Consider the following 72,089-nt stretch of genomic DNA (forward strand, 5'->3'; position numbering starts at 1 on the left):
TTTCGAGATGATGCTGTTTGGATTAAAGAACGCCGGGGCAACTTACCAGCGGTTGGTAAACAAGATGTTTGAAAAAACAATCGGGCGCAACATGGAAGTGTATATAGACGACATGCTTGTCAAGAGCATACTGGCTTCAACCCACACTGAAGATCTCAAAGAATGTTTTGACATTCTGAGAAAATATAAAATGAAGTTAAACCCTGAAAAGTGCACATTCGGGGTCGGAGGAGGGAAATTCCTTGGTTATATGGTCTCAGTTAGAGGGATAGAAGCTAATCCTGAGAAGATCAATGTTGTTTTGAACATGTCTCCTCCGAAGACATTGAAAGGAATACAAGAGTTAACAGGACGGATCGCCGCCCTTAGCAGATTCATCTCTCGGTCGGCGGATAAAGGCCTGCCATTCTTTAAAGTGCTTAGACAAGGAAGTAGATTCAAATGGACGGACGAGTGTCAACAAGCCTTCAGCAGCTTGAAGAAATACTTGACCACATCACCCTTACTTGTAAAACCATGCGAAGAAGATACGCTGTTCCTTTATCTAGCAGTCTCGGCCGAAGCAATCAGCGCGGTGCTAACCTTAGAGGAAGGGCGCGAGCATAAGCCAGTATATTACGTGAGCAAGACATTGCAGGGTGCAGAATTTCGGTACACCAATATCGAAAAACTAGCCCTGGCGCTGGTCACTGCTGGAAGGAAACTTCGTCCTTACCTCCAATCGCATCAGGTAGTAGTGTTGACCAACCATCCCTTGAAAAAGGTGCTCTCCAGCCCTGAGGCATCTGGTCGGATGGTCAAGTGGGCGGTGGAGTTGAGCGAGTACGGCTTGGAGTATCAACCGCGCCCAGCGGTAAAGGCCCAGGTTCTAGCAGATTTCATAGTAGAGATGGAGATAGTGGAGGCAGAATGTTCCAGCCCCACTTGGACACTATTTGTTGATGGATCTTCCACTGCATCAGGAAGTGGAGCCGGGATATTGTTAGAAAATCCTCAAGGAGAAAAGTTTCAGTATTCCATAAGGCTTCAGTTTTCGGCATCAAATAACGAAGCAGAGTACGAGGCTATTGTATTAGGATTAAAGCTAGCCTTAGCCGCAGGATCAAAGAGGTTGGTAGTGCACAGTGACTCCCAGCTTGTGGTTAACCAACTTCAAGGGATTTATGGGGCTAAGGAGGAGAAGATGGCCAGGTATGTGCTCCGGGTTAATGAGCTACTCTCGCGTCTAGAGAACTATGAGATAAAGCATGTACCCAGGGCCCAGAATGAAATAGAAAATAGGTTAGCCAAGATGGCAAGTTCAATGACAAATATTGACAGTAGAAAGGTCACTTTTCTAGCCGTTACTAAGGAAGATGCGGAGAGACCAACTCTTGACATTCTGTGCGCGGGAGAGGGTGAACCAAGCTGGAAAGATTAAATCGTCGGTTTCCTGGTACAAGGAAGCCTACCACAAGATCCGTCTACAGCCCGAAAGCTTCGGATCAGAGCCGCTCGATTTATAGTAATAGATAATGAGTTGTACAAAAGGGGCTATTCCTTGCCGTACTTGAAGTGTCTTGTTCCCAGTAATGCTAACTACGTACTTCGAGAGATTCACGAAGGAATTTGTGGGAATCATTTAGGAGGAAGGGCATTGGCCTGTAAAGCTCTGCGACAAGGGTATTTTTGGCCCACAATGAGGCGTGACGCAGAAAAGTTGGTAAGACACTGTCGTGCATGCTAAGAGCACGCGAATATCAATCATCAGCCAGCTACGCTCTTGCAATCCTTAGAAAGCCCCTTGCCTTTTGCACAATGGGGAATGGATATCGTGGGACCATTTCCCATAGCTTCTGGGCAGAGAAAGTTCCTTCTTGTGGCCGTCGATTACTTCACGAAGTGGGTAGAAGCTGAACCTTTAGCTAAGATAGCTGAAAGAGACATAATAAACTTCGTGTGGAAGAATATAATATGTAGGTTTGGAATACCACGAGCCTTCGTCTCAGATAACGGAGCACAGTTCTCAGGTTCCAAATTAAGAAAGTGGTGTGAGGGGTTTTCCATCAAGCAATTCTTCACTTCCGTAGGAAACCCCCAGGCGAATGGTCAGACGGAAGTTACAAATCGTACTATCTTGCAGCACCTCAAAACCCGATTAGGAGCAGCCAAAGGCAAATGGGTGGATGAACTGCCGAGTGCCCTCTGGGCTTATAGGACTACGTCACACACCTCTACCGGAGAATCACCCTTCAATTTGGTTTATGGAGCAGAAGCAGTGGCTCCCGCAGAAATAGGAGAACCTTCCATGAGAGTCCAGAATTATACTCTAGTGGATAATGAGAAAGCGATGAGGTTATCTTTGGACCTCATAGACGAACTTAGGGAAGAGGCATCACTCCGTGCAGAAAGGTACAGAGCGCAAATGGCCAGAGCATACAATAACAAGGTTAAGCATAGGTCATTTCAAGTAGGGGACTTAGTCTTGAGGAGGGCAGAAATCTTGCGGCAGGTAGGTAAACTCGACCCAAAATGGGAAGGCCCGTACAAAGTGATCGAGATAATCAAAGGAGGAGCATATCGTCTTCAGCAACCAGATGGGAAGACCTTACCAAGAACATGGAACATTGCGAACTTAAAGAAATTTTACGTATAAACTACGTGTTTCTGTTTGTTTTTACTTAAAGAGCAGTCAGTGACAAGATGTTGTTACCTGAGTTACGTTTATCAATAAATTTGAAAGTTTTTCTTGCATTTATCGTCTTTTCATTTTATTTAATTAAAGAACCAAAAAAAAAAAATAAGAATTACGCACGCGAAAGACATCGCGAGACCCAATGTGTCACAAAGAGCCACCCAAGCATAAGAGGCTTGGCCAGCCCAGCGGGAAAGTGCTCAGACACTGTAAGAGGTCACCAAAATAGAGTCCCGGGATACCTACGCTAGGGTAACAACGTCCCGTCAAGACCACAGAGGCTTAAATATGCCCAAATTCATATTTAACTAAGCAGCAAGCATGAAGTATTACTAAAAGAAAACGAAAATTAATGTCCAGATGACATAGTAATCAAAATAAACTTCGACTAAGCAAAATAGTTGTGCAAAAGTACGATCTTAGAATAAAGCTCCGACAGGTCTAGTGGCATAGACAAAAATCATCCATCCTCGATAGCTTCGTCAGCAGGGAGCAAGTGCAGCGCACCAATGACCTCGCAGTCAACATCCCTCGCTGGAGGAAACTCTGGCAGAGGGTCAACCTGAGCGGTGTCACCCAACTCTGCCACATGAGGTGAAATCCTCATAATCACCTCCTCAGGAACTAAGCCTGTCAAGCGGAGCTGGAGACGACAGTCTCGCACCACCTCATCACGGAGACCAAAAGCGTGACTGTAAACCTCATCAGCATAGGCCGGAGAAGCACGAAAGGCTGCTAGTGCCTTCTCCTCAACACCCGTCACAAAGGACTTCCCCGTCTTAGAAGCCAAGAACATCCCGCCAGTCTTCACTTCGGTATGGTGCTTGTCATAGAGGGAACCAAGCTCTTTACGCAATTCCTCATCATCTATGGTCTTTTCTTCACACTTCTTTGTCAAGCAAGAAAGATCGTCTTGGAACTTCATGTTCTCCGATCGAAGGCGTTCATTTTCTTCCTTTAGTTGGGAGAGCTCTCGGCGAACTCGAGCCTCCTCGGATCGACCTCTCTCCTCTCGCACCTGGTAAGCACAGGCCAGAGACACAGCCTGAAAAACAAGAAACAATTGGTTACATCACGTGAGCACCCCTGCAGAAAAGGCACTAAGGGGCGAGGAAAGCACCTGGCAACCTATCAAGGCCAAGCAGTGGGATAGGGCAGCAGGAGGTTGAGGAACCAAATGGGCCATGTCATGATCACTTATCATCTCCCTCCCCTTTCTCCATCCCATATCAGGGTCGTCGGTATCCCAAAATGACCCCACTCTCTCCTTAGCATTAACGCCCTCCAAGAATAGAGAGTTTTTCCGAAGGCCTCGAGAAGACGATATCGGATCTCCACGACCTTTCTTAAAGTTTGGCGGGGTGGCCACTTCGCCCTTCCTCTTGCCATCGTCATGTCCTCTAGTACACTGGTCCTTTCTTTTATCCACAACAGCTCCAGAAGCATGGCTGTCAGTGGACATAGGATGAGGCCCCTGACGACCTTGAGAACTAGACCCTCCTCCACGACCAGACTGGGGGTGCGACCCCGAAATAGGGATAGAAGATCGAGGAGCGGGAGGATAGCGCCGATCTTCAACTCTTTTCTTCTCTCCGATAGGAAGAGACTTCCCCATAGTATCTTCGCGAGCTTGAAGGGTGGCCAAGTTCACGCGCAACCCTACAAGAGAAATAAGGGGCAATAAAGCATCAAAATTTCATAACTCAAACGTAAAAGTTAAGAATAGTGAATATCAACGATGTGCAAAAAGACAACTAGAGCAACAAAAGAGATACCGCTGGCCAACAAACTCTTAGGATCGAATAAATCATCAAAAAACCCCAGGGTTTGACACTGAACTTGCAAGTGTCGATGAATCATTCTCATTTTCACAACACTACAACTAGAGCTCCAAGTTGAAGGTATGCCCCACCCACTATCCTTTACAAAAAGAAAATGAGACCGCCAATCCCCTCGAGTAGAGCGTAGTCTGACCATAAACTTGCAACCAGCGCGAGGTTGGAAGTAGACGGAGTAGTCCGGCCTGAGGCATCGTACTGAGAAAAGAGAATGAAACAGAGAAGTAGTAGCCTGAATTTGAAACTCGGTTGCTCGGTGACAAAATCCCAGGAAATAAGTAAGTGAGTTTGGAGACAATTGACTGAAGCTTACACCTAAGGTTCGAGTCACCTCGACTAGTAAGGAAGGAGGAGGGATAGAAAACCCACTATTAAAATGGGCCAGGGTCACGGTAAAATACCCTGCGGGTGGGTTGTGATAAGAATCCCCCAGGCCAGGAGCTTTAAACTCATAGTCAGAGGAGATTTCCAGTTTACCACTCAAGCACTTCACATCCTGAGGAGTCAGGAGGCTCCGATCTAGGTCCCCGGGAATAACTTCTTGATCAGGATTATCACCAGGCGAGAAATCACGAAGGCAAGATAATGGCACTTGAGGGATAAGAGGGAAAGTACTCTCGAGATCATCTATTGAAACGTCATCACCCAAACCCAGATCCAATCCACAAATACTCCCAGCCCGATCCCTAGCCCAATCCCGAGCCCAAATCACCCAAACCCAGATCCAACCCACAAATACTCCCAGCCCGATCCCTATCCCAAACCACCCCAACTCAAACCCATTACGCAAATAATCCCAAACCCAAACCCAAGCTACACCCTCATATTACGGTTTCAAACTCTAAATATATTTGTAGCATCAAGGGAGGCATCATCTCCCACTCAGATTTGCCTTCGTCTTCTCCCCCTCCCTCGCCGGCGCCGATGACACCTTCACCAAAACCCGTCTCGGTCTCGTTCATATTGACGCCCTCTCTCCGCCACTTAAGCCCAAAGCCACTGTGACGGACTTGTTTTCCCTAGTAAGCACACCGCAGAAATATCATTCCATCAACTCACAGATTGCACAAGACATTTATTCATGCTTCAAAATCCTTGCACCATTCCCGCCCTATAATGAAACACTATCAGCTAAGTGACAGCTGAATAGCAACAAATCCGAAAGTAGGAATCTCGATTTCTTAAGTGAGATTGATGAAGAAACCTGTGAGAAGAAAGGGGATATTAACTCACCGGCTTAAACAGCTCGTATTCTACCGTCCAATAGAATGATCGACGGATGGCACTCGCTGGCGGAGCGGCTGTTCTTCTGCGAGGAATATGAGTCAGCAACCCATTTCCAGGACTCCCATTCCCGACCGAAACATTTCGTAGAATCGGCCCAGTTCTCGAAAACCCCCGGCCAGAACTGCTTGTTGAAAAAATGCCGAGGAACCTTTCTCTGCGTCAGCGGTCCTTGAGAGCACTCGACGTCAGGGAGGGAGGGAGGAGTACGATTGTTTAATGGAGCATAGAATCGAAGGATAAAGGAAGAAGCATTGGAATAAAGAATGTTATATAACGTAAAGCAGCAATAGTGACTCATAAAAGAGAAAAACAGAGAACAGAATTTACCTGACATTGCGGCGGAAAATCGGTAGAGGAGCAGGGGCATGTGGGACCCCTTTTTATAGGGAGGTGGAGGCTTAACCTAGTTGCTAAATTAAAAAGAAGAATAGGGTAAAATTATCGTTAAATTGTTGTATTTTGTTAGCGGTACTCTCGATCACCTTCACTAGAATGTAGGTATTCGAGAGTGGGGGGCTTATGATAGGTATTAGTCTGAAGAATAAATTAATTTTTATTATTATTATCAGTTAATCGTAATTAGTGTTGAGAAGGTTGGGTTGGGCCTTTAATTAAGGTTTAGGCCCAATAGAGAGCTCAAGGTAATTAAGGCCCATGGCTCATCAAGAGAGCCTATAAATATGAGTTATCTCATCATTTGAGGGGGAGGATTTTTATCTCATGATATGCTCCAAAAAGGCATCTAGCTTTGGTGAGTACATATCTTGAGGTGTTTGCTAATTCGAGCACTGGAGGATTTTTATCTCATGATATGCTCCAAAAAGGCCTCTAGCTTTGGTGAGTACATATCTTGAGGTGTTTGCTAATTCGAGCACTGGAGGATCTTTTACTGGGACTCTCGCGATACCTCTAGTCTCGTTCCGTGACGCAGGTGGCGACCCTGATATTTACCGCTGTAAACATTGGAGTATTGGTTACTCTTTCATAACAACGTGTCCATCCAGATAGACTGATCACGGTTCTAGGAAACTTTATCTGTGAGATGGATCAACCCTATCGATATTCACTATAAAAATTAATACTTTAAGAATAAAAAATAATAGTTTTTCATGAATGACCCAAATAAGAGATTTGTCTCACAAAATATGACTCGCGAGACTGTCTTATACGAGTTTTTTCCATCAAAATGAATCTCCTTTCTTAGAAGAAAAAAATATTACTTTAGTTTTGCTCTAGTACTTTCAAATTCTGCAACTCAAAATATATGCCATCAGTTTACTTCTTTTATCAAATATAAAAAAATGAGATCAAATACATTAATAGTAGATAAAATGAATGCAAATTACACTTAATATTGCATGCTTTTCGAAGTAAAGGTTTGTGTGTTGTCAGTCCATTCAGCAGACAATCATCCACCGAACAACCTAAGCACTTCTTGTCAATTGAAAGTTGAAATCAAGAGGTGAAACTATTCAAGATATACTATTTTGAAAAAAAATATATCATAAATAGAAAAAACCTGTTCCGACTGGAACAGTTCAGTTGGTAACGGTCAATTATACTATTTTCGGAAACGTTACCAACTGAACTGTTCCAACTGAACCATCAGTTGGTCTTCCAACTGGAACAGTTCAGTTGGTAACGTTTCAGTTGGTCTTCCAACTGATGGTTCAGTTGGAACAGTTCAGTTGGTCTTCCAACTGGTGGTTCAGTTGGAACAGTTTCAGTTGGTGTTCTAACTGAAATGACCCTTCGTGTCGTAACTGATTCAGCTAACCCTTGGTGTTGTAAATTCTCCTACATTCTGATATTTTCGAAGCTGTGCTTGTTCTCCTTTCCCGGCTGCTGCTACTGTACCATTTGCTGTTCCCTTGCTGTTGTTCTTCCTCGTGATAAAGTTCAGGTACTTCTTCAGTTCGCCGTGGTGGTGCCTTGTGCTACGGTACTGCTGGTTTTCCGTTGTATCCTGGGAAACAGACGTCCACGTTCATCCTCGCAGCACACACCGGAGGGGACGAATCTGTTTTAAGGACACTGTATTTTATACAGGCCTCGGTTTGCTTTAATTTTGCACTGTCCTACTGTTTTCTTATTATAATACTAGTTCAGTTTTTCCCTTGTACCTTTCAGTTTGTGCGTACATATTTCGCTTAACAATAATAATGAATCATACGCTATATATATTAAAATCTATCTGACTCAAATAAAGAAAGGGGTATAACAAGTTTTTCTTCCAATTTTGAAATATTATGTGATTTTTTGCTTTATTTTTCCGCTATATTTTTGCTTATATGAATTTTAATATGTGTAACATGATCTTTGTTTTTGTCACATGAGTTATAATGAGAATATCAATGTCAAATAAGTAGTAATATTTGTTAGATCTTGTGGCTTCAGATTAAAAAAAAAAAAAAAGACCTAAACCAACAAATTATTGAAATATTTAAACGGAATATAACAAATTACAAAAATAAAATTCAAAATAAACTTAAATTTTCTCTCAAATATATAATATTTGGCAATAAAATATATCTGTAGTTGTTAAATGGGAAGACTGAGCTTCTGTATATTAATTGCAAACTCTCCTACGGAGAAGTAATGAATACAATTATTTAAGAGCAGGTCTCATGTACGATCGTCTCACGGATCATAATCGATGAGACGGCTCAACCCTACCCATATTTACAATAAAAAGTAACACCACTAACATAAAAAAATAATACGTTTTCATGAGTGACCTAAATAAGATATCCGTGTTACAAATATGACCCGTGAAACCGTCTCATACAAGTTTTTGCCATTATTTAAACTACTTTACCTAGCGACTGTAAAAATGTCAAAACGATAGAAAAGAACGTAACAAACAAAACGATTTTTATCCACACCTATAACCAACACACTTACAACCAAGAGTAGTTGCCTATCAATCAATTGAAACAAAACTCGACCAATATTCTCTTTTCTTTCACTGTACAAAACAGTGAAAGAAATGTTTTAAACAAAAAAAAAAAACAGTGAAAGTAATACAATAAAGAAAGATAAATTAAATAAGAGAAAAACTATACAGAGCACATCTGTTTCATGCAAAAAAAAAAAATAAAAAAAAATTGATTAGCAAAGTGAATTGACATGTACCAAAAGTAGTCGAAGGTAGCTGCTTTTAAGCAACGATCATTTTTTTTAAAATCTTTATTTTGTTTTAAAAAATGAAATTTGCCCCCGTGAAGTATATCTGTACCAGGCGTTGGCCACCGAGCAACTCCTCATCCACTCGGACCTAATGTAACGAAATTCAAGATTGGAAGTCAGTTTGTTTGGTTTAAATTGCCGCATAGACGCGCAGAGGTCTCAAAAATCCTAAGATTTTAAGAAGAAATATTTCAATATAGTTCATCATGTATGATAGAAAGATAAATATAAATGATGTTTCAAAATTATATATACATAATTTTAGAGATGTGCAGGTGTCTACAGACTCCTTTTTGGCAGTGCAAACAGTCATTTTCAATCGAGAGAACCTTGGCTATACTGAAGTTTGTGCAGCAGAGATTATGCCCATGCTAAAGCAGCCAGTGATTTCAGAGATTGTATATGTTCGTACTGTCACCAATAGAGTAGTTCATAATATTGCTTATTTTACTTATTCATCCCATTGATTTTTTTTTTTTTTTTGGGTAAATAGAAAGTTTCTTCTTGGTCGGATAGGTTTGTTAACGGATGACTCAAAGTAATAAAATTAAGAGTTTTTCGGTATATATAATATATCTGTCGGTCACCCGATTCACAGTACTTTTTCTATTATTATTAATTTTGATCCCACTGGTGGGCTACATTTAATGACGAATAAAAATATTCAATCTTATTTAGGAAATTTATATAAATAATACGACAATGCCAAAAAAAATTTGTAATGATGTAAAGATTAGTCGTCATTTCATGATATGAATATGAAACATCAAAAAATTATTACAAAAATAAAATCTTTATATTTATTATATGTGTAATATATCTCAAAGTATGGAAGGATTTATATCTATAGTTTTTGTAGGCTATTTAATCGAATTAAAGACTGATATATAAAGTTTCATATATATTTATTCGTGAGATTGATAAATCATATTTATATTTATAATAAAAAATAATATTTTTTTTACAAATATTTTAAATAAAATATCTATATATATATATATATATATCACATCGTCTTATTTGATAAAAGAATTTATGATTCCTCATATTCAGTGCTTAAAGTTTCATCACCATTATAGATTTTTTCATAAATATTCTGACAAAATTAGACATGATTTGTCACATCATAATTGAATTCTTGTATTATCTTCCATATCTTATCATTTTCAAAAAATCGAGCTTTTATTTTGACGAGTAATAAATTTTGTAGTGAATGAATTTTTTTTGTGATACGCAATCGTTTGGTCTTCTGGAGAGAGTGTGTGTGTGTGTGTGTGGCGGCTTCATTTACAAATTGAAAATCTTGTGTAATTGATTTAGTTTTAGATGGTAATTATGAAACATAGATAACTAATAGATATCATTTCTTTTTACTTTTTTTTTTATAGAAGATCATTTAATATTAAATCGGTATATTGACCGACATTATAATTAAAAATAAAAACATGTGGTTAAGGGTGATCATAAAACCCGAAAAACCAAAAAAATCGGCCGAACCGAATAATTCAATTTAAATGGTTCGTTTTATCGGTTTTTTGGTGGATTATGGTTTTAAAATTTTTGAAATTCTGTTTTTCGGTTCAGTTTTCGGTTTTAATCCCTCAAAAAACCGAATAACCGAACCGGTCATATTATTGTTAACTATATGATTTTTGATGTATAATGGGCCATATTATTGTTAAATATAAGACCTTTTATATATATATATAAATTTTTGAAAAAAACTATGATTTAGATTTTAAAGATATAATGACGTATAAGTTCATTTCTTAACAAATTTTAGCTAACCATATATAATCGACCGTATGAACCGAACCGTATTACAAAAAAACCGAACCGAACCGTAATAAAATGGTTTGGTTTTGGACTAGAGATATTCAAAACCGAAAATCTAAAACCGAAAAACCAAACTGTTATAGAGTAAAATCGGACCAAACCGACCGTTGTCCACCTCTACTTGTGGTTATAGAACCCTAAATATAATTTTAATGTTATTTGGCGTGATAGGTTTGGTTTGATTTGGTTTATGAGTTCTTTCCATTTCTATATTAATTTTAAATATAAATAAATTAGAGTGAGTCTCATATGAGACCGTCTCACAGATCATAATTCGTGAGACGGGTCAACTCTACCCATATTCACAATAAAAAGTAATACTCTTAGCATAAAAAGTAATACTTTTTCATGGGTGACCTAAATAAGAGATCTGTCTCACAAATACGACCCGTAAGACCGTCTCACACAAGTTTTTGTCAATAAATTATATATCGATGCCATTTTTTGACTAAATACTTAGCATAGCACTAAAAAAATAAATCTAATAGAAATCATGGGATTCGAATATTATAATAATATCTCACAATGCTATATTTTGATTATTGTCTTCCTCTTTCCTAATATTGGCAGGTATTGGCATATATAGGGTGAGACGGTTTCATGAGTCGTATTTTGTGAGACATATATCTTATTCGGGTCATCCATGACAAATATTACTTTTTATGCTAAGAGTATTACTTTTTATTGTAAATATCTACAGGGTTGACTTGTCTCACATATAAAGATTCGTGAAATCGTCTCACAAGAGACCTATTCTGACATACAATTCATGTATATGTATCAATTCAGTATAATTTAATGTATATGTATTATATTTTTTTGGTTATGTATAAATAGTTAATTACGTATAATTTTTTTTTTTTCTTATTAAATTTGCATTTGTGTGGTATTATTTTATATCTGTGGTTGTCTAAAAAAATGGGGATACTATGTGAAGAGAGTAGTTTGGGCCTTCCAAAGTCCAGATACTGGGTATTGGACGACTCTATCTATATTGGGCCTTAAATCATGGGTCAGGGATTTAATGTCGACCCGCCCCGAACCCCAATAAACAGAACCATATGCGGGTTATGACTTACGAACAGGGAAGACAACGGGTCCAGGATTAACCTGTACTCCATCGTTTACTTCAGTCACGGTATTGCTCGCACTGTTTGAAGATAAAAATGGCGGTAAATTATTGTAAGATCTTACTGCGGGTTACACTGTCCAAGAACGCTCTTCAGAAACTCTGCTGATCTGTTCCCTACTTGATAAATAATTTCCTTTATTCGAATCGATCGAGCTCTTGTTTCTCGGCTTAGGGTTTCCCCCTTTTTTAATTTTTTATTTTTGGGCGTGAAATGGAGGCAGCGATGAATTCAGCATCGCCTGTTTGCAATTTAGCTATTTTAGAGTCACTCAGTGAAAATTTAATCGATGAAATTGCGAGCTGGAACGCATTTTGCTTTGAGACAGAGGAGCTTCTAATGGGTGCTGGCGATTTATCATATGCGTCTGAGTTCAGTTTACATGTCAGGAATCTATGCAGCAGTGGCCTTGAGTCATTGGTCGTGGAGCACTTCCTTTGTTCTATGGAGGTTTACGACGCTTTCTCACTTGTGCATTAAATTTATTTAGCAGTTAGTAATTTTTCTTCTTCTTATTTTGATTTGGAAATGCTTTTGTTTTCTTTTGGATTTACATGCTGAGTTATGTTCAGTTATGGAAGTTTTAGTGTTAAGCTCTTATCAGTTGCAATTTTGAGACAAAAGTTTAAGGTTTTGTGTAATTCATGTTAATAGTTGAGACAAAGATTGTGCATAAAAAAATGCTACAAAATGGGATTCAGTTTTCTTGTAATCGTTCTTTTTCCCTTAGATTTTTTCCATATTCCTCGGCATACAGCTCAAATGAAACTGAAGAATTTGGATTGTACTTATTCTAACTCTATAGATGATAAGTATTGATCCTTAAAAAATTTATTCTGACAAAATGGTGGGGTAGTTAAGAAGAATATGTTATGTATATTCTTGCTAATAACTTGACGACTTACAGTAGGACCCTTTTTTGCATCTTCATTTTAGTTTTTGACCTCTATTTAAAGCAATTATGCATACATCAGCTAATGTGACTTATCTCTTTGAATGAACTATGGTGATACGTGCTAAAGCTTTGTTTTGTTTTGTTTTGTTTATATTATTTTTCTATTGCTGCAGGAAAACTTTGAGAAAAAGGGGGCATCGAGGTTCTGGATGCATTTCGATGCCTACAGAGAGTTTGCAGCGATAAATATGGATGATCCAGTATGCGTGCCAGTGATCTCTTAGTTTGCTTTTTCTTTTCTTTGTTTTCAATTTCATTTTCTTTTTAATGCGTCGAATGTTTTAAATATGGTGTCTATGCACTTATTTTAAGACTAATGACAAAAGGAAGTTCAAATGAGTATTTAGCAATTGCCATGTTGCCTTCATATAGTTTTTGAGGTGTAGGTCATCATCCTTCAATTACTAAGTTCCTTAAAGTTCCAATCGTAGATGATATTATTTTTCTTTGTCCCGACGTTGAATTTTCATCTTGATTCATCATTTTTGCTATGGTTTGTTTCTTTCTCATGAGAATTTCAGTGAAGTGGCTTTGATAATCATCCTAATGAATTTGACCCACTAACAAGCTGAACACTAATGAACGATTTCAAGAATGTTAAATGTTTATTATCTTGGTTAGCAACATAATAAATTTCATTTAAATATAGATGAGGATATAATAGGGGATAGAGCACAATGACATGGGTTCCGTATAGCTGACCCAAGTTTTAGTTTCCCTTCACTGATTTAACAACCTGCCCTTTACATCTTCAGTCTTGGGTCTACTCATCTAAGCTGGAAATAGATCTTATGGTTTATATACGCTTTCTGAGTTACCTTGAAAAGCATTGTCCTGGACAATGTATTTGCAGTGTTACGTTATGGTGCTGTTCCTGAAAATTGTAGGTAACACTATGGTTATCTGGGAGTTGATGCATACCACTTGATTCATGAAGGATTAGATTAGCTGAGATGTGATTTACAACTCCTCGTTAGTGTTTTTGGCAATCTGGTTCTGACGAGCGTTGAAACAGGATCAGCAAGGTGGGATGCAGGAAGTACTGCATAAAGCTTTGGCATTTATATCATCTGAAAAACAATACCAGGAGAAGTGCTTGTTATTGTTGATTCGTTCTTTAGAGACAGACAGAGAAAGTAAGTCAATGGATCAAACTCCCGATGCCAAGCGAAACCACCTACTCTCAAAGTATCAGTTATCTGTGTCTTCTATCCTGATGTCCAGTCTTCCTCGGCATTTCCCAGGTATGAATTTATACATGTAGCATGTCCAATGAAGCATAATTTGTGCAATGATGGCTTTGAGGTTTTTTAAATGACAAATGAAGCTTAAAGATTTTTTAAACTATATTCTTAGGCGTACTTAAGATTTTTTCAACTCCCTAATTTAAACTATGGCTAATCAGTATAATGACATATGAAGGTAAAAGATATTTTATGTTATTAATTTTTTTTATTTCTGTTAATTATATTCATAGATGTACTTCACTGGTATTTCAAAGGAAGATTAGAAGAGTTAAGTGCAATGACAGCTATAGGCGATGGTGAATTTAAGGTAGATGATGGAATGGATATGGACTTCAAATCAGGGGAAATTGATAGTGATGGAACTCATCTGCGAGAAAATATTTTGGGAAACAACAATTTTGTGAGGAATGTTGGCATGGTTGTTCGTGATCTTAGGAGTCTTGGCTTCACCTCAATGGCTGAAGATGCCTATGCGTCAGCTATATTTCTTCTATTAAAGGTTGTAAGTGTGTAGTCACAATATTCATTAGCAAAAGCAATGCCCTCATAATGTTCTAATGATGTAACTGTTTTGGTCGATCTCAAAGAATGATGCTAGTCTCTTCTGCTTTTTTAAGATCTAAATTCCTATATCCAAACGTAGACAGTGACAACATATTTGAACGTGTAAATTGCAGCATCTTAATAAATCTCTTATGATCTCCTTTGTTTGTGCTTCTCCTTTTAATTAATATTCTAGTTCTCATTGTTTTGTTGATGTTTTCTGGACAGACCAAAGTACATGATCTGGCTGGTGATGAATATAGGTTTTCAGTGATAGATTCCATTAGAGGATGGATACAGGTAGTTCATTATAACTGATACTGCTTCATTTTTCACATACCTGGTCAGAATCCACACTATCTTGCTGTAAATTTTTATTACACGCTTTGGAATTTTAGTGAAGTTTCTGTACTAGTTCTGAAATGAAAATGATATTCATGGTTTGACAATGACATGTAACAACTCAAATAGAGAGTTATGATTTGCAGGCTGTGCCCCTTCACTTTTTGCATGCCCTTCTTTCTTATCTTGGAGATTCTAAAAGTTATGAAAGCCAAGCTGGTCTGAAGTCTCCTTTGGCCTCTCATCCATCTTCTAGATTTTTTGGATCTGGGCCTCCTCCTGAGGAGCTTATTAGATGGCAGCTGCGCTTAGAGTATTTTGCATACGAAACACTACAAGATCTAAGAATTTCCAAGCTTTTTGAAATTATCGTAGATTATCCAGACAGGTAAATTTCCTCTATTGCACAATAAACTTGATTAGGCATAATTTAATTTTGTACTTTATCATACTTTCTTTCCTTATTGAAGTTAGCAGTCCTCTTTCCTTATTGAAGTTATCAGTTAGTAGTCAGTAGCTTTGTTCAGTACATTTGAGTTTGTTTAGATATATAAAAATTTAGGGAATTGTTAAAAGTTAAATAGAGGGTATTGCCTTTCTTTATCGGAAGCAACTCTAACAACATATTTTTGTTGGATAAATTAGTAAAATGTAAATAGAGAGGAGCTGTGCAGCGTAAATCTCAATTCTAGCAAAAAATAAAGTTATTTGATATCTTGCAACTGTAATTCTGTAAAATTTTGTTGTCCATGCCTTTTCATCTCTGTTTTATATTGTTCCAGTTCCCCTGCTATTGAAGACTTAAAACAATGCCTTGAATACACGGGGCAGCATTCAAAGCTTGTTGATTCTTTCATTGCTTCTCTAAAATATCGATTACTTACTGCCGGTGCCTCTACCAATGATATACTGCACCAATATGTTTCAACTATCAAAGCCCTTCGAACAATTGATCCAGCTGGTGTATTCCTTGAAACTGTTGGTGAACCAATAAGAGAATACTTAAGGGGAAGGAAGGATACCGTTAAGTGCATTTTGACAATGTTAACTGATGGGACTGGTGCAAATCCAAGTGGAACAGGAAGTACCGGGGACAGCCTTCTTGAAGAATTGAATAGAGATGAAGAAAAACAAGAAAATCCTAGTGTTGATGATGATTTCAACATCGATGACAAGCAAGCATGGATAAATGCACAAAGGTAACCTACCAAACTCTAACGAGTAAAAATATACAGAGGTGGATGATTTATTTATCCATTTATACAGTTGATCAAGTGAGTACTGATTTAGGCCGTAGGATAAGAAAGTGGTGGCCGCTTTTTCTTTTAAAAATTTAAATTCTTGACATGCTATTATGATTATATGTCATTTAAGTTGGGAGCCTGATCCAGTGGAGGCAGAGCCCTTAAAAGGTGGCAGGCATAGGAGGAAGGTTGACATTCTTGGTATGATCGTTGGTATAATTGGTTCCAAGGATCAGCTGGTTAATGAGTATCGTGTTATGCTGGCTGAAAAGCTTCTGAATAAATATGATTATGAAATTGATTCAGAGATTCGAACTCTGGAACTTCTCAAGGTGGTTCATACCATCTTTTACGTTTATTCCTACTTTATATTCATTTTATTTTCTGTGTTTTAGCTGATATACAGCTACTCTTTTGTTTTTGTTGTGGAATGCAGATTCATTTTGGGGAGAGCAGCATGCAGAGGTGTGAAATAATGCTCAATGATCTTATCGATTCCAAAAGGACTAACACAAATATAAAAGCTACCATTAAACAACAATCTAAACCAGGTTTAACTCTTGCTGTTATAGATTCTCTGATTTGGGATTGATAATGTTACATATATATATTCGTGGATATATTATATGAAATGGTATGTTATAATCTTAAGAGTTTTGATGATAAGATGTGCTTTTAAAATGTAGTTGCTGATGAGGGAGAGCACGAGTTGTCCATGTATAATCTCAATTGTACCATCATCTCGTCAAATTTCTGGCCACCTATCCAGGTATCCAAACCATGCCTTACTTTATTGAACCAGACACATCATTCACAAGCTGTTAAAATAAAAATAAAAATATTGTTTTGTGTAATCAGTGGTTGCAACAGAATTTAAGGATGCTAGATTTTAATTTTTGTTTGTCAATACTTGCTCTACTGGAGAACAAGCAGTTTCCTAGGATATGATTCAACTTTCTTCCCTATTATATATTTAATCTTCCATTTTTCTCGTCTCTTTCATTTCTCATTTGGACTGAACAAATATTTAATACTGGGAAGATATTTTCTGCTGTTATTAAGTGAGCAACCCCTAGGTTGTTTTAGTTGAGGGATCTCTTCCTCGATAAATCATATATGACTATGATGTTAGTGTCTTAAAAACTTATGCTCTACTCAAAATGTTGATGGAGGCGCTGCAAAGAAAAAAGCAAACATCAAAGTTCGTAACATAATTTTTTCCTTTATGGTGTAATCCCGTTAGATATATTTAATTTAAACCTACTGCTTTGGAGATACTCGGCCCTCTTAAAGATTTTGTTTCTGCGCTGTATTATCTCATTAAATCTTTCACTATGTAGAACCTATTTTGTTGAAGTTTGTGGAACAATAATTTGTTTTCTGTGAATGATGCACTTATTGCAGGACGAAGCAATAAAAATTCCTGAACCACTGGACCAGCTTCTAAATGATTATGCTAAAACATATAATGAAATCAAAACCCCCCGTAAACTCCTTTGGAAGAAAAATCTCGGTACTGTCAAGGTTAGTTCCTTCTTGGTTGATGCAGCATTTTATTGCAATATATTTTGCAGCTGTTAACTTGGGCTTTAAAGTAACATTTGTTGGCTATGTAGGACATCTATTATTATGCTATTTCCAAGCCATTTTGCTTGCTATTAGTGTGAAATGACGAGAAATCAACAACTTAAAAATTTGTCAAAGAATGTGGAAACCTTCGTCTACCCTTGCCCACACAGTGTTGATATTATTCTACCTATTTGAAATGTGTATTGATAGTTTTCTCTTATTTTTGCTATCTCTCATCTTTTCCGTTTACTAAGTCCCTTTTTTTTTCTTTTCAGTTGGAGTTGCAGTTTGAAGATAGAACTTTGCCTTTTGTTGTCACACCTCTTCATGCTTCCATTATCTGTCTGTTTCAGGATCAAACAAGGTGACCGAGCAGTGAAAAGTTTTTATTAATTTTTCGTTCATATTATCATTTTAGAGTTTCATTAAATATCTGTTGATTGTGTTTTTTGTGCTTTTAGTTGGACTCCCAAGAGTCTTGCTGCTGCTGTTGGTGTTCCAGAAGATGTCTTAAGTAGAAGAATAACTTTTTGGATAAGCAAGGTTGCTTGCAGGCCCATCATTCTGAACATTGCTTAACAATTCCCCCATGTTCAAAATTGGTTGTTGAACTCGTTGGGATTTTATTTGATTTCAATTTAATATTTATTAATGAATTGTAATTTTTAGAACTCCTGACTAACTATAAAAGTCGATCATGACTTTGATGGTTGTTTTTCTTTGCGCGCTATCTATTTCACATCGAGAACAGTCGCCACTTGTGCGCATTTGTTCTTTTAATTTCAAGATGGCTTAGCTCTTCCCTTTTGTTTGAAGTACACACAAAATTGTTAAAAATGAAAGGAAATGATTCTTAACAATTGTTGAGCGATTTACGCATTTGACTTTTTTTTGTTTGTAATTTCTTGTAAATAGGGAATTGTAGCAGAGTCAGCCCAAGATTCTGGCGACATTACATATACTCTGGTGGAAGGCTTGGCTGAAGGTGGAAAGGCCGGGGTTAACTGTGGTAGCTGTGAAGAAGTTCTAGTGGGTGATGAGGAGGGAGAGGGATCTGTAGCTTCTGTTGAGGATCAACTGCGTAAAGAAATGATGGTTTATGAGGTATATGGTTGGAAAATGATTTAGGACATGCATTTATATGTATGTACATGTATATATTTATGGGCCAACCAGTATGACAATTAGTTTCCAATCCGAAATGCAACTATTATACGAAAAAAATGTCACACCTTCATCTTATCCCATACGAAATGTATTTGTCAAGGATAAAAGTCTGCCAATCACATTTTCTTTTACATCACAAAAAAGTCGGGTCATTTATTTACATTCACCTCCCCTACACTTTATATATTTGACACTTACCTCTTTTATTAAGTGTGAAAATTATAATATGTCAAGGGTGGTGAACCTCTTTTATCAAGTGTGAAAATTATAATATGTCAAGGGTGGTGAATGTCAAATACATAAAGTGTAAGGGAGGTGAATGCAAATCATCCCCAAAAGTTTTATCAAATCTTTTGGCTGTTTGTTTCCTTACTCTTCGAAATGCCCTTAATTATCTCACCTCTTTCTATTGAGTATTGAGACACCTATGCGTTCTTTCCATTGCGGTGCAAACAGACAGGACCTATACTTCTGTTTCCACTGCACTGTTTCTCTTAAATATATTGTTTTGCCAACCACTCTCGTTAACGGCATGTAAAACTTGTCCAGAGAATATATGTTGTGAAACTAAACTGGTAAGTTTCCTTCCATTGTGATTCTTGTTGCTGAATAAAGGAGGAGAATTCCAGTAGTTTGATAGCTGTAGTAAAACTAGCCATTCTTATAATCATAGATTTGCTCAAGTAGAACTGAGATGAGATTTATACAGTCCACTCCAACCAGTTTGATGTAGTTTCATTGTAAGAAATGAGTATTTTATAATGGATATATTCCTTGAAAAGTCCTCAGTTTTCACTGATTTACAGGTGGGCTGTGTATGTTCTTCCAAGGGACCATTCTTTATATATTTATTGTTATTCTCGTCATATTCTCTCAAGTATTTTTCTTCCAAACTCACTGTAACTGCTCAAAAAATATCGTCGCAGAAATTTATTATAGGGATGCTTACGAACTTTGGCAGCATGGCCTTGGACCGGATCCATAATACCCTCAAGGTAGTCATGAATTTTATCAGTATATTTGGTTCCCTTTCTCTTGTATAAATGATGTCACTTGTGTGCGCATATATATGCATGAAAATAGATGCGATATCATGTGGAACAAAAGGTCTCCAGTGATATATATAGTCTCTGGTGATATATGAAGGATATGATAACTGATATTTGAAGGATATGATAACTGATAAAGATAACGGCTTCGCAGATGTTTTGCATCGGCGATCCTCCTTATGACAAATCACTCCAGCAATTGCAAAGCTTCTTGGCTGGTCTAGTCAGCGACGAGAAGCTAGAACTTAAAGATGGAATGTATTTCTTGAAAAAGTAATATAGTAAGGTACCATCACACTCTTACATCTCTTATTCCTTCCTAGTGAGGGGGAAAACAAACAGTAAAATCACAAGTTTGGTTATCAAAGAGGCTAAAATCATGGTACGAGGGGATGTTAATTTCTGTTTGCCCCTTGAACTGTAGCTACTGAACATGTAGTCGGAGACGGGCACACAAAAAAATTTAAAATATTTTGTATACAAGTGCTCTCGTCGTCCTTGTTCGTTATCATCCATTCTAAGGTTCTACTCAATTTTAGGGTCTACGTTTAAATGTATTGTGCTGCGTTATACCAATAGGTTATAGAAATAGGAAACATACGATCTTCTCGGATTTTTCTTATGTTAATTTAAAAATACAAGACAATATTTTACGGGGAAGAAAGTAGAGCAAATGGTATAATGGTGTTCCCCAGTTTGTATGATTTTTCAAATCCCGAGTTAAAATAAATAATTTCATCTACACATGTTAAAATTTCCATATCACACCACATGAAATGATGATTGCTAGCATTATTTTCCCCTGCAGTCCTCTTTACAATAAATTAATAATACAAAATTATATGCATCATCTCAATTTTAAAATTTATATCCAAAATATATTCCAAAACTGAATTTCAAATGAAGGCTTTTAAACTACCCCATAAATTATGTTCACTCTCATTGCTTACACCCAATATATAAGTAAATCATATTTTCTATATGTAATCATCGAAATTCTTCACAATATATCCAAATGGGAATTTAAATTTATGCCCCAAATGTTTTAATATTTCTAAAATTCAGAAAATTTGATATAAACAAGAAGAACAAGTATTGAACAAGCATCCATTAGTAAAGTTATAGTCGTCACAGCATGTGAATTGTGAGAATCTTTAAAGGATCAAATGCATTCACTTCGACCGTTGGATTTCTCCATTTCAAAATTTTAGTAGACACAAGGTGAAAATTGAATTACGAAACAAGGAACGGTAGAATTAGTTAAAGAAGAAATGGACGAAGGGACAATGAAAGAGCTAAGATCCAAGGCAGCTGAGCTGAGAGAAGAATACGAAGACTCCATTAGCACCTATTCTCAATTCATCTTTCTCTGCCAAGATTTCATTTCTGAGAAAGACTCAGATGCAGCCGTCCTAGCGAGACTCAAAAAATCACTCTGCCTGTCCTTTTCCAATCAGGCGGAAGCTCGATCTCGCTTGATGGAGGTGACTGAAGCATTGAAGGATAGTGATTTAGCACTGAGAATAGAGAGATCTCATGTCAAGACTTTGCTTTGTAAAGGTAAGATTTTGTTAAGTTTGAATAGGTACAGCATGGCCTTGGAATGCTTCTAGGCAGCAAATCTTGAAACCCAGGGTAATGAGAATGTTGATATGGTTAATGAATTGCTGGCGAAATGCATTAGGCTCGATTTTGTTTCAAGAAATGGGGGATTTGATGTTTCAGATTGGGTTTTGAGTGGTTTTAGCTAGTGGTAAAACCCCTGAATTAGCTGAGTATGTTGGTGCAGTAGAGATCAAGAAGTCTGAGATTAGTGGGCGTGGCTTATTTGCAACCAAGAATGTCGAAAGTGGGACTCTGCTTTTGGTTACTAAAGCTTTTGTTGTTGATAGGGCTATTATGCCTCCGGATTCTTGTACTGGTTGTATGGAAGAATTTCATTGATAAAGTTGTGGACTCAGCCTCAAATGCAGTAGAATCGATGGCTTGATATCCATGTTATCAAAAGGAGATGTTGGGAGTTTTAGGGATAGTGATATTTCTTGTGAGAAGTTGGATGTGGGAAGAATGTTCAGCATTTTGGATGTTAACTCAATTCTTGAGAATGCAATTTCAGCTAAAGTTCTAGGTAAACATGTCAATTGTCAAGGGGTGGATTGTGGGTTTTTGCTTCTTTCATCAACCATTCTTGTCATCATAACGTGAGGCGTTTGCACATTGGTGATCATGTCGTGGTCCATGCTTCTAGGGACGTCAAGGCAGGTGAAGTGCTCACATTGCTTATTTTGATGTCCTCTTGCCTATGAACAACAGAAGAGAAATGGCTACGAATTGGGGGTTCAGTTGTAGATGCAAGAGGTGTAAATTTTAAGAGAACATACTCTTGAAGCAAGACATGGGGGATATTGAAATGTTTTTTGGAAAAGAGGTAGTGGATATGGGCAATGTAATGTGTAGATTAGAGGAAGCCATGAGGAGATGAATCATTAGGGGAAAGGGAAAAGGGTACTTGAGGGCTTCATTTTGGCAAGCTTATTCTCAAGCTTTTGAATGCGAAAAATCAATCAAAAAATGGGGGAGAAAGATCCCATTGATGGATATTGTAGTGAATAGTGTGGTGGATGGAGTAGGGAGTGATGAAAAGATTGTGAAAGTGTTTATGGATGGATTAAAAAGAGGTGGGATTAATGGAGTTGTGGAAATGGAGAAGGCTTTGAAGTTGGGAAGAGGGGTTTACGGAAAAGTAATGAAGAAACAAGCACTGAGAAGTTTGCTCCAATTTTGTAGTGCCCAAGAATGAGGTTTAATGCATTAGTATGTGATCATTCTTGTGGAGACTAAAAGTCTTAACACTATTCATCTGTTTGTTACTCTTGGAGGGTTTCTTTCTTTAGTCATTGTATGTTCAATTAAAATCTTGAGCAGATTAACCATTCAGTGTGTTTTTTGTTTAGATGAATAAATGATTCTTGTTTCACATGTTCTTGTTCTAAATTCATAAATTGTCCATGTAGTGGTAGCAAGAAGCCCTTAACAATATACATTATGTATCGGTTAAGGGTAGATCGTCACAATATGCTTGGCGGAGGAAGTTTAGAAGATGATATTCTGATAAATTTAATGCTTTTCAGTTGTGTCTCGTCACTGAATCCATGTCACTATAACTGTTCTTCTTGGCTGTGATAGCAATAGAAATTCGATGTTTTCCCGATGTATTATATAAAAAGTTTTCGGCCCTATAATGACTTTAGTTTAAGTAGATCGGTCATTTTAGCCAATATTTTCTTTGGATAACTTTGTATACTTAATTACAAGAACCTGAGGTTGTCTTAAATTTAGTAGAGTTATATATTTTTGGTCGGTGGCAATTACTATTTGAGTTATTTTATTGTACAAGATTAATAATACAACTAATAGGATTTTCAATTTTTTTTTCTGACAAGATTTCGAAATTATAATTGTGAAGATTTTATGATAGAGAAAATGGTTCAACTCAACTTTATGTCGCTAACAACGAAATAGAGAATGCTTCACATTGCACTTGTGGTGGTACAGTACTCTCGAAGCAAGAAAATCCAGGGAAAAAGGCTTTATTAGATAAACAAAAAAAAAAAAAGTTTGGACCAAGTGGCACAAAACGAATATCGAATAAAAGGGCCAAATTTCATTTTCACTTAAAGAGGCATAAATTGAAGCTCCTTTTATTATGATTATTTTTTATGACGTGGAAATCTGCGGACGCTACTTTTCAATGCGCATTGGGTAAACTCGCAAATTAAAACAATATCTTGCAAACCATGTTAGTCAGGTAAACCACGTTGAATAAGTCATGTTTGATAAACTCATCTGAAAAAATATTGATAGAAAAAATAAAACTTCTGACTATTGGTCCAACGCTCACCGCCTACTCCACAACTTGGACATCATCTTGAAACATTGAAGCTTCTATGTAATGCCCAAGAATTTGATTAACGTCATCTGAGATGATTAACGTAATCTGAGATGATTTATCGACGATGAACGGATGTGAGTATAGTTAGACCACTCCGGAACCAAATTGGTTAAAGCATATGAGTTATGTAATGTTTGGGCAGAACCGGTGGCGCCCGAGCGGTAGAAAGAGACCGCCCGAGCGCCAATGTTCAACAAAGAAGAGTCTCGGGCAGAAGAGGTGGCGCCCGAGCGGTAGAATAGTACCGCTCGAGCGCCAATGGAGGAGCATCCGGACAGAGAGCCTCGCGCCCGGGCGGCAGATTGTCACCGCCCGAGCGGCGAGCTCGCGCCCGAGCGGTACTTTCTTACCGCTCGAGCGCGAGGCGTGTCGCGTGAAGGAAGTGCCACTCGGCGTTTTGCATGTACGAGATATATATATATATATATATATATATATATATATATATATATATATATATACACATGCAATTCATTTTAACAATTTCAGACGGAAAGAAATCGAGAAAAGGTTTCTGGAAAAGGGTTGAAAATCCTTACGTCTTTTGTGAGAAATCCGTCCGTCTGATTTTGAATCTGACTTCGGTATCGAGTTCCTATCGACGTAAGCTATAACTGGACGTAAGTTTTACTACGTTTTGACATGCTTTGAAATTATGATATTGTCAGAATTGAATGGAACTCATATATGTTATTCTTGACATATTAGACATCATAGAATCGAAGTCAGATTAAGAAACGGACTGATTATGGAATTGTTATAAATTTCGGAGTTGATATGATATCAGAATTGAGTTGTTATTGATTATGAGATGTTGGGATTCATATCTGACTGATATGGTAGTACTGGATATATTGAAATTATGACGTTATGTTGTTGAAACAGAATTTGGTAGAATTCTGATTATATCCAGTATTGTTTGGTTGGTGTATTGATATTGTACCCTCGATATCGTATTGTCAGATTGAGTATTGACAGGCTTGGGTTCGAGACGTCGACAGAGTCAAAGTATCAGAGTAAAAGGTATAAATTAATGTTGAGTTGGGATTGCACAACTCGAGGAAGGTTTGACTCGAGTTTCCCTAAATCACATACTTAGTTTATTACATTGATTCTTGTAATGGATGAGATTGATGTTTGTTGTCTATTGATTATAGCCACTGCATGTAAGGACTGCTGATTCGCTAGTCATTGATTGATTTGCTTAGATACTGACTGTATGTATTGATTTCTGAGTCGTGGAGTCATAGGCTGATTCGCCTAGTCACCGGCTGATTCGTCAGGTTATTGACTGATTCGTCTAAACTTAAGCTGATTCGCTTAATTACAGGCTGAGTTGTCTGATTATTGGCTGATTCGCCTAATTACTGGCTGATTCGTCAGGTTATTGACTAAGTCGTCAATTCTGTGGCTGATTCGCCCAGACACTGGATATATGAATTATATCGATGCCGTTAGGGATTGATTCATTCCTATCGACTGAGATTCGGTATAATTATTTTTATTCAGACATCGGGATCCCTAGGTTAGAGTTGAGTCGAGTCTGAGACGACGCGTTATTTGAGTCGAGTTTGAGTCTGAGTATGATTCATTGTTTGATATTGATTTATGTTCTGATTTGATACATGTTAAGAATATTTGTTATTATGCTGTTATATATGTTTTTATATGATTGCATGTATACATTGTTTATACTGGGATTTATTCTCACCGGAGTTATCCGGCTGTTGTCTTGTTTTGTATGTGTGCATGACAACAGGTGGGGCTGGATCAGGGTCAAGAAGAGGATGAGAGAAGATTAGATAGCGTGGAGATCTGGGCTTCGAAGCAACATAGGATTCAGCACTGATATGTAGTTGAACCTAGTTGAATCCTTGTAGATAATACAGGATGTGTATGTTTATGTTTAATATGTAATTTGAATTTAATTACATTACGTTTCCGCTTTGTATATTAAAAGAAAAATTTTTAGACCCTGTTTATAATTGATTAATTAGTCTCAATGATGATTAAGAACTTGATTAGCGTCCGGGTCCCCACAACAGGTGGTATCAGAGCATAGATCTTTGAGATTGAGATAGGAGCTAGTGAGCGGGGTAGATTGGTTTTCTTTCCTGCTTTTGATTGCTAGCATGATTCCTGTTTTAATATATGCTACCTGAATTATCTGATATTGATATGGTATTGTATATTATTGGAATGGATCAGCTGTAAGATGATCCGAGGAGGATTGAAACTGGTAAGTGGTATTTGGAATTACTAACCTCTTCGATTATCAGATATGCCTCCGAGAAGGATACCAGAACAGGGAAGTACATCGAATCCTCCTATGGATGTGACCCCTACTCCAATGGAGCAATTGTTGAAAAGATTTCAGTCATTCCATCCACCGACTTTGAAAGGAACGGAGAATTCCGTGGAATGTGAAAGTTGGTTGGACGACATTGAATCACTGTTTAACTCCTTGGAGTATACTGAGGAAAAGAGGGTGAAACTGATCGGACACCAGATGCATGACGTTGCTAAACACTGGTGGAATACAACAAAACTGGCTTTGGAATTACGAGGTACGGCCATTACCTGGAATGTGTTTAAGACTGAATTTTATCTACGGTTCTTTCCAGTTTCATATAGGAAGGACAAGGGAGCCGAGTTTGCAAATTTGAAACAAGGCCAGTTGAACATTGAGGATTATGTGGCTAAGTTTTCTACTCTGCTTCGATTTGCCCCTCATGTGGCTGGGAGTGATAAGGCCGTTGCAGACCAGTTCATAAATGGTCTAAATCCTGAAATCTTTACCCTGGTGAATACCGGAAGGTCAAACAATTTCACTGATGCACTGAATCGAGCTAAGGGAGCTGAAGCCGGATTGATAAGACAGAAAGAGGCTTCGTTTGTGCCTTCAGCACCGAGTTCACAAATGCCTCCACCATTTCCTCGATTTGAGAGCGGCGGTGGAAGTGGGAAGAAAGATTTTCTAAAGGCTAGAGGAAAGCAATTTAAGAAGTCTGGCGGAAGTTCTTCTAGTTCTAGTGGTTCTCAGCAGAGTTATACTGGTGTTTACTGCGGAAATTGTGGAGGGAGACATTCCACTGAACAATGCCAAGGAGTACTTGGTAGTTGTCACTTCTGCAAACAACAGGGACATTTTTCCAGAGTGTGTCCACAGAGGGGTTCCCAAAGATTCCAGGGAGTCGAATCATCTGGATCAGTAGCACAGTGGAGTAGACAATCAGCTGCTGTTCCTTCATTTCAGCCAGCACAATCTCAGTCACAGCAGAGGCCAGGAGGAAGCCAGACAGTTGGCCGCCTCCTAGACAGCAGGCCAGAGTATTTGCTTTGACCGAGGAGCAGGCTCAGGAAGCACAAGATGACAATGTTGCAGGTAACTGATTTGTTTGATTATCCTGCATATGTATTAAGGGATACCGGTGCTTCACATATTTTTATTTCTGAAAAATTTGCATTGATCCCTGCATTATCTGTTGAATCCCTAGTTACTGTAGTATATGTTTCTGTTCCTTTGAGAAAAGATCTGGTATCAGTGAGTTCTGTTAGATCTGGTATACTACAGTAGGATAAGAATGAGATCGAGTTAGAATATATGGTAGCTAGTATTGTACCGATGATGTCTGAGTTTGGGACTGCATTACGGATATTGATATGCGGATCAAGTACAGAGCTACCCTAGATTAATTTTAGAAGAGGGTGAGAATTGAACCTGAGATGGCCAAGAGATGAATATTGTACGATAAGGATTCTAGATTGAGAATTCCTTTGATAATTCGTACTAACTATGATTCGATTAGTACAGAAAGGAGCAGAATGACTCCTTATGTATTCAGTTGATTTACTGAAATTGAGTCTATCATTGGCTGATTTACCAATGATATGAAAGTTAGTCATGTTTTCTCCTGATAAGATTTCAGATCTGAGTTCAGTCAGAGAGATGGAGTTAACCGTGCTTAGTTGACCAAGGTAAATATCAGTGTCAGATATTTGCGGTTTTATGAGTTTAGCAGATCGGTACTAAGGAGTGATGTCTTGAATCCGACTGAATAGTGTTGCTATTCTGAATTCGGGTTTGAATCAGATAGAAGACAGTGTTGGTGGAAACAAATGAAAGCTGATATTGCTGAAATTGTAGCCAAATATCTAAATTGCCAACAGATGAAGGCTGAGAAAATGAAACCCGAAGGACTATTACAGAGTTTGACTATTCCTGTAAGCAAATGAGATCACATTTCCATGAATTTTGTAATGAGATTACTGAGATCCTCCCGAGGTTGTGATGCGATTTAGGTTGTGATTGATCGATTGACCAATTCGCATGCCTTATTCAGTACAAGATGATGTACCGATATGACCAGATGACTGAAACTTATGTCAGATGAGTGGTCAGACTGCATGGAGTGTCAAAGTCGATTGTTTTAGACCATGATTCTCGGTTTATATCGCACTTTGGGCAGAGTTTGCAGTAAGCACTAGGTACGAAGCTACATCTTAGTACCACATATCATCCATCGACCGATGGATAGACTGAGCAGATAATCCAGACATTGGAAGATATGCTGAGAGCAGTAGTACTTGATATTGGCACTAGCTGGCAAGATTCATTGCCATTTGGTGAGTTTGGTACCACAACAGAGTATTGTAATGACTTCTTTCGAAGCGTAGTACGAAAAGAGGTGTCGATCCCCTCTTTAGTAGAATGATATCTCTGAAGTTCCTCAGATCGGACCTGACATGATCAGGGATATGACTGAAAAATGTGAAGCTGATTCAGAAAAGAGTGAAGGCAGCCCAAGATAAATAAGCCAGATATACCAATGTCTGACGATGACCGTTAGTATTTGAGGCTGGAGATCGAATACTTTTGAAAATGGTACGTTTCAGAGGAATTGTCAGATCTGACAAGAAAGGGAAACTGTCTCCACGATATATTGGGCCGTACGAGATTCTGGAGAAGATAGGAGATCGTACCTATCGACTCGTTTTACTGCCTTCATTTTCTGAAATACATGATGTTTTTCATGGTTATTCTTGAGTAAATATCTTTCTGATGCTTCACGTGTTATTTAGCCAGGCGAGGCTGAATGGAATGAGACATTGGGATATGTTGAGAAACCGATTTAGATTCTTAATCGGAAAGAATAAGCCGCTCAGAACGAGAACTATTCCACTATGAGGATTCAGTGGAGTTGTCATGGCATTGAAGAAGCTATCTGGGAAAGTGAGTCTGATATGAGATAGAGATTCCCAGAGTTATTTCACTGATAGGTGTTATTTAGTTAGCTTCTTCTGTATACCTTCTTATTGATATGATTTGATTGCCTGTGATTTCGAGGACGAAATCGTATCTTAGGGGGGGAGAAATGTAATGCCCAAGAATTTGATTAACGTCATCTGAGATGATTAACGTAATCTGAGATGATTTATCGACGATGAACGGATGTGAGTATATTTAGACCACTCCGGAACCAAATTGGTTAAAGCATATGAGTTATGTAATGTTTGGGCAGAACCGGTGGCGCCCGAGCGGTAGAAAGAGACCGCCCGAGCGCCAATGTTCAACAAAGAAGAGTCTCGGGCAGAAGAGGTGGCGCCCGAGCGGTAGAATAGTACCGCTCGAGCGCCAATGGAGGAGCATCCGGACAGAGAGCCTCGCGCCCGGGCGGCAGATTGTCACCGCCCGAGCGGCGAGCTCGCGCCCGAGCGGTACTTTCTTACCGCTCGAGCGCGAGGCGTGTCGCGTGAAGGAAGTGCCACTCGGCGTTTTGCATGTACGAGATATATATATATATATATATATATATATATATATATATATATATATATATATATACATGCAATTCATTTTAACAATTTCAGACGGAAAGAAATCGAGAAAAGGTTTCTGGAAAAGGGTTGAAAATCCTTACGCCTTTTGTGAGAAATCCGTCCGTCTGATTTTGAATCTGACTTCGGTATCGAGTTCCTATCGACGTAGGCTATAACTGGACGTAAGTTTTACTACGTTTTGACATGCTTTGAAATTATGATATTGTCAGAATTGAATGGAACTCATATATGTTATTCTTGACATATTAGACATCATAGAATCGAAGTCAGATTAAGAAACGGACTGATTATGGAATTGTTATAAATTTCGGAGTTGATATGATATCAGAATTGAGTTGTTATTGATTATGAGATGTTGGGATTCATATCTGACTGATATGGTAGTACTGGATATATTGAAATTATGACGTTATGTTGTTGAAACAGAATTTGGTAGAATTCTGATTATATCCAGTATTGTTTGGTTGGTGTCAGTGTTTTTATAACCGGACCGTTAATCGAACCGGTCAAGCCTTAAAAAATGGTTCAACCGGTTCAACCGGTTCGACCGGACGGTCGAACCGGATCAATAAAATTAATATTTTATTTATTTTATATAATAAATAAAATAGTAAAATATTGATTATTTATATTTTTATAGTTTTTATTTAATTTTTAAGATGAAAATTACAACAAATATCAAAATAAACATCACTTTTCAAATTCAAAAATCCAAATTACACATAACATGTAACCAAATAGTGATGACCAAGTTTAAGTGCCCAAGTAAACATCAAGATTAATTATAAAAAAAGTAGTAAACATCAAGTTTCTTATTAAAAAAAGTAACCAAATAGTGATGACCAAGTTTAAATGTCCAAGTAAACATCAAGATTAATTATAAAAAAATAGTAAACATCAAGTTTCTTATAAAAAAAAAAGTGTCTAGTTGCAAAAACTGTCGCTATTTAGCGACGGTTTGAAAAAAACCGTCGCTAAATAGCGACGGTTATTCTTAACCTGTTGCTATATAGCGACGGATTTTGAAATAACCGTCGCCGATCTCTGGGCAATTTTTTTTATAATTTCACAGACCCGGCCGGTTCCTGAAGACCGGCCGGTTTCCGGTTTTCCCGGTTGAACCGGGTTTTAACCGGTTTTTTCCGGTTAAACCTGTTTTCCAGGTTTTTATTTATGTCCGGACCGGTCTGGAGACCGGTTCGCGGTTGAACCGGTCCAACCGGTCGGTCCGGTCCGGTTTTGAAAACATTGGTTGGTGTATTGATATTGTACCCTCGATATCGTATTGTCAGATTGAGTATTGACAGGCTTGGGTTCGAGACGTCGACAGAGTCAAAGTATTAGAGTAAAAGATATAAATTAATGTTGAGTTGGGATTGCACAACTCGAGGAAGGTTTGACTCGAGTTTCCCTAAATCACATACTTAGTTTATTACATTGATTCTTGTAATGGATGAGATTGATGTTTGTTGTCTATTGATTATAGCCACTGCATGTAAGGACTGCTGATTCGCTAGTCATTGATTGATTTGCTTAGATACTGACTGTATGTATTGATTTCTGAGTCGTGGAGTCATAGGCTGATTCGCCTAGTCACCGGCTGATTCGTCAGGTTATTGACTGATTCGTCTAAACTTAAGCTGATTCGCTTAATTACAGGCTGAGTTGTCTGATTATTGGCTGATTCGCCTAATTACTGGCTGATTCGTCAGGTTATTGACTAAGTCGTCAATTCTGTGGCTGATTCGCCCAGACACTGGATATATGAATTATATCGATGCCGTTAGGGATTGATTCATTCCTATCGACTGAGATTCGGTATAATTATTATTATTCAGACATCGGGATCCCTAGGTTAGAGTTGAGTCGAGTCTGAGACGACGCGTTATTTGAGTCGAGTTTGAGTCTGAGTATGATTCATTGTTTGATATTGATTTATGTTCTGATTTGATACATGTTAAGAATATTTGTTATTATGCTGTTATATATGTTTTTATATGATTGCATGTATATATTGTTTATACTGGGATTTATTCTCACCGGAGTTATCCGGCTGTTGTCTTGTTTTGTATGTGTGCATGACAATAGGTGGGGCTGGATCAGGGTCAAGAAGAGGATGAGAGAAGATTAGATAGCGTGGAGATCTGGGCTTCGAAGCAACATAGGATTCAACACTGATATGTAGTTGAACCTAGTTGAATCCTTGTAGATAATACAGGATGTGTATGTTTATGTTTAATATGTAATTTGAATTTAATTACATTACGTTTCCGCTTTGTATATTAAAAGAAAAATTTTTAGACCCTGTTTATAATTGATTAATTAGTCCCAATGATGATTAAGAACTTGATTAGCGTCCGGGTCCCCACATTCTATTATTTTATTATTGATTTATAGGTTTAAAAGTTTTTTCTTTACTCTCCAATTATAATTTATATCATAATTGAGTGACTACAATCATAAGATTACTATGAAGTATTTGAAGATTAACACTATATCATTTTTTTTTATTCTTATATAAATTTCCATATTTCTAAAATCATATTAAATTTTAAAAAAAAAATATGATTTTGGTTCTTAATGTTTGACTTTTTGCTATTTTGATTATCTATATTATCAAATTTCAGTTTTATGTTATATTATCTTTGTTTTTCTTGTGTTTTAGTATTTTTTTGTGTGATATTAATATGCGTTGGTATGAGAGTATTTTTTCTAGTGTTATACGTAAATACTTTATTGTAAAAAGAAATTAAAATTGAAAAATAAAAAACCAAAATTGTATTAAAAAATGATAGATACATTATTAAAACTCAAATCTAATAATATAATATAGAGTGAGTCTCATGTGAGACCGTCTCACGGGTCATAATCCGTGAGACGGGTCAACCCTACCCATATTCACAATAAAAAGTAATACTCTTAGCATAAAAAGTAATACTTTTTCATGGATGACCCAAATAAGAGATCCGTCTCACAAATACGACCCGTGAGACCGTCTCACACAAGTTTTTGCCTATAATATAACGGAGCAAAATTACAAAGCTTCAAATATAAAAGACAGAAAAGACATTTTTTCCTAAACTACTTTCATATTTTTCTTTCAAAACATCGAAACTTAATATCATTTACATTCCGTCATTCAATCTCTCTTGTCTCCTTATTTTCCAAAGGAAATTTATCACAGCTAGAAAATACAATAATTCATAATTATAAAAAAAAAATGAAAAATAATCTTCATATGATCTGGACATACACATTTCAAACAAGTCATGCATCATTATTGATTAAAGATAATTGAAATAATAATAAAAAAATCAAAATTAAGAAAGCAAAAATATAATTTTAAGATAAGCTCAAAATATCTGTCCAACCAATGCAGATGCGTATGTTGTTCATTCTGATCTCCAAGTGAGCTAATTTACTAAATTTTGTTTTTAATTGTTCAGAAAAAAAATAATATAAATGTTCTAACGAGTTAATTTTTTGTGAGTCGAATATCTTATTTGGGTTACCAATGAAAAAATATTACTTTTTATACAAAAAATATTACTTATTATAATATATATAAACATGATTGACTAGTTTAATATCGCCTTTTTCTTGTTCTTTCGCCTCTGCGTATCGATCATAAACATGGGATAATAGGACTGGTAGTGTATATTCCGATTTCAATAATATATACATTGATACAAATATAAATATATATACTTTATCATGTATGTATATGTACACTACCTCCAAAAGATGATGGACCCATTATTATCCTCATATTGTATTATTAACTTGATAATTAAGAAAAGGATATTAAATTATTCGATTCCAACTTTACATAAAAATAAAGAGAGACAATGATTTAATTCCAAATTGTTTTGGCACTGAAAATTGAGTTCAAGGACAAATTCCCAATTTTTATTCTATATAATTTGATTGTTCTATGGTTCAATAAACTCGCAAGAAAACGCAAAGGGATTGAAGTGAATCCACAGTCACCTGTTTATTATCATATTTGTACGTGTAATTTTTTTTTCTTTAATTTAATTTTTTTTGTACTGAAAATTTTCAACCACGTCTTTTTTTTTATCTCTATATTTTCGAACCAAAATAACGCTATTTGAGTTTTATATACTTTTTATTATTAGTATACAATCCAGCTTTCATTTGTTATAAACCGATACAAGCAACACGATATAACATATATATCGTGTTATATGTTATATAACAATATAACATATAACACTACAATCATTTTTTACAATATATATATTGTAAAAAAAAATTATATATTGTAAAAAATATAATTTTTATATTTTTTACAATATATAATTTTTTTACAATCAAATTATATAGAATTTGATTTCTTTTCTATATATTTTACAATATATAATTATATATTGTAAAATATAATTATATTTTACAATATAATTATATTTTATATATATATATATATATATATATATATATATATATATATATATATATATATATATATATATATATATAATGCAAACATGACTAAGTTTTTGGTCTTTTGGTATGTCCATTTATCTTCTTCTTTTTTCCATTTTACTATTTTTTAAAGATAATTCGAGAAATTTATAAAATATCCTTTGTAAGGAACAGATTCGACGACTGTTTTCACTGTATCAAGCTGGGATCACCCATCGCAAAATTATCTCAAGTCAACACGTTTAACTTTGTAGTTTTTATGTGATGAGCAATCGAAAAGAAGATGCACATTTTTGGTATGAGTTGTACATATCAAATTTTTTAAGCCCTCCTCAACTGTACAGTCTCATACCTAAAAATTCCGAAATCTATCTCCGTAAGATCGGTTCATTTATGTTCCTTCCGCCTAAAAGCCTGCCAGGAATCGCTCAATATCCGTGTGCAATCTCATGACACCGACGATCACCTCTCGTCCTCTTCGATCCCGGGCCTCACACCCCTAATCAATTTTAATAATTTCAATTTCAGATAAAACTTCAAAAAAATCAAATACTGTACCAACATTCAAAAGTTTAATGAGATCTAGTGTGAATAATGATTATATGTGTGTGGAAGTTGGAAATAAGAAAAGGGACACACCAATGAGAGCAAATCCCTCAATTGATGGAAAGCAAAAAGTCCATGAAAATGGAGAAACACAATAAAAGACAAAACCCCCACTAACCAATACGCATGCCCAAGTTTAAAGATAATGTAACTAAAAATATACATATATATGGAAAGAATAATATACAAAAGTAACAATAACTCATAAAAAAAAAGCTAAACTTATTCTTTGTGGTTTATCTTGACTCCGATATATTATTTTTTTCTTAAAGCACAATTCAACCCAACAAAACTACGGTGACACGATCTCATAACTTAATTTTAAAAGACATACCTTCGATCTGATCCAACTCGTAAAAATTATAGTTTTTTTATACTTAATATATTTAGAAAAAGGTTGCAAAAAATTGATAAAATATATTAAAAATAATAATACATACACATAACAAAATTCTCTTATCATATTGAGGTTAAATTGGAAGAAAAAAAAATTGTTTTTACATTCAAATCAAAATCAGTTATCCTGATATGCTAATTGATTATTATTATTATTATTATTATTATTATTATTATTATTATTATTATTATTATTATTATTATTATTATTATTTAAGCTACTCTATGCTTGAAAATATTGATTATTATATATTTTTAGCGATAAATATAATTTCAGAGATTCTATCGAGATGGCTATGGAAGAATGAATGCCCGACTAACCAATCGAAGTGGCAAGATAAGAACCACATCTAATAAAAGCCATCCATCATTTTCCGATTCATTAAATTAAGGACACGTTCTATCTAAGCCAATTAAGTAATAGTGATCGAACGAATTAGTTCGGTTCAAAGAATTTAGCATACCCCGTCAAATATGAACTGAAATCATGACAATGCTCTTTATTAAAATTGTCCTTCTCTAATAAATATATATTCTTTATTTACACTGTAGGACCGAACGCTCTTCGTTTTATCAAGAACTATAGCTAGTGGTAATGGTACAACTCAAATCTTTTAAACCGCGCAGCAGCTCAAACACCACGGTTCGATCGCTCTACCAAGCAAGGACAATTATTACATCCAACAATCTCCCTCTCAATAATTGCACGCCTTGCAATCAGTGAGAATCGAACCCGTGACCTTGGCTCTGATACCAATTGTGGGACCGAACGCTTGCCGCTTTACCAAGAGCTATAGCTAGTGGTAATGGTGCAACTCAAATCTTTTAAACCGCACAGCAGCTCAAGTATCACGGTTTGATCGCTCTACCAAGTACGGACAATTATTGCATCCAACATACTCTTGATATATTTAGTAACTTTTGGCACGCGTTATGTGCCTGTATAATTTTTTTATAATTAATTTAGTTTATATTTAAATTATGGTCATACAATAATCGTAAAAAATAGTGAATCACTAAACTGGAATTTTTTCAAAAAAAAAAAAAAGGAGTGGTTCAGTAAAATGAACCAGGTAGGAGATGAACCAATGACTTATTGTATTAGAAGTTTGATATTTTATTAATATATTGGAATATAGATAATTTATGAATATTAAATAAAGCTTCACAAATAGTATTCACCCGTCTCTTTATTAATTATTAATAATTGATATAGATAGTAAAGATACATGCATGCATGTAGACATAAGATTAGAAGGAAAAAATTCCAAGGCCGAAATTGTCTATCCAAGAAAAGTTCTTTCTGATATTTTGACTAGAAGAATTTAAAATAATCCTAGCAAGCAAGTTTGTTAAAGAACCATAGAAATTAAAATAATACACCAGAAGATAATGTATTCGCACATATATATTACTCTAATATTATCCACAACAACAAAAAAGGACAAAGAATGATGTCTAATATTATCCGCAACAAAAAAGGACAAAGAATTATGGTATCAAACAATTGCTGCGGGGTCAACATACTAGGTTGGAAATAGCAATGAATATATACAAGTTCAAATACTTAATAAAAATATTTGGCAGCTAGGGATATTCCTCGGATTGCTTTTGATCAAATATTTTTATAAAGTATTTGAACTTGTATATATATAGAAAATTATGTATTTGGCTGTGTAACATATTTATTTTTTTCATCGAATGCAAATTAATCGAAAATAAAGTGAAAAATATGTAAATTACGAGACTAAAATGATAATTTCGTTGATCGGATAACGGTGACAACTCATCCACACATTCTCTAACAAATTAATAAAAATAAGCCATCTTTTTATGTCTAAATTTGAATGGGTATTTCATATAAGAATTGTATCAGACATTACCCATTCCCTAAAACAAAATTTTTTGATTTCAAAGTTGATTAATTTGACCCAATCCCACCAAAGAAAGCATGGCATGCATAGGTATCCGGTCATCCATTACGTAAACATATATGCTAGGAATATGATCATAGGAAAATAAAAAAAACAAAAAAAAAACCTATGACGTAATAATGCATAACAAGACAAAAAAACATCATTATAAAATAGCCTGCCCTGTCCTTGTAAACATTTCAAACTCTTCCCTCGTCTTAATATTCTTCTTATCTCCAATACCCACCCAATTCCTCCATCCAACCAAAAAAACCCGTTAAAAAAAAGAACAAGTTGTTTTGGAACTGTATACTTGTCAATTTTTGTGGGTTTTTCGCTTTTTACCAATTCATTTGCACAAAAAAAAATAAAGAAAGAAAGAAGATGGTAGGACGAAATTGCAAAGAGCTTCCTCCTGGATTTAGATTTCATCCCACTGACGAAGAGTTAATTATGTGTTACCTTCGAAACCAAGCTACATCGAGGCCATGCCCTATTTCCAATATTATTCCTGAAGTCGATATCTACAAATTTGATCCTTGGGAACTACCTGGTTAGTGTGTATATATATATATAAAGTATTGATATAGTGAACACTCGTTGTGACCATTTATGTAAGTGACGATTGAGATGACGTCCACCTATTAGATGTACAAGCCGCTACCTCACCGTGCTCATATAGTTTCCGTGTAGGTGCTCGCCATATACGTGAATTCATTAGGTCTAAAACTTCAACCTTGTTGATTAAGCTATTTAAAGATAGTCGTTTTGTGGATATTATATTTGCCTATAGATTGAGCAATAATTTTGACCAAACATTATATATGTGGATATTTTATTGGTTAGAATTAGAAAAAAATATTTTCCTATTTTGGTATCACATCATGTATATGGGGCCGTTGAGACAAAGAAATGAGTTCATTTGAGTGTTCCAAAATTATAAAATAAAATATAAAAAAATGGTGTTTATATTGCATCAAATATATGGCATATAACATGTTTGCCTTCTCCAATGTAGAGAAAGCCGAAGTTGGAGAGAATGAGTGGTACTTCTTCACCCCGCTAGATAGGAAATACCCGAATGGTGTGCGCCCGAATCGAGCTGCGGTTTCGGGGTACTGGAAAGCCACGGGCACAGATAAAGCCATATACAGTGGATCAAGTTATGTTGGGATCAAGAAAGCCCTTGTATTTTACAAAGGTAAGCCACCCAAGGGTATGAAGACGGATTGGATCATGCATGAATATCGATTGATCGACTCGAAATCGATTCCCAACAAACAAAATGGATCTATGAGGGTAACAACTTCTTTTACTACTTAAATTTGTCGATTAGATATCATCCCAACAAACTAAAAATAAATAACAACTAACTTTTTATTTTTATTTTTAATGTTTCAGTTGGATGATTGGGTGCTATGTAGGATCTACAAGAAGAAGAACTTGGGAAAACCCGAAGATCAAAGGGTTGAGAACACATTCACTCAAATCCCATGTAACAATGAGACCCAAGTACCCCAAAAATTAATTCCCAGAAATTTTTCGCTAAGCGATCACTTATGGGAGTTCGATTATATAAATTCAATCTCCCAACTTATGCATGAAAACTCCTACATTTTACCCTTCAATGTTCAAGAAACAACTAGCAACGTCAACAATGTGAATGTTCCGCGCAACGTCGTCGAGAATCGAATAACACGAGTGCAACATCCATTCACAAGTAGTGCAACGAATTTTCAAGGGAATCAGCAGCCAATTTTTGTGAATCCAATGTACGAATTACAGTACTGATGAGGAGATAAGCCCGAAATTGTGAAATTTGAAGGGGAAAAAATGGTTGAATTTGAATATTGTGATATTTTTCAAGGCAGAATGTTTTAGTAGCTAGATAAGTCAGTTGTAGAAATTTCATTTTTTAAATATATAGTATGTCCGGGATTGTTTGTGAAATATTAAATTTAATATTTCTTGTTTTGGCATGATAAATTAAAGGCAAAGTCCTTTTTGTGCCCAATAGTATAGCATATACTCGTGTTATATTTTACTTAATTATAAGAGTGACGTAATTTAAAACCGAGAAATAAATACATGAAATTAAATATTTCAGGAAATATTTGGAGGCAATAATTCACATTAAATTAGTTGCATTTAAAAAATTATCCTGATATTGTAATAGAATAATACTTTATATTAAACAAACGCCATGCGATCGTGATGTATATTAAAGCCAACTAGCGCCGCCATTTATATAAAAAATTGCCATTTCTGGGTAATAATTAGACGTAATTGGTGGCTGCTTACTCTTGGATTAGCATTCATACCAACTCCTAAAAAGGATATTCTGGTTGGAGAAGTCTGAAAAAGTATATTATTTTATTTGATAGATAACAATAATGGCTATATATATATATATATTTTGACTTAATTTAATTATTCAATTCATTATTGAAGCCAATTTGATTATAAAGGTTCAAACACGTTACATATTACAAAAAAAATCTATAAATAAGATATAATTCTCATTATTCAAGAGTCTCATTTTTTTAATGCTTAAACTCTTTAATTTTACGCCAGGCAAACCCCGGCTTCTTTACACCAGCTACTTGGACTCGCTTAAGAACTAGTTGGAATACTGATTACGATTACTTGGATCCATTTACGAGTCTGTAGAATAGTATGGATAATCACAATTTTATTGTGTGCATACAAAAAAATTACAAAATATTAACCGGCTACCGATGTGACATGAAATATTATATATATGAGATTAAATATGCTTTGATATTACGTGGTATGGCGGAAAAAATAATAAAATTTAGGGAAAAAAATGATATATTAAGACCAAACTTTGACGATTTTAATGAATAAAAAGGAAAAATAGACTAACTTAAAATCTTGATTACTCCGTTCTTAAATATGCAAATTCCGAGTTATACTTTCATCATTACTAACTCAATGCACATAAATTTATACATAATTTATCTATAATTTTAAAAATACCCCCGGATAGGCCGTAACATCTCATCTTTGATCCCAGTGTCAAATAATTTCCATGTTATTTAATTAGGTAAAAAAATATATATCTATACTATTTATATATAGTTTATTGAGAATGAGCACTGATTTTTATACCAACTAATTTTAATTTCATTGTATATTTTAAAATTTTATATAATATATATCCTTATTTTATATAATCTATAGTATTTATAATATATATATATATACACATACTATATCATTAAATTTGTTTAATAAAAATATCCCAAGATTGAATTATCACCGTGTCACTCTCATTCAAAACTATTTTAAAACTCCATAATTTTTTATAAAATCTATATAATTTTAAATTTTTATATAAAACTACTTAAACTCAAAATTAAAAAAAATACAATGCACACATCATATGTCGATTGATACTAGTATAAATAAAGTATTATATTAATTTATTGTAAATATATATTGAAAGGAAATAATATTTCGATTTTAAATGATATATTTTATTTATTTCTTTAATATAGTTTTCCATGTTGATTTGATTGAGCAAATATTTAATATAATTTTGCTTTCCTTAGATAATGAGATCATAATTCAAGAGATATGGTATTAGTGTTTAAAAAAGAGTTTATTCCTAATCAAACTCTCACTTTCCTTGTATTTTAGGTTTCCTTGTAGAGATATGATTCTTCACCTATAAATAAGAGGTAAAGCTCATTGATAAATGTTGCTTCGATATCGATCATAAATACACACGTAGCAGAGGTTTGTAGAGTAAAATTATTCTCGAAGTCGTTGCTGTTTGGAGTGGTGATTCCCGCATTGCGCTGAATGTTGCCAACATCTATAGACAACATCCGTAACGATGTTGACTGAAGATTGCATCTAATTGATAGTGGTTTCCGGGATCAAGTTTTGCTTTCTTGATTACGTTTATTTTTGTTTTGGTTATTTATTTTAGAGAGCTTTTATTTTCTCAACTTGGTTAGGAAATTGATTTTTGGTACAATCACTAGTGATATGTTTTTGTGTAAACATTGTGGTTTTCTAGTGATTAATTTTTGCCATAAGGCACCGCACAAGTATTTATACTTAAATACTTGTGCATATTTAATCTTGTCCGTCTATTTATTTCAAGTCAATTTGTGTTATAAAATTTAATTTTCCGCTGCATGTAGATGTTGTCCGAGATGTTGTAACATCTGGCACAACATTTAATTCTGACAAAACACAAATTTACTATTCTTAATCTTATTCTGATATTTTTATTATTTTTAGCATCTGTCGGACAAAATAATCTTTACATATATTATGATTATATTTTGGTTTTTGTTTGATGTTCTAATAATAATATAATATTTATTTGTTTAAAAAATTTATGAATTTATCATTAAAATTTAAAAAGAAAGTATAATAATATGCGAATGGGTCCCAAAAGTAGGGAACAAGCTGATTAACTACTGCAGAATACACGACTGGTTGACCAAGTCAAAAACATAAGTCGCGCCTGTGCCGACACGACTTTTACTTTAATGCAGATCCACCTAATGTAGACCACGTGTTATGGAACTTTAGTAATATTCACTTATCTAGATAATTATGATATTAAAATTAAGTTTTCTGGTATTTATACATTTAACAAAATTATGGACGGTAAATTTTTACTTTTTGACAAACATTTTATTTTAATATAATGTCTTTTTGTGTGCTCGTATATTTTTTTTATGAATAATTATTTTTGGAATTAAATTAATATTTAAATTATAAAAAATTATACATAAAATATTTATAATTATTATTTTTAATTTGTCACATGATTGTTTGGATAATATGTGTTTCGTAAAAAATAACGATACAATTATATCAGAAAAATATTTGTAATTTGTTTAAATATAATGTTAATTATATCTTAAATTTTTTTTGAAGTAATTCTTTAGTGAGGTAAGATTAAATCGTTCATTTGTAAAATGGTCATACCAAGAGACCTAGTTATTTAATATAGGACGTAAATTTTTATATATAGAATTAGTGTATGCATGCATATTTTGTGTACTCGTATAATTGAAATAATTATTTAACCATAATAATTTTTTATTTTCAAATTAATGAATTTTTCTATATTTTTATTAGGACATTATGAAATTTTTTATGTTAAATAATAATTGTGTACGTGGAAGCTATTTATTTATTTATTTACAAATTTTACACCATGGCACCAATGGCTACACTAATGTAATCAGATTTTATAAAATACAACAAAATTAGTTATATTAGTCTTCAACTTAATAATATAGTATAAATATTACTTCCGTGAGACAGATCGAACAGATATATATCTAGACAAAAAAGTAATATTTTGGCATAAAAATATTATTTTTAATGGGTCAGGTCAAATAGTAGATTTTGACTTACAAAATTAACTCGTGATACTGTCTCTTACGAGTTTTTGTGATATATATATTAGTATATATTTGAACACACACAATGTGGGTGCAATATAAAAATTATTATTATATATAGAAAAAATTAATTTAAATGTAATTTAAAATATAATTTAATATCTTATATCTTTAATAGTAGCACTACAAAAAAACGGTATGCTTAGCGACGGTTTTATAAAAAATCGTCGCTAAAATGGCGACGGTTTTTATTTTCCGTTGCTATATAGCGACAGTTCTTTAATAAACCGTCCCTTTAAAAATTATAGCAACGGTTTTATAAAACCGGTCGCTAAAGTAGCCACGGTTTTAAAAAATCGTCGCTATAATAGCCACGGTTTTAAAACACCGTCGCTATAATAGCCACGGTTTTATAAAACCGGTCGCTAATATTGCGACTGTTCCACAAACCCGTCGCTAAACTAAACAGACGACGGTTTTATTAAACACCGTCGCTTTTGTGAAGCGACAGGTTAATATTAAATAGTCGCTATATTGGCGACGGAAAACAAAACCGTAGCTATATTTAACGTCGGTTTAATTAAACCGTCGTTATCTTCTAAAATAGCTACGTCTTTAAAACACCGTCGTCACTTTTTGCGACGTTCAAAGTTAAACCGTCGCCGATTTAGATCGGCGACGGTTTCTAAATTATGTCGCTATTAGCGACGGATTTTGAAAATCCGTCGCTATTAGAATCTTGGGAGGAATTCTCGCTTCTGCAACTGATTTTCTTCACACCTCTCCTCTGTCCCTTCGCTCACATTTGCGATCGATAAACAAGTCTTCTCTCGTGGACGGTTTTTAATTCAACTCAAGTAAGTTTTTTTGCAATTCAGTTTTTATTTTTTGTATCGTTTATATATAATTAACATATAATATATTGTTAGTATGTATATAATAATTTTTTGGAAAACTTGTTATAAATCCTGGGAGGATGTTAAGACGACATCCCACACTCCCGGTAAGGGATACGACAAGTATAAAAGTCTATAAAATTTTTAAGCAAAATAAATTATGACACGTCATTATAATAATTAACATATAATATACTGTTAGTATGTATATAAAATTTTTTTGGAAAACTTGTTATAAATCCTGGGAGGATGTTAAGACGACATCCCACACTCTCGGTAAGGGATACGACAAGTATAAAAGTCTATAAAATTTTTAAACAAAATAAATTATGACACGTCATTATAATAATGTGATATGATATACATATTTGTTTAAAAATGACTAATATTACATACAAGATTTAATTTGAAAAGAAAAATACATCCTACTTTTTATTTTGTAGGATAAAATGGATAACGATAGAAATTGGATGTATCGTCGGTTGGAGAATGGATTTGTAACGGCTGAATACTGTGTTGGTGTAGAGTCGTTTGTAGCATTTGCACTTAGTCATCCTGAGTGTTTATTAGATGGTAATATCCGTTGTCCTTGCAATCGAAAAAAATGTCAGAACCAAACATATGTAGATGAAGATACTGTGAAGGTACATCTCGGTCGTTATGGATTTGTACCGGATTATTATAACTGGTATTTTCATGGAGAGGAGTATATTCCCCCGGTCTTTCCTAATTTTAATATGGAAGTTCCTTCGTCATCTAGGTCTCGTGTAGCACCAGCAACTGCTCAAACTACAGCTCCGGAATTTTTGGATTTTCTGCAACAAAATGTTAACTTTGAAGAGAACCCAGAAAATGAGAATGTGAATTTTGGTGAAGAAAATCAAACAATAAATAATGTTCCTGAAGATCCTGAAAGTCCAAACAGTTATATTAAATCATTGTATGAATGCATTAAATCAGCCGAAAAAGAAATTTGGGATGGAAATCCACACGGTCATACTGTGTTGTCTGTGCTCGCTCGGTTACTAAAGATGAAACAAGAACACAACATGTCCGAGCGCAATTACAATGACATGTGTCAACTTATGTCAGAGTTGTGTCCGTCTGATAACTTCGTCCCTGAGAGTTTTTACGCGACCAAAAAAATTATCAAAGATCTAGGGCTTCCGGTTGAAAAAATTGATGCATGCAACAATAATTGTATGATATACTGGGGTGTTGACGAGGGTTTAACAGAGTGTAAGATATGTGAACATCCTCGATACAAACGTAGTAGAAGTCGATCTCGAAATCCTCAGAAGAAGGGAACTCCGTACAAGATGATGTATTATTTTCCGATCACTCCACGTTTGCAAAGACTGTATGCTTCGAAAGCTACAGCGTCACATATGCGTTGGCATAATGACCATCATTTCGACGGTGACACTATGACACACCCTTCTGATTGTGCAGCGTGGCGTCATTTTGACGCTTTGCATCCATCTTTTTCAGCAGAAATCCGAAATGTGAGATTAGGATTGTCAACAGATGGATTTCAACCTTTTGGACAAAGTGGGCAGCAGTATTCGTCATGGCCTATCATTGTTACTCCATATAATTTACCACCTTGGATGTGTATGAAAGACGAATACATGTTTTTGACTGTGATTGCACCTGGACCAAGTAACCCCAAAGATAAATTGGACGTATTCCTTCAGCCATTAGTCGCCGAGCTACAATCCTTGTGGTCTAATGGTGTTCCCACGTACGATATCCACGCCCAACAAAATTTTGATATGCGTGCAGCTTTGATGTGGACGATAAGTGATTTTCCCGCGTACGCAATGTTGTCTGGTTGGAGCACTTCCGGAAAACAAGCATGTCCCCACTGCATGTCTGATTCAGACGCCTTTACCTTGCCATGTAGTGGCAAGACATCATGGTTTGACAATCACCGAAAGTTTTTACCTGCAGATCATCCACTGCGTCGTAGTAGGACAATGTTTCTAAGAGGTAAACAAGTGTCACAGCCGGCTCCTATCTCTAAACCTGGGGACGAATTGCTGAAAGAGTTGGACGAATTTGGTTTTAGACCTTCGTATGAGATGTACTCTGATATAATCAATAAGCAAATTTGTAGCTTGACTAGATGTGGTTGGAGAAGACAGAGTATTTTTTGGGAGCTGCCATATTGGAGTACGAACCTTATAAGACATAACTTGGATGTCATGCACATTGAGAAAAACGTCTTTGACAATGTCTTCAATACGGTTTGTAATATACAAGGGCGTACGAAGGATAATGCCAAATCACGAGCTGATCTTGTTCGGATGGGTATTAGATCCGAGTTGCATCCATCTACAGCAGACGGGAAATTTCCGAAAGCAAATTACACACTTGACAAGGATGCTCGAAAAGTTCTTTTTAGATGGCTAAAAGAAGTTAGATTCTCTGATGGATATGTGTAAGCAAATTACCGTAAGCACTTGTAGTCTTCAAGGTATAACACATGAAATAGAAGTTGGATATATCGTAGTGTGGGAAATATGTTCTTAAGTGGTGAATTTTGTGTTGGTGTTGACATATTTATAATAACAAAATTTTTGTTTTTGCAGCTTACATAATATGTCTGGAGAACCGCCTCCTCCACCGCCTGATCACAGGATTCAGCTTACTATCAGGGATGGGATGTAAGTACTTTTTTTTTCATCGTAAAGTAATTGTTTAACAAAATTTTGTTCTACTTATTTAATTTTTTTACGAAAACGATTACAATAACATGTATTCTTGGTTTTAGATTTGAGCAACATCATAACAGTGTCTCGAGATACATATCGAGACAGTTCGCAATGCAGACCTGTGATCCAGGCTGGTCGTGGAGACATGTGACACCTGAGCAGCGACAGTTTTACTGGGAGAGGTTTTGTGTAAGTCCTTATTAAAACAATCAATTTTTCCAATAACATGTTTAAATTTTTATTAACCTATTAAATTACTTAAATATTCCACATTGCAGTTGAGGTATAGATGGGCAGCGGATATTGATACTCAGGTACGAGACCTGTGGTTACGTAACAGTGCCATCCTATAAAGTCGGACCATTTATCGTTGGAGGAGCAGGGGCCAGCCTCCACAGACGGTCACGCCTGAGAGATGGGCTGCTTGGACTGCTGCTTGGCAGCAACAGGATTGGCAGGACAGAGCTGCCAAGAACAAGGCGAACAGGAACAGCGAGCCTGCAGGGGTAGGTACAGGGACGTCGAAGCACATTGCAGGTGCGAAGACATACAGCGCTCACGGACATGATCTGGTATTTCTTCTAGTTTAATAGTTTTCAATTGTACTTTAACATATATATATATATATATATATATATATGTATATAAATATATATATATATATATATATTTGTTTACACTTTTAAATTATAATGTTTTACAATTATTAAATTTATTTCAGCGAGCACAATATGGCAGAGATCCTACGTCGTGGGAGCTGTACGTACACACACATCGACATGTAGACGGATCTTTCGTTGACACGCGATCCCGCCTGATCCACGTAAGTTTATTAAATTTCGTTATTCTCATTAACGTTTCACTAAAAATAATCCATTTTTATCAACATCACAGGAGAACATGGAGCGATCTTTGGCTCAGTCACTAAGTTCCGGTGAGGATGGATCAGAGCCTGTTGTCCCCAGCCCACAGTCGGTAAACAGCATGTTCAAGACTGTGGTTGGGGGGAAGAAGAAGGGGAGGATGTATGGGTGTGGGTCCATGGCCAGCACCTTTTATCCCGATGAGATGGCTCCGGGTCGACGTGGTAGGTCATCGGATGTCGGTCCGTCGTCTGAGTCCCAGCGCGAGGCGGACATGCGCCAGATTCTGGAGTCATCGTTACGTCGTAACGATGAGCTTTGCGAGAGGATGCGGGCTACAGAGGCGGAGAACGTCATGCTGAGAGATCGCATGACGTCACTAGAGGAGCATGTCCGACTCCTGGTTGCAGGCATGTCACAGGGAGCTACCGCGCATACATCAGGTCGCACGCTGTCTGGACCAGGCACTTCTCACAGGGGTCGATCTCGTGGGGCAGCAGTTGGTTCTTCATCCCGTATTCACAGATTTTCATAGAGTTATATTCCTCCGACGCAAGAATACGGGGACGAGGACGAGGATGAGGACGATCAGGACGGCGACGACTACGACGACGATGAGACTCAGTCACCGTCACCGTAGTGATGTTTGTTTACATTTTTTTGAAGAATATTTGTATCAAACACTAGTTTGGAAATGTTATTTACTAATATGATTATATTTTTCAAATATGTTGTCAGTTTTTTTAGTAATTATACGGTACAATTGTTTTAATATATTTTTATTTTTAAAAAAAAAAACGGAATGGTGAATAGCGACGGAACAATTCTAACCGTCGCTACAATTCGCGACGGTTAGTGAAACAACCGTCGCTTTAACTGGCGACGGTTGTGAAAATACCGTCTCAAATTAAAGCGACTGTTTTTAATTGACAGTCGCTAATCGAAGCGACGGTTATTTCACCATCGTCGGTATATTTAGCGACGGTTAGAAGCATAATCGTCGCTAAATATAGCGACGTTGTTGAAATTACCGTCGCTACAGTTAGCGTCGGTGTTATTTTGACCGTCGCTATACTGGAGACGGACTTCATCCTATAGACGGTCGCCAAATTGTCACGGTTATTGTGTCGCGTCGCTTGGGTGAGGCGACGACCCAAAAGGTCACGGGTCAACGGCACGTCGCTAGAACCGTCGCTTTGACCAATTCGCGACGGTTTAGCGACGGATAAACCCGTCGCAAATTGCTTTGGTTTTTTGTAGTGTAGTATTGAAAGAAAGTAAAATTAATAAAATGATACAATGATGGTTAAATACATAAATTTAGTTTGATTCACAAAGTCATCAAATTCGGTTAGTAAGAGGGTTTCTTTCTCAATATATCTTATTAATTTTACTTTCTTATTATTATATTAATAATTATTATTATAATGAATCAAAACTTTTAGGTGGATTTGAAATATGGATTACAAAAACCATTACATTTAAATGCAATTTAAATTAATTTCCGTGGAATATTCCTACTAGTTATTGGAATACAAAATTTTGCAAAGTAATTGTATCATGATTTGCATTAAAATTTATTTAAAATCAATAGTTTCTTAAAATCATGTGTTTTTAGAGCACAGATAAAAGTCTCGTTTTTATTTCACTGTCATTATGTGATTTAAATTTTGCCCGTAATGATATACAACTCATCGTTGTAGCATAAATGACTTGAATTTGAAAACATACATGATCAAAATCGTAAAAGAAAAAAATAAATGATCAAAATTATATTTTTTTTTCTAAAACTTTAGTTCGTTCGTACTCGAGAGATAATGTATATATATTAAACAAACATTAAAAAGAAGGAGTGGAGCATTTTGTAACGTTTGAATACTACATTCAATAGGTCAGGCAAATTCTCCAGGTTCCATGACTAGAAGTAGCTAGAAAAACAACAATACTGGCTTTAAAACTTGAGCAGATGTATACATAATTACTGTTCAAATCCATGGCGGCGCATGGATAGCATTGCGCCAGATAATGTGATCAACAAAACCAGGATAAGAACTGCAGCAAATGATCCAATTAAAGATCCAGTAATGCGCTCGCAGAAGTTCTGGTACTGTTGGCAAATGGCAGACCAATTGGCGGAAGCATTGCCTTTATGTGCTAAATACACTATAGCTGCTGCTGCTGAGGCTCCAGCAGCAAGCACACCTTGCATTATCTGCAGGACATATAAGAACAAAGAAAATCACTTAAAATAAAGAGTGAATAAAGTTCAATTATCATAATTGCAAATTGAAATGCAATTGTAAATCAGGGTTTATTTTGAAATTTAAAACAGTTTCTTATTTAGTTCGTGCATGCACGTCCCTTGAATTCGTTGGACTTTATATTGATCGTGTCAAGCTTTATTTTTCAAGAAAAATTGAGAGAATAGTCAGATTTGTCTAAGTTGGCTTATTTTTTTGTTTTGTTCATTGAGTTTTTTTGCTTTTAAGTTCTATTTCGTTTGAGTGTCCACGTGATATCAAAACACGACGTTTAATAATTGAAATAGGTCAAAAAAACAAAAGTTAACTCACAAGACAGCCACCAGATTTTGACTAGATAAATTATCAAAATAAAAAACAGACCAACTAATTACACGACGATTTTAGAAATTTTCCCAAAAAGATGATATCAAGGCTTACTCTCGAGCTATATTAGAAGTAATAGTTTTGACAGAAGCACAACTTACGGAGTCCAAGAAGATCAGCAATGCTCTACTCTTTGCTGCTTTGATCCTTATAACATGATAGATCGACATTGGGAGAGTGAGAGCAAGGTATCCACATACGACTGCATTCACTATCACGAAAACCCTTTCGCCACAGAACATGAGATAAAAAAATTAAAAACAATATATAATTTCATATAAAAAAACATAACAGAAGTCATGTTAAATTTTACTACAAACCTGAAGGCCGAAATATCATCATACTGTGCTTGGAACAACACTGTCTGTGTCGAAAATGGGAGTGTTTCATTCGTCGTTCCCATTGCCACGGCACTTCCTAGCGTCCCGACAATTGCAACCATTCTTAAAACAAGATCAAGAATGGAAATCCCTTTTATCATCCCTTTTTCCTTTGGTGCTTCACGGGGTTCAATCGGTCCTTCTTCTTTCATTTTCGATTATTTTAACTTTTTTTCTATTGTTTTTGGCAATATGAGTAGAGTTAGTTGATATTCTAGAGAGATTTGATCAAGCAAAACCTTGGATTTATACAAGGACTTGATCAAACCTGAACAAATTTGCATGCCAAAGCAAAGTTTGGATCTTCCCAATTGTAACCTACCAATGGGTGTTTAGAAGAGTGGATGTTAGGTTTTGCAGGCTTGTTCTTATATACTTTTGCATACTTCAGCAATCCCAGTATTGATTATTTTATGAAAGAAATAACATGATTTTCCTCTACATGATAAAGTATGAGTGAATTATCTAATACTAACCCTACCTGCTCTACTATCTATTTGTAGTTATTAAGAAGGTGAATTCCACGTTTTGTTGCTGATTCTTGGGACACAAATTATATAAAGAAATGGTAGAATAAATATGAGCAACAAGGATCTATACGAGTTATGCCAACAAATTGAATCAATGGTTTTCTGAATCAGCTCGAATAACATTTGATTCGTAATTAAAATTATCGAAATTAAAGTTTAAAAATATTTTATTCGATAAAACTTGAATAAATTATTAGATTTTGTATTCGACTTCAAAATATAACTCACACTTGATAATATTCTTGATGATATTCAGCCTTAATGTTGAAAACATGAATAGCATTCCATTTGATTTGGATCGTTTACTTCCTAGTTTTATATATTCGGAAAACATTAAGAAATTGTCATTATGATAAGAGCTTACTAAACAAAAATAGTGAACTTAAATCACGATCAGATAAAATTCCCTTGATTAATTTAATTGCAAGATATGCTGTTATTCAAAGAATTGGAACAAAATCTAACAAAACCCTCTTATTTATTTCATAAATACATATATTTCAAAATATTGTATAGTGTAAAATGTTGTTTTTTTTCGATTCTTACTTTGATTAACGTAAAACAAAAACAAAAAATTCTCTCTAGACTTCAGTACTGTAAATAAAGGCAAAAATTGTGTGAGACGGTCTCACGGGTCATATTTGTGAGACTAATCTCTTATTTGGGTCACCCATGAAAAAAGTATTACTTTTTATGCTAAGAATATTACTTTTTATTGTGAATATGAGTAGGGTTGACCAGTCTCACAGATTATGATCCGTGAGATGGTCTCACATGAGACTCACTCGTAAATAAAACTACTGCGTTACTCGTACATATATCGCAATGCACATTTACATGCAAGAAAGTCGAAAAATTTGCAAGATTTAAACATAAATCTCATAGCTCAAACACGAGTTTTCTGATTTTTGAAGTTGTTTAATCGACTATAAATTATTTCAAAAAGATCACTGATATAAAACCCAAAACTTATCTTAAACTTTTATTTGCAGATGATTTAGGTTCACACACATACATATCAATATATATATATTGTTTGAAAATTAATGCGAATTCAGCATATGGATTCAAGGGTACTGAAGAACAAGGGAAAATGGTACATGTCCGTCTCTTTTCCTACCACGATATTATTAACAGACTCAAAGTTCCTCGCAAGCAGATTGACAGTCATTGGTAGATTTCGATCACTACAGCGATCTAACATCCGAATATGACATTGAAATGTAGCCAAAGATGACTTGACGACGATAACATATATATAAAAAAGCCTGAAACATATATAAGACACAATTCAAAGATTTCACCGGCAAGTCATTCTTGGCTGCGCAACTAAAACATCGTACTTGGATTAATTCCATAAGATTGTGCTTGGATTAATTCCATAATTTTAAATTTTTATTTTTTGGATTGAAGAAATTCAAGAATTTGCTTAAATGAATTTATGATGGACGAGTTTCAAAACCAATCATTTGCTAATTTATATAAATGTAATGATAATTATGATGAATTTGAAATACACCAAAGATGAATGTCATTTCTAATTCAATCTTTAAATCCCTCCATCCAATGGCAACACGAGTGAATTTCAAATCCACTTTATATATGGTTTATCCGAGGGGCAATCCGAGTTCATTTCAAATACCCTTGTTTATCAGGTAAGTAATCGTGCCAAAGTTGTGAAATAATCTGAATTCTTTAATCAAATGTTGTGGATCTCAATTTGGTCGTACGTTCTAACTCTTTCAAAATGACTCCAAAAAAAGAAAAACATAAAATGAGAAATATGATGAAATTACAGGAGGAATCCATTAACAACATCAAATCTAATTAAGTTGCTATGAAGTTGATCAACATTTTACAAGGAAGATTGATGAACATATGGAATATTTAGAAAACTTTGCTACTGGAACTAAAAGTTTAAATGAACAGACATAAAATTGACATAGAATTCTGGAGAGTTTTGTTGTAGCTTGTGTGTTGATTTGTCGATGCCGCTTCTCATTCTTTTCATTGCTTTTTGTCACATTCCACATGTTAGTTTAGGTTGTATTTCACGATCTCTCCACAATCTTCCATTTTGGGTAGTGGCTTTGACTCGTTGCGTCGTGCTTTTCCAGGGCCAACTGCAACTCTCTTGGGCTTTCATCTGTTGGGCTTATGCTTATGGGCTTCCAAGCTTTTGTGGGCTTCTGGATTATTTTCTGGCACAACAATTGCCCATGTAACCAATTTAGCAAGTGGGCCAATTTGGCTAAATTGGTTATTTTAGGGCATGCTCATCTCTTCTTAGGTTTATAAATGAGCCCAAACAACAACTCGGCTGCTGCAAGGAAATTTTTTTTACCAAGATGAGCTAATAGCTGAAACATGTCTTTTCAAAAAATAAAATTCCCTCGCACACTCCTTGAGCATTTCGATTCTTCTGGTGTTTCTCAACATGTAACTCATAAATATAATCCATTTGCAATAAGAGATCCTAGTTTATCCTCATTTCCCTTTCCAATCTTATTCTCCACTCTCCATTCCTCGATTCCCGCACCAAATCCTCAAAGCCCTACAGCCTTCCTTCCCACTCTCCTTCGATCTTCCATTAATCCACCTCCTACAACTATCCCCACGCCGGAAAACAGAAACGCCGCCTCGCCTTGCCGTCCTTCGTTCCTCGATTTCGCCAATCACCCGGACAAATTTAGTAAACTGTGAACCACGGCCCGCAGCTTACTTCGCGCACTGTTGAGGCCCGCCCTTCCCTCGCGTGACTTGTCCTCGCAGCAACGCCCTTCGGGATACAACGGATTTCGCCCACACTTTGTTGGATTTTGTTCTCCGAGTGTCGTGAGTTCTTCTCTGCTCGGTTTTGATTCTTCTGTTCGCCACTCACCAGCCATGCAACTCCAAGGAACAGGTAGACCTTCGGGTTTCCTTTTTTAATTAACATGGTAGAATCAATTGGATGATGCTCTCTGTGTTTGTTCGAAATTTTACGTCGATGTATTGGGCTATGTTTTGTGTTGGCATAGAATATTGAGCACTCTTTGATGATGATCATTATGCATTGGTGATTCCATGTTGCTTGTTACGTGAAAAACTCCTATGCCACATGGCACCCTTTTTTCATCATTGCCCAAGTTTTCTCCTTTAAAGGTCTTCATGTCTGTGATATGAAGTGACTTGTGTGTTTAACTTGTAGAGACAACCATTTATATTTCGCTTGTGGGCATACACTCTCCTAACCGTCGAACCAATTCTCCTCCATTTGCTACTAGCATGTCTGTTCCTGGATATTTTTACCTTCATCTGGTTCTAGTTTGTCAAATCCTACTTTGCCTTATCTCGAATTTTTTTAACTTTTGCAGGCCTTTGACAATCGCAGGCTTTCAACGATCATCGATGAAGATTCCTGTGAAACCCAGACTTTTTCTGGTGATAAGCCTAATTTTGTGATAAATAAACCAAAATCTATGATTTGATAAGATATTGATACTAGATAAAAATATAAGATTTGATAGGATATTGATATCAGATAAAGATATAAGATTTGATATGATATCGATTCTAGATAAAGATTTGATTCAGAATTCAAACGAGAAGATAATACACGATCTCGATAGCAGTTCACCCCTCTATAAATAGGAGAAGCTCCCATTCAGAATTTGCACATCAAATTTTCGAGTTTTGCTCTCAAAATTTCGAAATTCCTCTCCAAAATTCTGCACGAGTTATCAAAATTCTGTTGAAGTTCAGAAATTCGTTTTATCTCGCTCGGGTACTCAGAATCCGATCTTCACTGTTCAGAATGTGCTTTCATATGTTTCAAATAACATATCCAAATTTCGGCCAAATCCAACGGTTAGTTTTTTGTTTATAGCATTCGCAAGAAAACTGCTCATATTTTAGGTGGAAATTCAGTATACCTTCGGTTTTTGTCCATAAGCAGATCAAAAAGTATTTCAAACCCGATCTCCACCATTCATAATATATTTGACGAATGTTTGAACGTACTGTGAAATTTTGAGCCCGATCCAACGGTTCAATAAGGCACAAAGAATTTTTCAAGACGGTTGATTTTTCGGGCGATGTGCTGTTGCGATTTCGAAGTGTCGGTTGTATGATTCTTCTATGTTTCTCGAATTCTTCGTGTTTTCTTCAAAGATTAAATTAAGTGGGCTTGTTTTAAATGTGTACATTTCGGTTATGCATTTCGTGTGTTTTAAAAATTCGGTCGAGTACAATTCTTCTTCTACACCCTTCTGGTTACAATTTTTGGCATGAGTTGTGTTTTGACACATTGAGAATTCAAATTGATATGGGTGGGAATCCCAACCATACGTACCTTTACGCGGTGGAGGAGGTAACCGCTATACGGCCTCGTCCCCTTAGAGGAGTAAAAATTAGGGACTGATATCAGTAAACCATAGAAAGTTGAGGAATCTCAGTGTCTGGTAAAGGTTATGCATGTGATATGAATGATGTTATGTAAGTCATGGGATTTCGAAATTTTATGCATGTTGTTATATTGTGCTCGAACGGCTCCCTTACTCTACCCTCTCTAGATAAATCAGAAGAAGAAATAGAGAAAGAAGAATCAGACACCAGTTTTTGGACTGATAGTGGACACATGAAGAATTTTGATTAAGAATATATTCTTATAAGTTTTAATTCAAGTTAAAAACGCTTCCGCATATTTTTTTATCTTTTTCAGAGAACTATTATAAGGACGACTCTATTTTTATGGTATTTATGACATAAACTGGTTTTGGTTTATACTGTACTATGAGGCTTGTTGTTTAGCAATTATGTGATTATTGAATAACGCCGGTGTCGACTAACCCCGGTCTCGGGGCGTGATATTTAAGTGGTATCAGAGCCACCAGGTTCATAATCCAGTAGAGGAAAATTTTACCAAAGTGAAGAAAAGAAAAAAAAACTTTCAGATTTTTCTTGCAAAGAGCCGATCCAGTCTCCTTCAGAATGACGCAACGAATAATATCCACAACGAAGTTCGAAGTTGAGAAGCATAGTCCGAAAACGCAAAAATCCTTTGTTTAGGCATCTGAAATCGCGTAGTTCTATTTTAGGAAGGTTTCGTATATCCTATAACTTTCTGAAGAAAATTCCAATTTCGATTATGCCAACTGTTCTGGAACCCTCTCGACGTATTCTTTCAATCCATATGTTTATCTCTAGACTTTCCATTTTTGGAAAACTTCTAGAAAAATCTCGTTCAACGCGTTTCTTGTAGTGCTTATCGGATTTTTTTTAAAGAATTGGATTAAGGAAACAATTAGTATTGACTTATATTGTTGAGATTGTACCTATCTAAGATAAGTTGACTTAAGCTTCTGACTTAAGATGAAATATTTGATTTGGGGACGATATATTATTTATGGGGAAAAAAAATAGTATGGAAAATCTGAAATAAGAGTTATACTAAGTTTTGAATATTACAATACAGAAGTTGATTTTTGGGAAATAGTGACCTAAGTGAAAATTAATTTGGATTCTTAAGAATGCTAAGCGTTAACATTAAATATGTATGATTTTGGGTATCTTGTTTAAATGAGTGTGGGTATCAATATCTTAAGGTTAGGAAATTTATATTATTTTGGGATAACTAGTAGATTACGAACTTATGTGAATAAAATAAGTTATGAGATATTGGATATCGAGGAAAGTATAGCATAATAAGTTTTGAATTTTTTTACGGTACTAAGAATGATTAAGGAGAAAGACATTCAATAAAATAGTTGTGTTGGAACTCTCTAAGATCATTGTCTTGTTGAAGTAACATTTAGCACAAGAATTAATTGAGGATTAATTTCATTCATACAAGGTTGAATAAGATTTTATTTTATGACGACTGAGTTATAATTTTTGGGATTTAAATCAATAGACTATAGATTCATATTGAGTTAAGTTCTAAGCTTTTATATGAGTTTTAAGTTCTGAGATGATAATTGTGATAATTTCAAGATTAAATATAATCAGTATCTATTTGCATATGTTCCGTGCCGACTCGATTCCAAGCATTTTAGTAAATTTGATGTCATCATATGGATGGATTGGTTATCTAAGAGCAGTACAATAGCAGATTGCTGGAATAAGAATTTCAAACTCCGAACCGCGAACCAAGAAGAAATAAGGTATCATGGCAATGCCAAGAGACAGAAATACATTCTTTCTTCCCAGACTTGGAAAGCCATAAAATTAGGAAAATAAATTTACCTAGCAATGGTGAACGAAGTGCAGGAAGAAATTGGCTCAAGCTGGAAGATACCCTAATGATGCAAGAATTCCCGAACGTTTTTCTGGAATAATTCTCAGGATATTCTCGGACCACGAGGTTGAGTTAAAATCAATGTGGCTCTCAGTGCTGCACCAATTTCAATAGCACCATACCGGATGACGCCAACTGAAATCCAGGAGCTAAAAGAATAACTCCAAGAATTGCTAGACAAGAAGCAATTTCAACTGAGTACGTCTCCATAAGGAACTCCGGTACTGTTTATGAATAAGGAAGACAGAAGTATGAGATTGTTTATAGATTATAGAGAAGTCAATAAGATCACAATCGAGAATAAATACCTTCTTCCAATGATAGACGATCTTTTTGATCAACTTAAAAAAGCTAAAACTTCTCCAAACTCGGCATGAGAACATGCTACTACCAATTGAAGGTCAGGACTGAAGATTTTCCCAAAACAGCCTTCCGAAAAAGGTACATGTATTATGAGTTCACATAAATGCATTTTGGCTTGACGAACGTGTCGACAGCCTTCATTGATCTAATGAACAGAGGTTCAAGCCATTACTTGACAAACTTTTTAGCGATTTTCATCGAAGGGATCCTCATTTACTCACCAAGTGAAGAAGACCACAAAAAACATCTCCATCTCACTTTTCATAGGTCAATGGAGAGAGAATTTTATTCGAGTTCAATAAAGGTGAGTTTCAGCTACAAACCATCACTTTCTTAGGTCATATAATATGTGAGGCATGAGTATTTGTGAATCCTAAGAAGTAGACGCAATCAAAGACCGGCCAAGACCAAGGACAATGACAGAAATTTAGAGCTTCTTATGATTGGCGATCTATTATCGGGATTTGTCCAAGATCTTCCCTCAATAGCAATACAATTTACAAAACTCACAAAAGAACTCTAAATTCAATTGGAGCAAAGAATGTGAGAAAAGTTTGAAACCTTAAAGATGAAACTTGCAGCCACAATGGTGGTAGTGCTGCCTGATGAAGGCAATGATTTTTTCAATTACAGAGATCCGTCAAAGAAAGAGCTAAGATATGTGCTCATGCAATAAGGAAGAGTAATTTCCTTTGCATCAAGGCAATTGGAACTGTATAAGAAAAACTACCCAACTCGCGACCTTGAGTTAGCCGCAGTAGTTTTTGCATTAATGAAGCATTACCTTTATGACGCCAAGTGGGAAAGAATTGAACATGAGGCAGAGATGGTGGATTGAATTAGTTTGACGTAACGATAAGCTACATTCCAGGCAAGGCGAATGAGGTAGCTGACGCTTTAAGTCGGAAAAACATGGGTAAGATAATTCTAGCCTCACTAGCAGGGCAATCGTGCTTTGAGAAATGGTTAAGCAAAACCAGTTTCATGATCTTGATGGGAAATTAAGATTTAGTATTAGAAAAAGAAAAGAAATTTAAGATTAGAGTTATGTGAAATGATAAATTGGAATTTTGATTTTTATCTTTTAAGATAATATTTTTGAGGTTTACTTTAGGTTGACCGTATTGAGTTATAGTTTGAATTTTTGGAATTTTACATTACTACAAGCATTGGGATAGGAAACAATTATAATTGGGATCCAGCTTATGCATTGCCGGTTTATATAGAAGTTGAGAAATGATTTTTGATATTTATATTGGATTGAATAAGAGATTAGTCTTTATATTAAATGTTCAATGAAAAAGTTGATATTGATTTTTTGGATTTCAGTTAGAGTTGCATTATTAGGCTACATTTGGATTCAAAATATTTTTATTTGGGTTTTCCTCTTTCATAAGACAACTAGTTCATCAAGTTATGATCATGAGATATGCGACATTTGTGTTACAGTAAGTTGTTGTATATTCAATGATTCTAATAATTCTGGTTCAATAGGAGTATTATAATTGGGTGTAGCAATAGAAGTAATAATAAGAAAATATTGTGCTACAAGTATAATTCAAAGCATTAGTAAGTCAACACTTTAGTTATTAAGATGTCTGACAAGAATCATTGGGATATGATTTAAGAATTTTAGACGATTTTCTAATCATACTGAAAGAGAGCCACGTGGGATAAAGAATACGAGAAGAATATTCTTTTATATTCAAAGATCAAGTCAACCCAAGTTTCGAGGACGAAACTTTACATAAGGTGATAGGAATGTGAAACCCCGACTTTTTCTGGTGATAAGAATTTTTATGATAAGCCTAATTTTGGGATAAATAAACCAAAATCTATGATTTGATAAGATATTGATACCAGATAAAAATATAAGATTTGATAGGATATTGATATCAGATAAAGATATAAGATTTGATATGATATCGATTCTAGATAAAGATTTGATTCAGAATTCAAACGAAAAGATAATACACGATCTCGATAGCAGTTCAACCCTCTATAAATAGGAGAAGCTCCCATTCAGAATTTGCACATCAAATTTTCGAGTTTTGCTCTCAAAATTTCCAAATTCCTCTCCAAAATTCTGCACGAGTTGTCAAAATTCTGTTGAATTTCAGAAACTCGTTTCTCTCGCTCGGGTACTTGGAATCTAATCTTCACCGTTCAGAATGTGCTTTCATATGTTTCAAATAACATATCCATATTTCGGCCAAATCCAACGGTTAGTTTTTTGTTTATAGCATTCGCAAGAAAACTGCTCAGATTTTAGGCGGAAATTCAGTATACCTTCGGTTTTGTCCATAAGCAGATAAAAAAGAATTTCAAACCCAATCTCCACCGTTCATAATGTATTTGACGAATGTTTAAACGTACTGTGAAATTTTGAGCCCGATCCAATGGTTCAATAAGGCGCAAAGAATTTTTCAAGACGGCTGATTTTTCGAGCGATGTGCTGTTGCGATTTCGAAGTGTCGGTTGTATGATTCTTCTATGTTTCTTGAATTCTTCGTGTTTTCTTCAAGGATTAAAGTAAGTGGGCTTGTTTTAAATGTGTACATTTCGGTTATGCATTTCGTGTGTTTTAAAAATTCGGTCGAGTACAATTCTTCTTCTACACCCTTCTGGTTACAATTTTTGGCATGAGTTGTGTTTTGACACTTTGAGAATTTAACTTGATATGGGTGGGAATCCCAACCATACGTACCTTTACGCGGTGGAGGAGGTAACCGCTATACGGCCTCGTCCCCTTAGAGGAGTAAAAATTAGGGACTGATATCAGTAAACCATAGAAAGTTGAGGAATCTCAGTGTCTGGTAAAGGTTATGCATGTGATATGAATGATGTTATGTAAGTCATGTGATTTCGAAATTTTATGCATGTTGTTATATTGTGCTCGAACGGCTCCCGCTTGCTGAGTATTTCCCAAAACACTCACCCCTTACTCTACCCTCCCTAGAGAAATCAGAAGAAGAAATAGAGAAAGAAGAATCAGACACCAGTTTTTGGACTGATAGTGGACACATGAAGAATTTTGATTAAGAATATATTCTTGTGAGTTTTAATTCAAGTTAAAAACGCTTCCGCATATTTTTTTTATCTTTTTCAGAGAACTATTATAAGGACGACTCCATTTTTATCGTATTTATGATATAAACTGGTTTTGGTTTATACTGTACTACGAGGCTTGTTGTTTAGCAATTATGTGATTGTCTAATACCGCCGGTGTCGACTAACCCCGGTCTTGGGGCGTGACAATTCCACCACGGTGGAAGTCTTCAACCACATCATTGACCATTCCTACAATCACATCCCCCTATCAATTGAGAGCGCCAACATGTTGTTCCCACTATCCACTCTTGAGTCAAATGTTCTGTTGTTGAATTATACAATCACGCCTCTCTTTAAGTTTGATAAATCTATGTCTTTAGCCCCGAGAGGACGTAAATTGGAATGCCTGGGTCGATAGACTGAAAAAATTCGATGGGAGTGTCTGGCAAAAACAAGGTCTTTATCAATTCGTTCAAATGTCCACCGTTGACCTTACCTTTAATATGGATCTCCTTGAAGGTGCCATTAGGTTGTGGGCGCCGCATATAATTCTTTTATATTCCCCAATGGCCCCATGTCTGTAACTTTACATTATGTCTTTCAACTTACGGGTCTTCCACTCATAAGGAATGAATCTGCCAGACTAGTGGAAACTTCAGACTTGCCCTAACTCCTTGATCAATATTTGAACCAATCCTGCTACTCCTAGGTTGTTTGCTGTTGGTGTGGGCTGAAACAAACCTTCCCCACTAGTGAGGAGCGCATAGCTTCTATGCGGGTTCTGATATGCAAGTATCTTTTTTGTCCTTTTTCCGGAAAACCTACCATGAAATACCTTGCCCTTGCTAGGTCTTTGAGTGTTGGGCAGGTACACGGTCTGGTGTTATGTTTCTGGTGTCCCTTTACCACTGGTTAAACATAGCTGTGAACGACGCATCCCTTTCTAAGCTCAATGGAGTTATGTGGATCCTCCAAATGTGGTTGTTTTCTTATTTTCCTGAGCTAAAATCTCCACCGAGACCCCTTCCTGAGCATTTATCATGGAAGGAGCTCATGTCTTGTCGGAGCGACTTCACTATTGCAGAGGTTTGTTCTTTTCTGCAACCTTTGTCTTTCGCTCAGGCGGTCCATCTTCCTCTTTATTACCACAATTACGGCCGACGACTACCCATGGATCGGACACATGGCTACCAGCAAAAAAACCGATGTGTTATCCTATGTTAAAGATTTGCGCATTACCATCCTCCATCCTCGTTTCTTAGTAAATGACGGGACTTCCCCCCGCGATCAGAGTACCCACATCTTTGAATTCTATAATCCAGCTTTGTATCCTTCTCAATTGGGTTTATGTCCGACTATCCCCTCTAATGCTTTATACCTACCTCATCCACTAAATGATATGATGAAGATGGAATTGTCCCAGAAGAAGTTCACTTCCTTGTTTCTGATAGAGCTGTCATAATAAGCAAAATCTCTCTATGGTCAACATGAAGTTTGTTGAAGCCCCATCACCACCAAAAACTGCAACTCTTTCCTTCATAGCCTCTTTTTCGAACTGGTGTACGAGTCTTTCAACTGGTCTTCAATCTGCATCAGTTTCTTCTTCCTGTGACCGATTACCTTTCCCAGTGATAGAGGAATTCCTTCATTCTTCTCAATACACTTTGGAGGCATCGTGTCCCATCGAACGTTTTGTTAATCAGGAAAATTGCGGGGCGTGCCAGGCACGTGATCGTGCAAAAGTTGTGAAGTAATCTAAATTCTTGAATCAAATGTTGTGGATCTCAATTTGGTTGTACGTTCTAACTCTTTCGAAATGACTCCAAAAAAACGAAAACATAAAATGAGGAATATGATGAAATTACAGGAGGAATCCATTCACATCGAATCCAATTATATTGCTATGAACTTGATCAACGTTTTTACAAAGAAGATTGATGAACATATGGAATATTAGTAGACTTTCTACTGGAACTAGAAGTTGAAATAAACAGACATAAAATTGATATAAAATTCTGCAGAGTTTTGTTGTAGCTTGTTTTGTTGATTTGTCGATCCCGCTTCTCATTCTTTTTCTTTGCTTTTTGTCACATTCCACATGTTAGTTTAGACTGTAATCCACGATCTTCCATGTTGGGTAGTGCCTTTGACTCATTGCGTCGTGATTTTCCTAGGCCAACTTCAACTCTCTTGGGCTTTCATCTGTTGGGCTTTTTCTTATAGACTTCCAAGCTTTTGTGGGCTTCTGGATTATTTTTAGACACAATATCTTGTGAACATCACACCATATGACATAAATTTAAAAAATTGTCAGATTAAATGAGATGATCATGTGATCATCTCGTGTAAACAGTGTACAGTAATTGGTGCTCTGTTTTCAACACAGTAAAAGATCTAAATCCATTTTATATTCAAGCAAGATGTTAACACACTAAGACAATTTTTTACAAAATTTGGATGTGCATACAATCTATTTTTAGCTGTGAATTATGATAGTTTCTAGCTAGACCATTAATTGAAGCTATCGGTCAATGTTTGGTGATATTTCTTTATTTTCAATGTGAAACAGTTTTACATTTTTAATAGTGAAATGTGTTCCTTCTGCCAATATATACAATAAAAAAATAATATTTTTTACATAAAAATATTAATTTTTCATGGATGATTCAATAAAATATACATCTCACAAATTTGATCAATGAGACCGTCACTGGAATTTTTTCACATGGCTGACCTAAGTTAGGCAATTCGTGATACCAATAAAAACTCTATAATTGCAGTCAGATCGGAACAATATGGACGAACCATCCACGACAAATGTAATGAGGTACAAGTTGTTTGATTTTACAGAAATAGAAAGAGATTGACTTGTTTTGGCTGTGTGTTAATTCTAATCGACCTAATGAAGCAATATCCATGCGATCAGTTAAGTTCATACTGTAACGTCAAAAGTCAAAACCCGAACAACTAAATAAAATCTTTACTATGTAATCGTAAATGCATGGCCAAGGCAGAAAGGTGAATAAACAAATATTTGGCGACATTGTGTTTAAAAATAAAGATTAATCACTGTCTCGAATTCTTCCAAATTATATAAACAAAAGACCATATCCAACTAATCAGTTTCATCCAACGGCTATACAGGCAACCTCTAAAGGTGAAGTAGAGGGTATTTTTGCACGTTTGTTCGTGTCGTTTTCATCTTAATGCTGCAGTTCATCGAAAGGGGCGATATGCTGGCTTCAAATATCACGCATCATAGCTGTTTAGTGTCGCAGAGAACAGATACAAACCATACAAGTGTAGCGGAGAACAGATACAAAACATGTATCACATGCTCACTCATGACTGAAACTTACATGAAGCAATCCATATCACACTGAACATGGGATTAACTGACCAATGAAGCCAGCGAGAAGGACCAGGAAGTTGATAAACATCTTTTGGAGAGTACAGTTTTATGACATGATTCGATTAAACATATTGAATTTTCTTTTCTAACGAGTTGGCAGCTTGCATGCATGTTTAGTATGGTTTGATAGGGTTCAAATCATTTCAAAAAATGTGCAATATCAAGAAGCCAAAAAGTCCTAAAACCCCAAAAAACCAAAAGGAATAGTGCTCTGACTGAATAGGATGTCAAGAAAGAAATTGCAGGTTAAGCATAAAAAAGGAACCCGGACAGTACAAGTACAAGAAGTAAAACCATCATAAACAATGAAAGAGGTACGAATTCCAAATGGCTGAAAATTTTACCTCGCATCACCAGAGTGACCGGCTGAATTAGTGGTAACCACCACCACTCCCACTAGCCTGAATGAAAAACTTGGATCAGCCCAAAAAAGAAGGAAAATGCAGCGTAGTAAAACAACTTAAATGCTAGAATATAAATACTTTATGCAATAATTTCAGTTCAAAAATGGAAATACTAGTATATCAGGCATCAAAATGGCAAATATCCTTAATCAGACAGTTTGCTGCCCCTTGTAATGTTGTCGAAATTTGTTGAGTTCGAAGTAGAAACTACCTGTGAATCATCATAGCTCCCGTAACTGTCAGCCGAAGGCAAGGTTTTCGAGTTGTACCCTCCGGAGTAGTTTGAATATCCTGGATCATGCATTCTATTATCACGATTATGATAATTTGCACCTTCAAATTCCCCAACTGTTGGTGGAAGGTGAAGAGCAGGTCGTGATAATACTGATGAACTTCCCCCATTCTCAAACAAGTTAGCTCTCAATCGTTGCATCACTTGACATAATGCATTTCTGGCAGCATTCAGGTCTCCTGTTATCTGCTTGGATTTATAATATATAAATAACGCTGTACATTTTTAAAAAAAAAAAATTTAACGTTGATTTTGTTTCTCACATAAAAAAGTATGCTAATGGTGTCACCAACTTTTATAAGGTCTATTTATATGCTCAGGCACAAAATATACGAAGAAACAGAGCAGTGGCAAAACCATAGGGGGATGGCAGCACGGTCGTGATTCCCCTTTTCCTCTCCTACTGGAATTTTCAAATGGGTTAATAAAATTTTAAATATTATATAGGCAAAAATTGTTTCGAAGAGGCTGGTAGATAGATACACAACAATTAAACATCATATGTCTATATGCACAAGCACAAATTCATTTACCTGCACCATCTCATCATCTTCCGATGCAACTTTCGGAACATTTTCATCCGAAAAAATGCGAATGTTTGCTCTGGTAGTATTTCTCATGTTTTTAATGATAGCGCCGCCTTTACCAATAATACATCCAATTCTGGAGGCTGGTACAAGTAAACGAGTCGAAATCACAAGATCACCTGAATCTTTTTCTATTTTCTCACTGCACCGTTGTTGCAACAGCATTATTGCATCAATGGTTCGAGATGGACCTTCAAACATCTACAACAAATCACAACTGGATTAGCAAATGGATCAAACCTAGGTTAACTATAGAAGTAAACTTGAATAAAGCATGCCCACCTCCTTCGCAGAAACGGATATAACACAGTCATCTCCATCAGCACCAGCACTATCGACTACGATAATTGCTCCGGATTCCTGTCTAATTTGTTTAATAGTAGCACCACCTTTCCCAATAACAGCCCCAAGATTTTCAGTTGGGCAAACTAAACTTAGTGAAAATTCCTTTGGAGCAGAAGACCAATCTGGACCGTCATTTTGTGATTCATATAAGGACCCATTAATGAGGTCGCACCCACAAATGGGCCACCAGTGTTTGCGTTATTAAATGTAATCCCATTTCTATAAATGCTAGGTGAACTCAATAGTGTTTGCTGTGATCGCGAAGGATTATCATGAAGCCGTGATGCTATTTGGTAAAGAGAATTCATCACAACAGTGGTTTCCCCTGTTATCTGAGATTTTGAATGCGAGCAAATGATATTCAGTTATACCCAAAATAATGTGAATCTAACATTAAAAGCATTGCTCAACTGAAAATATCAGCTCGAAGTACCATTAATAACATTGACATGGCATGGACCATATTCCATTTATCAACAAAAAAATTTAAATTTCTCATTAAAATACCCACCAATGACAAAACTAACCATTTCGAGTAATCAGAAAATAAAATCAGATGGTACTACTCAGTTTTGGAAAAGCAAGAACTAGAAAGCAGAGATACTAATGTTTGAATTCCGACAAACCATTAGTAAAAAATAAACTCTATCATTCCATATGACTCGCAGGATATAGAGTTAGAGAAATGAACAAAACGTGTTTAGGAAACTTATTTAAAAAACATAAACCAAAGTTGTAAAAGTACCTGGATAAGCTCATCAGAACTCAAAGCACAAGGAGGTAAATGCTCGCTGCCCAAAATCCTAATCTGAGCATGAGTGTCATTACGTATGTTCTGGATTATTTGCCCCCCTTTGCCAATCACACAGCCGATCTGGTCCGACGGCACAAGCAAGCGGACCACAGCTTGGAGAGGTTCAGTCGAATGTGCCATTGACAGGTAACTCTTCAGCCATCACCCTTTCATGCACCCTAAATAATGCATCTTGCGCAGGTGAAACAGCCTCATTTCCATAACTATTTGTTTCAATGCTAGTGCTATAAATGGTGACTACACGTTCCTCACATCCTGGAATCGTTTCACTAATTCGAATCCTAGCCTGAGTCTGGGCTCTCAGTTGTTTAGCAATATCCCCACCAATTCCAATAATGCTTCCGATTTTTCGCAACGGGCACAAATAACGATAAACCGTATCATCGGGTCCAATGTGATTAGCTTCTTTTTCATCATTTCTAGGGATTCTTCTCCCTCCTCCATTTCCAGAGTAATCAGAGAGTATTTGAGACCGTTTGCCATAATCACTCCGCTGATCCATTCTATAAAAGGATTGAATACACCGGCAAACTGAATAAATTTCCCATCATACGAGGCGGCAATAAATCGATAATCCAATTTAATAAAGATCCACATTTTATCCACCCCCCAAACACGAACCACGACACACAATGAAGAAAAGTGGTGATAAAACAAAATTCATAGTCTGACCTGAGCAAACAAGATAAGGAACCATTTTATTCACATTTCTTACACCAAAAAGTGCTAATGATTTCCACCAACGAGAAGAAACCATTAAACTAAAAATGCTAATAATGCAAAAAAAACAAAAAACGATTCAACAATTCACGGAAATAGCAAAAAGATTGCACCTTTGTGAAAACAAGTAATCATTCCCATATTTATTTCATGTTTACCAATTCCCATAAAAAGTAAAGCATAACGGATGAAAACTTACAGTTCAGGCCGTTTAATTTCTTCGGATGGCGGCGCAAATGTCGTATGGAACCAGTACTGCGTTGTACTGTCTCTAACCGTATCGGAAATACCCCTTTTTGCCAGAAATTTTTTTGATAATATCTTCGAGTTTTTTTGTTGAAAATATCTTAAAACAGTTGGAAAATGTAATTTAATTTTAATTTTTAAGGGACAAAAAAATATATAAAAGAGTAGGCATTGTGAGATATACATTTTGTTTATTCTTTTATTGGTTTTTTTAAATTATTTAAAAAAATAGAAGTTGTGACTCAAATTCATTAATTTAAAAAATTAAAATAAGTAGATCGACATATATACACAATTTTTTTATTTTTTTGAAAAGTAAATCAACATATATTTAAATAAATAAATAAAATTTCTTAAAAATAAAAAGAGTACAAATTCAAAAAAATATTATATCAAAATTCAAGAATTTTCATATTTTAATTATTTTTTTACTAATCACAGGAGTATTAATAATAAAATTAAAAATAAGTAGGATAGATAAGTATATATATTTTTCTTAGACTAACACAACATATATTTAAATAAATAATTTTTAAAAACAAAAATAAGTATTTTTTAAAGATAAACTAATTAATATTTACAAATAAAGAATTTTTTAAAAATAAAATTTAGTTGACTAACTTACCATTTAAAGTTATCTAATTTTCAAATTATTGAACTTAAGTTTCAGCTGTATTTTTTACATATTCTTCCTATTATTAATAAGATATGTGTCCAAATTCAATAAAATAATAATAATATTGAAAAAAAAATTGTGTCTGCTGCAATTGATGATGGCATTTTGCTATAATTTTGTAAAATCCCATCATCTACTTTATTTTTGAAATTAATTTTTTTTAAAATAATTTTAAAAAAAACTTTATTTTCTCTATAAGTATTCAGAAAGAAAGTTATTGATGTTGACTTCATAAATTTATTGTTTTTATTAATTAATCTCTTAAATTCCCAATACACATCCAATAGTAGCAATTATTGTAATATAATATTAATGTTCAAACTATTTCATATTATCATAGGGCAACTTTTTTATTTAATCTATTAATTCTATCATAAAGTGGGCAAAAAAAAAGATGGAACAACTCAAAATTTATGAAACATATGCAATTAGATCTGAGGCCATAATTTCATTATGAAAGTGAGACTAAGGTTTGAGACCATACATGTTTTGAGTTTTTGAAATATCCTCGTATCGTTGCACTATTTTAATATAAAATAGCACAATTTTGCACCAAATATAAAATTATTCTCCAAAATTTAACCAATCAACTCTAGAAGGAATATTTTTTTATAATTTTCCCTCTTATATTATTTATAACAATTATGTTGTTTCACAAATTACTTGAGTATATATTAAATTCAAATTTTGTTAATTTATATAATTAGTTTAAGAAAAATTTAAAATAATTATAGATGTAAAATAATTTACCGTCTTAGTTTACCAATTTACAATATTTTCGATTTTAGTCTTTTTCCTTAGAAGCTCTGATAATGAGGACATGTAACCGAAAATTGATGACGCGGCGATGAACATTGTCGACATATCCGATACCACGTTAGTTCTTCGGTGAAAGTGACTAATTTTTTTCCCAAAAATTGCATTTTAATTGGACTAAGACAGTGAATTCACTGATAAAACAACAACAAAATGAAAAAAACGTACATATTACATACCAAAAAATGTAATTTTCCCAACATAACCCAAAAACTTCTTGCACATACAAATGGTGAACTGGGAAATTATGATTTGTAAACATTGAGTTTAGAATTTAGAAGCTCATGTATAGAAAGGGAGCTAAAACGATTTGACATTCAAATGCTGAATACACATTTAGACATATTATTGATAATAAATTGTTTAGCGTTGTTGACGCTCATTCATAAATTATTCTGGTACACTAGAGGTATCGTCGTATTGTAAGAAACCATGCCCGAGTCTAGACATGTACAAACGCAATTGCAAAATATATTCATTTAACAACTATGTCGTATTCATTATCATTTTACGAAATTATTTAATTCAATTTTTTTATATGAGTCAATCATAACCACTTCTAAACAATTTAAAACCTTTTATTTTCATCTTATGTGAGACAATGACATCACACGATAACCCATTTTTTGGAGCAAAATTTATAGTTTTACGAGAGTACAATAGCAAGATTGATCTTTCCATGTATTTGGCTTTGGATCTGAAATTTATACGTTTAAAATGTTAAATTACCTAATTTTGTACTGAAATTTTTTTATTTTACTCACTCACTGAAATTGGTATTTTAAAAATTTAAATGAAATGATAATTCGGAGTCTTGTCAAAATATAGATATTGAATTAGAACAAGACACAATTTCTTGAATTTTGATACTAATTGTAAGATTGAGTGTTTGTCGGTTTACCAAAAGCTATAGCTAATAGTAATAATGTAATTCAAATCTTTTTTAAATCGTGTAATACCATGTTTCTATTGCTTTATCAAATAGAAACAATTATTACACTCAACAGCGTACAAAAAATATATGTAAATATGAATGATTGAAGATTAATTGGCCAGCTAAGAATGTGGAGGGTGATGTATTAATAATAAGATCATTATTGGAGATTATTGTTTTCATTTTCTTATTTTTTTAGTTAATTTCATTTATATTTTAACACAAATGTTTTGTTTAGAGACATGATTAGATTTCATATGTATTTTAGTGGAAGTGATTGGTTGGGGACATGGTGTAAACTTTAAAAAAATGTTCCATCAAAAGTCAGAAACAAAAGATCGATGGGATGTGTGTGTCTATATATATATATATATATATATATATATATATATAAAGCATTCTTTATTTCTACAATGGGACATTTTTCTACATGGAACCATTCATTTTTTTTATAGATTAGACCCTAAAAATACGTATAATCATCTGTATATCTCATATCTTCTCACATAATCTTGTAATAACTAAACATCAATTATTAGCCCCTTTTCAGATAAGTTTCGTAGCTTTTTACGATTTATGTCTTTTTACTAGAATTTTTTTGTTGACTCGAATAATTATATCAGCTTTGTATTTTTCTAAAAAACGACTAAATTGTTATCAGAATATGATTAAACAAATATATAATTTTCCGAGAACCACTTTGTGCCCTTGTATTAGATCCATCTTTTAAGATAATTAATTCTATTTGTGAGGATGAAGAATTTACAATAACCACACATGAAATATTTTCAAATTATTTAAGCTTTTCCGCATAATCATCATAGATTAGGCAATGCACAAGAAGGAAAGAAATGGAGAGATTAAAGATTGAAGTATTAGAAAGAAGAGTAGGTCTCTAGTGAGACAGTCTCACGAATTTTTATCTTTGAAACGGGTCAATCTTACCGATATTCACAATAAAAAGTAATATTTTTAGCATAAAAAGTAATACTTTTTAATGGATGACCCAAATAAGATATTCGTCTAACAGAATACGAGCAGTGAGATGGTGTCACACAAGTTTTTGTCCAGAAAGAAAGGGTCACAAATCCAAATCACAATAAATATAGGAGCAAATGGCAATAGTACAACCCACACAATCGCCCCTCTCCCCGTTAAATTAGGGTTCTTATATTTCGGTCTCATAAGCAGAATGCTCTCTTCAGGCATACTTTCTGTCTGTACATAAATTGTAAGTTAAGAGAAACGCTTATACTTTAATGGATAACGATTGCTGGTTCTGTAAAGTTCAGTTCTTTGTCTGGGTGCTAGTTTCCTTTTTTTTTTTTTCGCATTTCATTTTCATTATTTAATTGCATTTTTTTTGTGAATGGGGTATTAAGCTATTTTAGAAAGTTGGGATTGCGATTGTTGGGGGGTCTGTTTCAGTTAGCTCCAATTATTGGAAATTATTGAGTGAAGTGCTCTTTATTTATTTGAAGGAAAAGAATATTGTTGTTGGTGACTATCTTTTGTTTCAGGATTTTTATTCTTTATATGAAGTCCCTCACGCCTAACTCAAGTGCTTCCTTAAAGTTTTATTCTTTTCGATGTTCTTATCATGTGGTGTTTCATGGTATTATGGACAGGGAGGAAATGCAAGGTATGAGTTCAAAATATGGTTATTTAAAAGAAATTTCTTGAAGGGGGTGTAGTTTAAGTTATTGAGTGGCAAAATTTCCTGTGCGGTAGACTCATGTTGCTTCCTTTTTATTTATTTATTATTATTAATGTTCCTAGTTTTTTATGTTTTTGGTCAGAATGAGTTGATGGATTTCATGCTGTGCATCTAATTTTTGTGTTGCAGAAGGTTGATAATTAGCATCATAGTTTTCAAAGAACTTAGAACCTTCAGTTTGTCTCCTTTGTCATTGCTATCTAACTCCTACATCTGAATATATATCTAAGCTCTATAAAGAGGTTGAAAGTCGTCAAGAACGGGCTACTGGGGATAATTTTTGCAGATTTTGGTGTGACTACTTGATGCAATTTTTAATATCAACTTCTGGGTTACCTTTCTTAGAAGAAGTAAATCATACCCCCCGATGTCCTTTGAACTTTGGACAGTTTCGGGATCAGAGCTAGTTAGTGTTGCAGTTGGTTGAATATTTCTAGTGAGTGTCGTCAAAGATAGCTAAAACGGGGTCGCTTTGTTGTGTGGCTGCAAGGCCACATGGATCCAATGCGACAAGCAGAGACTGGTCCGTTGGGCCGCAGGAGCCATACTGGAGAACTAACACGAGCTATTCACCACCACCGTCCAGATGGGATTTTCGATTTCAAGCCGAAGCACATTCATTTGGTTCCCACGATGGTATGCAGTTGTATGGGTCTTCTGCGTCTTCAAACAGCCGAGGTAGTCGAAGCTGGGCGAGAGGGACCAATCTGGCTAATCATCAGTTTTTGGTATCTGATGGTATCGGTCCATTTTATGGCAGTCCATCTGACATTTCTCCTGTACGGCAATGGACTCCTCCTGC

The 72,089-nt window shown here is 35.4% G+C and overlaps 6 protein-coding genes and 2 pseudogenes across 9 annotated transcripts in view; 6 read left to right on the plus strand and 2 right to left on the minus strand.

Moving 5' to 3' along the window:
* Window positions 1–11,910: 11,910 nt before the first annotated feature.
* Window positions 11,911–20,670, plus strand: LOC140830617 (anaphase-promoting complex subunit 2). Its single transcript, XM_073194021.1, has 16 exons — window positions 11,911–12,404; window positions 13,023–13,109; window positions 13,925–14,153; window positions 14,387–14,655; window positions 14,928–14,999; window positions 15,188–15,429; window positions 15,824–16,240; window positions 16,416–16,617; window positions 16,722–16,836; window positions 16,972–17,054; window positions 17,690–17,809; window positions 18,130–18,218; window positions 18,316–18,397; window positions 18,770–18,958; window positions 19,948–20,016; window positions 20,225–20,670. Exons 1-16 carry the CDS (start codon window positions 12,168–12,170, stop codon window positions 20,345–20,347), a joined length of 2,625 nt encoding a protein of 874 aa, XP_073050122.1. The 5' UTR covers window positions 11,911–12,167; the 3' UTR covers window positions 20,348–20,670.
* Window positions 20,671–20,816: 146 nt separating this feature from the next.
* LOC140830618 (methyltransferase FGSG_00040-like) lies at window positions 20,817–23,387 on the plus strand (annotated as a pseudogene).
* Window positions 23,388–37,441: 14,054 nt separating this feature from the next.
* On the plus strand, window positions 37,442–39,240 carry LOC140829694 (NAC domain-containing protein 1-like). Its single transcript, XM_073192999.1, has 3 exons — window positions 37,442–37,777; window positions 38,243–38,523; window positions 38,626–39,240. The coding sequence occupies exons 1-3, from the start codon at window positions 37,609–37,611 to the stop codon at window positions 39,013–39,015; spliced, it is 840 nt and encodes a 279-aa protein (XP_073049100.1). The 5' UTR covers window positions 37,442–37,608; the 3' UTR covers window positions 39,016–39,240.
* Window positions 39,241–43,965: 4,725 nt separating this feature from the next.
* LOC140829603 (uncharacterized) lies at window positions 43,966–45,963 on the plus strand. Its single transcript, XM_073192917.1, has one exon. It carries the CDS (start codon window positions 43,966–43,968, stop codon window positions 45,961–45,963), a length of 1,998 nt encoding a protein of 665 aa, XP_073049018.1.
* A 624-nt stretch (window positions 45,964–46,587) lies between these two features.
* LOC140829695 (uncharacterized) lies at window positions 46,588–47,814 on the plus strand. Its single transcript, XM_073193000.1, has 3 exons — window positions 46,588–46,805; window positions 46,955–47,056; window positions 47,128–47,814. Exon 3 carries the CDS (start codon window positions 47,134–47,136, stop codon window positions 47,629–47,631), a length of 498 nt encoding a protein of 165 aa, XP_073049101.1. The 5' UTR covers window positions 46,588–46,805; window positions 46,955–47,056; window positions 47,128–47,133; the 3' UTR covers window positions 47,632–47,814.
* Window positions 47,815–49,025: 1,211 nt separating this feature from the next.
* Window positions 49,026–50,672, minus strand: LOC140829696 (casparian strip membrane protein 1-like). Its single transcript, XM_073193002.1, has 3 exons — window positions 50,044–50,672; window positions 49,825–49,948; window positions 49,026–49,308 (listed from the first exon to the last, which is right to left on the minus strand). Exons 1-3 carry the CDS (start codon window positions 50,253–50,255, stop codon window positions 49,075–49,077), a joined length of 570 nt encoding a protein of 189 aa, XP_073049103.1. The 5' UTR covers window positions 50,256–50,672; the 3' UTR covers window positions 49,026–49,074.
* Window positions 50,673–63,287: 12,615 nt separating this feature from the next.
* On the minus strand, window positions 63,288–67,226 carry LOC140830619 (KH domain-containing protein At4g18375-like; annotated as a pseudogene).
* Window positions 67,227–70,654: 3,428 nt separating this feature from the next.
* The window catches only part of LOC140830620 (uncharacterized), a 3,848-nt gene continuing 2,413 nt past the window's right edge, over window positions 70,655–72,089 (plus strand). The window contains exons 1-2 of one of the 4 annotated variants that reach the window (XM_073194023.1): window positions 70,655–70,801; window positions 71,417–72,089. The exon at window positions 71,417–72,089 is cut by the window's right edge and continues 44 nt beyond it. In XM_073194023.1, the coding sequence (XP_073050124.1) occupies window positions 71,926–72,089 (164 nt within the window). In that variant the 5' untranslated portion in view covers window positions 70,655–70,801; window positions 71,417–71,925. The other 3 variants (XM_073194024.1, XM_073194026.1, XM_073194025.1) reach the window with 3 other exon arrangements.

This window comes from Primulina eburnea, chromosome 4 (assembly GCF_022965805.1).
Source record: "Primulina eburnea isolate SZY01 chromosome 4, ASM2296580v1, whole genome shotgun sequence".
Taxonomy (NCBI): Eukaryota; Viridiplantae; Streptophyta; class Magnoliopsida; order Lamiales; family Gesneriaceae; genus Primulina; species Primulina eburnea.

Coding starts and splice junctions, on each gene's coding strand:
- LOC140830617 (XM_073194021.1), top strand. CDS start 12,168: ATGGAGGCAGCGATGAATTCAGCATCGCCTGTTTGCAATTTAGCTATT. Junction 12,405..13,022: donor ACTTCCTTTGTTCTATGGAG/GTTTACGACGCT, acceptor CTATTGCTGCAG/GAAAACTTTGAGAAAAAGGG. Junction 14,154..14,386: donor TCTTCCTCGGCATTTCCCAG/GTATGAATTTAT, acceptor TTATATTCATAG/ATGTACTTCACTGGTATTTC.
- LOC140829694 (XM_073192999.1), top strand. CDS start 37,609: ATGGTAGGACGAAATTGCAAAGAGCTTCCTCCTGGATTTAGATTTCAT. Junction 37,778..38,242: donor TGATCCTTGGGAACTACCTG/GTTAGTGTGTAT, acceptor TCTCCAATGTAG/AGAAAGCCGAAGTTGGAGAG. Junction 38,524..38,625: donor AACAAAATGGATCTATGAGG/GTAACAACTTCT, acceptor TTAATGTTTCAG/TTGGATGATTGGGTGCTATG.
- LOC140829603 (XM_073192917.1), top strand. CDS start 43,966: ATGGATAACGATAGAAATTGGATGTATCGTCGGTTGGAGAATGGATTT.
- LOC140829695 (XM_073193000.1), top strand. CDS start 47,134: ATGGAGCGATCTTTGGCTCAGTCACTAAGTTCCGGTGAGGATGGATCA.
- LOC140829696 (XM_073193002.1), bottom strand. CDS start 50,255: ATGAAAGAAGAAGGACCGATTGAACCCCGTGAAGCACCAAAGGAAAAA. Junction 49,949..50,043: donor GATGATATTTCGGCCTTCAG/GTTTGTAGTAAA, acceptor CTGTGGCGAAAG/GGTTTTCGTGATAGTGAATG. Junction 49,309..49,824: donor TGCTGATCTTCTTGGACTCC/GTAAGTTGTGCT, acceptor TATGTCCTGCAG/ATAATGCAAGGTGTGCTTGC.